Source organism: Drosophila novamexicana, unplaced genomic scaffold (genome assembly GCF_003285875.2).
Source record: "Drosophila novamexicana strain 15010-1031.04,08,12 unplaced genomic scaffold, DnovRS2.1 tig00000434-arrow-pilon, whole genome shotgun sequence".
Taxonomy (NCBI): domain Eukaryota; kingdom Metazoa; phylum Arthropoda; class Insecta; order Diptera; family Drosophilidae; genus Drosophila; species Drosophila novamexicana.
The window spans coordinates 2,691,249-2,763,337 of NW_020824802.1; the positions used below are offsets into that span (position 1 = coordinate 2,691,249).

A 72,089-nucleotide genomic window follows, 5' to 3' on the forward strand; every position below is an offset into this window, starting at 1 on the left:
CGAAAACGGCTTGACGACACTAACATCTGGGACGAATAAATTAATTTAAATTTACCATAAATGACAATTATGATTAATAAATTACAACATTTCGTCGCCGCCTGCGTTTCTGTGGCCTCTACTTATAAATAATAATATAAATACTAATAATAATAAATAATATGGATAGTTAGAATAACAAAAATAAAATTAATATAAAATTATGCTTCTTTCATATTATGTTATTGTTTTTACCTCCCGTATTGTGGGACTTCAGATTTGGCCAGATCATTAACTTTAATTGAAGATATATATATAATTAAGTTTTTCGCGTTCGCTTAATGTAAAAAAATATATTTCAATTTATTATTTTCACTGAAGGTTACTTTTGTTAAGTACAATCCGCTTTGGTTACCGAATCTGAACTAATTTATCTAACCATTGCCGTCGCTTAGCAAACTTCGCTCGGCTCATAATTGAGTGAAGTTTGAGCTGCGTCAGCAATTATGCGTGGGATAATGCTATGGTGAGAACATTGATAGTGGCGCGATTTTAGGGTGAATTGTTTATGTCTACAAAAGGGGGACAGCTTGATCTTGCCCAATGTCAATGCTATCACCAGGCTCTTTGTTTACAAGAATTGGAAATGTTTATACTTATGCTTATGAGCTAAGTTATATTAAAGGGTGGGTGCGACTATGGATATGTCACTATATATATATTTTTGCATATTTTGTTCACTTTAATTAAATTTATATATATTTTTTAAATTACCAGAAATTCTATTATTTAAGATTTTTTTATGCGGCCGGCTTTCACTTGACTCCGGATCTTTTCTTACTTTTTTTATTTTTTATTTTTCTTCCCATTAACAAAAACCACTCTCCCTTTCAAAAATCTCCAGAGTCACGCGAAGGAACTGGTGGCTCCGATAGTTGCGTACCCGAATCTATCGATAACTATCCTCCAGCTGGCAATCCCAAAAGCAGCATAGTATTGGTGCACTATTTATTTTCTTAATGTTATTGCTGCCCGTAACATAAAGGCTATTTAAAGAGTGCCGAAATCGCGGCAGAACGATTACCGAGTGTCGTGTAGGAATGATCGTTAGTGTCATACCAACAACTATCACTGTTAAATGAAAATGGCAGTGATAAATTATAATAACCGGGACTTCTGTATTGAGCTGACACACTTAAACAAGTAAAAGCTTCTAGTCGGGAGCTCCCGACTAGGGGATACCCCTACCCCTCTTCTATATGTCAAGTTTGGTGACTCTGGCACTTATAATTTACCAAAATTGCGCAAAAAACAGGATATCGATATAGATTTTTATCGATTGCTTGGACAATGAGTATGTTATCGATTATCGGAAATACACACGATCTATGCAGGCACTAGGAGCACCCACACCTAAATTTCAAGTCTCCAGCTCTTATAGGTTCTGAGATCCTTGCGTTCATACATACGGACGGACGGACTGACGGACAGACAGACAGACGCACATGGCTAGATCGACTCGGCTATTGATGCTGATATATACTCTATGGGCTCGGAGATGCTTCCTTCTGCCTGTTACATACATTTAAATTTTCACATGTACAATATACCCTTATACCCATTTTTAATGGGTTAAGAGTATAAAAATATGTCCATAGAAGTAAACCAATCTCGTGCCTCAAAAATGCCACCCACAATTATCGATCAATTTTGTATTTGCTTTTGAAAGAGGTGACTTTCTTTGAACTCAACTTTGGTTTACAATAAATATTTTCTCAAAGACACCTTCACGAAAAGAAGTTAATAAACTATGTGCAAAATGATAGATAAGCTTTTGTATGAGCATTTATCTATGCCTATATTACATTTGGCACATCATTCATAAACTTCTTAAATATCTAAAAATTTCAAATTTTCAAATTTTTACCTTGAACCCAATTAAACGATTAATTCGAAATGTAATTTTTAAAAAGTATACTCTGATCAATTATATTATAGCTAACGGCATTGAAAAGTACAATAGCATCTAGACATTATCTAGATCGGTTAAGACGCACAGAAGATATAAAGTGTTTGGTAACATTGAAGTTTTGACAGTATCCTGAAAGTGCAATAATATACATATGTGTACCTTTGCATATAAACATAATTGCGTTTGCCAGAGCTTTTTCTTTATTGCCTAATGACATAAGTTATCTTTTCCTTTTGAAAATGGTAACAACAGGAACTAGTTACTTTTAAATACTAGATACTTTTAAATACTAGTTACTGTTAGTGGCTTGAGTATATATTTCTCATCTCTATTAATAAAAGATATTGAATTGTGAGCTAGGGACAAATATTCTGACATAGGTAATGTAGACTGCCACACTCAAAAAGTCCACTTAATAAAGGTGGTAACTTACAACACAAAATAATATACTTACATTTTATGTGCAGGGGCAGTAATATGACTGAAATCTGTGAGCCCTTGAACTTGGCAAGGGGTGAGGCACATATCCTCACATTAGAGTCTTATAAATCAATTATCTTTACAGATGTAAAAAGGTCAATAGAATTATTAGAAAAGCTTCAGGCTAGCGGAGATTTTCCAACCACAAAATTGGCCGCATTACAAAAAGTTCTAAATTCTGATTTTTTGAACTCTGTGCGTGAAGTCTATGAACACGTTTACGAAACAGTTGATATACAAGGCTCACACGATGTTCGGGCGTCTGCAACAGCTAAAGCAACTGTGGCTGCTTTTGCTGCCAGTGAAGGCCATGCACATCCAAGAGTTGTAGAATTGCCAAAAACAGAGGAAGGTATGTATGTATGTATTATACTCACCCAGCTAGTTTTCCGTTGGATGTAATGTGTAAACATATGTATCAATTTGTGTAAGTCGTAATAAGTGCTTAAGAATAGGAGACGGTATATTGATTGCGATTTCGCAGAATCGAAGCGAGTTGTCAACAATTTCAAATAAACTAGATATACGGTGACCCAAGTTACAATTATGAAATTTACTTCTAAGAGTCTGTAGAACTAAAGTTCGAGCAAGAATAAATGTCGTTAGATAAAACAAAATGGTTTAGAAAATAAAGAAATAAAGAAGACAGTAAAATTTGGGTTATCAGGTTAGCACACACTACTCTTGTTAAACTTTCAAGCCATGAACCTATTTCAAAACCTTAATATTTAATAACTTATAGGTTTTTCAACAAATTGGTCATACTCAATTTTCCCTTATTGAGTATGAGCTCATAAATTCGATTTTGAATCGATTTGTACAAATATTGAATAAAGTCCATAAACTTACATTTTAAAAATCACCGAAAATGTTTTAAAAATGGGAAAAAGCTAAGATCCTTTGCTTTCCTACATACGGACAGAAAGGCAGACGAACATGGCTAGACCGGCTTGGCTATTGATGCTGATCAAGAACATATACTCTTTATGGGGTCGGAGATGCTTCCTTTTGCCTGTTATTAACATTTTTACAAAAAGATTTTACCATTGTCAATGGATTCAGGATATAACAAGTAAGAGTTTCTAGTTAGGAGCTCGAGCTACGTGCTCGTTTGTAGTAATAAAGATAAATTAAAAAAACAAAGGTCCCTTGGCATGGTTCGAACTCGCAACTGACCGTATTACTTTCTGACTCTAATCAACAGCCACACCAGCTAAAACAAAAAATAGTTTCCCCGGTAGGTTTCAACAGCCACGCCAATAATAAAGTATTATTGAGAAGAAAAAAAAACAATTAAAATAGCAGCATAGAAAACAGTCGCAATTACAATGCTGTTAGAATGCGGAGCAGACGCGCATGAATGTGTATGTGTCAATGTATACAGAAGTTCTTGAAGTTTTCGTAGTTTTGAAGTTTTTAAGCAGCCCCATCCAATTGCGCAGTATAACTTTGGTTTTTTCTTCACCGATCTTAATGAAATTTTCTACAGTATATCTTATTGTACCATAGAATTTTTGTGTATTCTCAAAAAGTCGGCTATTGATGCTGATCAAAAATATATATATTCTAAATGGGGTCGGGATGCTTCCTTCTGCCTGTTATATAAATTTACATTTTGCACAAATACACTATACACTTTTTACCCATTTTTAATTGGTTCAAGGTATAAAAAGTGGTTCTTGTCAGGGTTCGAACTCGCAACTAACTGCACTACTTGCCGCCATTTTTACTCAACAGCCACACCACCCAAAAAAAAAAAGTAATAATAATTTCTTCGGTAGGGCTCGAACTGGCGACAGACCACACCACTTTCCACCGCCTCTACTCAACAACCACACAAATCATTTAGTCATAATGAGAAAAAAAAAAACGAATTAGAATAGCAGCACAGAAAACAATACAGTCGCAATTGCAATGCTGTTGATAGAATTACAAGCAGACGCGCATAAATGTGTGTGTGTACATGTATACAGAAATTCTTGTAATTTGCGCTAGCTGCCGAAAAAACGTGGGCAGTCAAACCACATAATTTCTGTGTGTTTCTTAACCGATCTTTATGAAATTTTCTATAGTATATCTTATTGTACCATAGAATATTTGTGTACTCTCAAAACGTAAATTTCATTAAAATTGTAGCTTAATTTGGTGGGCAATACAAGTTGGGCTATCAACATGATTTATAGGTAGGTGGTAGTAGCGGGGAGTTGGGCTAGGTATAAAATGAAATATTCATGTTATATATGTACTAATCTAGAAGCAACATATGAAGATTAGTGACTATAGCTTTCAATATTGACCCAAATTGCTCAACAAACGAGAGGTCGATCTGCGCATGGACTGGAAGGACAATATGCCCGTATCTTATGACCTGCTAGTGTTTGTTAAAGGTCGTATAATAAACAATTTATTATAAGCAATATTTAAAATAATTTCAATTATAAATTATATAGGCATAGTTTATATCCGACTTGCATTTCTTTCAGGTTTGGGCTTCAATGTCATGGGAGGCAAAGAGCAGAATTCTCCCATTTATATATCGCGAATAATACCAGGTGGTGTTGCAGATAGACATGGAGGGCTAAAAAGAGGAGATCAGCTACTTTCAGTAAATGGAGTGGTAAGCTAACACTATGTCATAGCGTGTGGTGGTTTTGTGAAAAATCCCACAGAACAGTTGCATACAACGGATTGATACTCTCTTTTAAAGATCTTTGTGAAAATCCATTAAATGGCTTACACTTATCGAAAATTCTGATTGAAGTAGAGGTCAAAGATCTAATGGGTAAAGTTTTGGGTTGAAACTTATTTCCAACATAGTGCAAATTCAGTAAAGACTTGTTTCACACCTCTCGTATAATTCCACAACTCTGGTATGTAAAATCAAAATCAACATTTTTTTGTCTGATCTTTTTATATGAATGAATGCGTGTTTTAGCGATTTTGTAATTTACAAGCGACAACTGTAGTGAATTACGGGACAACAGTTGTAAGCATCCTTTTGCTTACTATCCGACCATTTTGGAACTCTTTTTTAAACATCTTTGTGAAAATTTCTTCGACACATGATTCATAATTTTCTCAGAAACAAAGCGAGTTGTTGGGAAATGCGAGACAACATTTTTAGTTCTTAATGCGATAGTCTTCAAATTCATTTTCAAACATCTGTGAAAAATATATCTAGATGTGGAGTTCAAGGTGGTTCGGTTAGATTTATATTTCCAAACTTAAACGCAATAAAATTTCTCGACCTCGGGAAGCACTTATGTATATATGTATTAAAAAGGGCATTAAATTTTAAAATTAGTTTTAACATCCGAGCTATGCTTGATAAAACCGATTCTGGAAGTTTATTCACTGAAATGGAAACAGTACTTATTGCTCTGTCTTCTACTCCAAAACTGTAAAATGTGAGTTGGGGAATATCCGAAAAATAATAAAAATTAACATTAGTAAATCATGACCAAAAATTACATCCATTAATTCGTAAGTGTTTAAATTTAAAAGTGTGTATGAACTGTAAATATATTCATCAGATTTCAGGGAGCGGATATCGGTCAAAACGGCTATGAGAATCTCGAGTAATAGCTATATTTATAATCCACAAATAAATTAGGGTAAGATTATAGTATTTTTGTTTCTTTTCAGTCGGTTGAAGGGGAAAATCATGAAAAAGCAGTTGAATTATTAAAGCAAGCGGTTGGTTCCGTAAAGCTTGTGGTACGTTACACACCCAAGGTTCTTGAAGAAATGGAAATGCGGTTTGATAAACAACGTAATACACGTCGTCGTCAATAGAGCTAACAAAAATGTATCTTACAATTGCAACAAACATTTTAACATGCTTTATAAATTACATAATGCGCTCTTTAATGCAGTTACAAGGGTTGCTGCCTTATATAAAAAAAAAATTTAAAAAGCTAGTGTGAACTCGACCATATATTATAAATTTGTTTTAACTAAAGGGTTAAAATTACATATGGATATATTCAACTTTCTAGCTTATGTCCGCTGAACGATAATCAACTTTATTGCCAGAATTACAACATATTTACATTAATTTTTTTTTTTTAATAAAACTCGACCAAATATTATAAATTGGTTTTAACTAAAGGGTTAATATTACATATGGATGTATCATACTTTCTAGCTTATATCCGCTGAACGATCAACTTAATTTTATATATTTACTTGTTTGCCAGAATTACAACATTTTTACCTTAAATTTGATTTGTAAGATGAACGAGTCTACTGTTAGTCTTTAATTGATACCCAAGTTTTATCCCAATTTTAATGTGGCTAAAACTAATGGTAGTCAACAAATAAGATAAATAATGAAAATTTTAAAACTTTTCAAATGTCTGTTGATTCCGATAATAAATAGCTTAAAAAAATTAAATATGTTAACCTCTTATTCAATTTATTAAGCGGCAACCCACCCTCGTATTGTATAATTTAGTATCTCAAATATCAAGTTGCTTATGTGCTATATTAATAATATGATTTTAAGAATGCAATAATTAACATACCCAAAAGCATAAAAAATAAACATATTTCTTGTACACAATTGAACACAATTATTGAATCTAATTTATTGGTTTAGTTAGGTGTTTTAATTATTATTTTTATTTTGCGTAATAAAAAAATTGTACATTTTTGTATTGAGAATGTAATGTCGACTTAATAGGATAACTTAAGAATAAAAGGTTTAGGCAAAAAACTGAATTTAAACAAGAGGTTCTAGTCGGGGGCTCCGGACTAGGAGATACCCTGAACCAAAGACAATATAAACACTAAGATGAGTAACGCCATACAACAAAATGATACGATGTAGCTTGACTTTTTGAAAATTTAGAACGCAGACGAAATCTGTTTTACTGCGCTCTCACAGCCGAGAGAGCGAATAAGCTAAAAGTAGAATGTACTCTCAGCTTCTGCTCTATGAGGGCATACATAACAGCATATTTGAATGTGCTGCTAAAATCTCTGGCTGGCAAAGAAATAAATTTTCTTGGTTTCTAGCGCTGATCATGACCTACCCCAAATTTTTATTCACATACATATGTCGGCTATTTTTACTGAGGTTGGCTCCGTAAAAAATATGTATTTTTAAGTCGATGCAAACATTTATATAATTTCTTTATATTAAATTAATATCATTTTTATTTTCCAATTAAGAAATAAAAAGTGCTAAACAAAAAAAAATCAAATATTAATTTGTATAAATAAATATGAATTTGGATTTAATATTTAGTTAGCGGCGACTTTGTACATTATAATTCGAATAAAAAATAATTAAATAAAAAAAATAAATAAATAAAATTTATCTTTAAGACAACAAATTTTCACTTTTATTTCTTAATTTAATTTTTATTACTTAAAAATAATAATAATTTAATTTAAAGAAGTTATATAAATATTTGTTTCAACTCAAAAGTACATATTTTCTACGGAGCCAACCTCAGTACATGACATGCATTAATATTTGAATAATTAAGTTGCCAGCTAAAGACAGAGCCGTGAATAACAACACATATATACATATTTTGAGACAAAAATTTCTCTTGAGCATGCACTGTCCAAAAACAAAAGTAAAAACAATCTATGTGTGCTATTTTCTTAACATAGTTATTGCACAAGATGCGCCTGGTGTACAAATTATTTAGTTCTTAAATTTGCCTATAAAATTTATCGTTAGAATCTAGGGTAATATATCATTTAAATAAACCATGCATTTCATGGATAAGACAAAGATACTTTGCGTCGATCGTAAGTTCAAAACTTTTTCGCTCAATGTACTTCGAAAACGAAGCGACGCATAGATCATCGACCAGCTTTGCTGAAGGCAGGCTGGCGACTAAATTTGTTGCTCGAGTCAGTATCAGCAAGCCACGACTTCGGCATTCGTCGTCTGGTTTTTGGAGAACGAACAGACAGGCAGGCATGTCGTGCGAAGCCTCAAAGGCCGGGCTTTACTCATCTTATTGTTTATATTGTCTTTGCCTGAACCCTCTTATTCCAACACCAAATGCAGCTGGTTTATAGAAAGAAAGATAAATTAAAAAAAGGAAGTTCCCTTGGCAGGGTTTAAACTTGCAACTGACAGCATTACTTGCTGCTGAATCTACTCAACAGCCTCGGTAGGGTTCGAACTCGCAACAAACAGCACTACTTGCCGGCGCCTCTACTCAACAGCCACACCAATAGAGTCTTGATGAGAAAAAAACAAATTGAAATAGCAGCACAGAAAACAATACAATCGCAATTGCAATGCTGTTGATAGAATTCCAAGCAGGCTCGCATGATTAGGTGTGTGTACATGCATGCAGAAATTCTTGGAATTTGCGCTTGCTGCCTCAAACTCAAGGCCTGCAGACATGTTTTATTCAATAACTTCTGTGTTTCTTAACCAATCTTGATGAAATTTTCTACATCTTATTGAACTACTGAATATTCGTGTATACTTTAGAAATACAAAAGTCAATTGCATTTAAATGGTGGCTAATATTGGTGGGCAGGGTAAATTTGTGTATTTACTTGATTTATAGATTAGGGTGGTAGCGGGGAGGTGGCGATTGGTATGAAATGAAAGATACTTGATATATATAATATTTTAGAAGCAACATATAATGTATAGTGACTCCAGTTCTTAATATTAACCCAATTTGCTCAAATAACAAGATTTCGATATCGATTGTATCGATTAATTGGAAACGGAGTAAGTTATTGATTATCGGAAACAAATTCGTGCTACGCATGGATTGGGAGGACCTACAGCTAAAATTTTCCTAGCTCATATACGTTCTGAAATCCTTGAATTCATACATACGGACAGACGGACATGGCTAGATAGCCTCGGCTGTTGATGCTGATAATCTTGATCTACTTTATGGGGTCGCAGATGATTCTGCCTGTTACATTTGCCCAAATACATTATACCCTTTTTACGCATTTTCAATAGGATCTGGGTATAAAAATAGCCAAAACTTGTACATTAACTTGCATCTGCTAAAAATTGTTGGCATTAGCTTAACATAATCTATTGGTTCCATTTAAGCATACATTAATAATGTATAAATGTACAAAATATGATTAAACATCCCAGCCATCTTGAAAGGAGCTCTTTCAAGAGATAGGTAAGACAGTCAGCTACGAAGTGGCCGTTAACGGAGTCCGGCGGTATGACAACCATTGATACATCCGTGGGAGTAGTGATCTTGTTGTTGGTGAGAATTTCACATTCAGGCAAAGAGCGCGGATTATTGGGATCAGATGAAAGTGGTGTGAACGGACGAGAAGGTATATTAAAGAGCTTAGAAATTTAAAATTGCTTTTATCGTCCCTGTGCTTGAAATAGTTATGTTGGCGAAGTTCTGCTGAGGATGTATGTTATGTAACATTTGCCATAGCTCGGAGTGACCAATTGTACGAACTATTTCCGTTAAGCCAGTCAAGAATATAGGTATTTTCGATGATTGCAGTAAATATAGGTTTCCGTTTCTCAGCATCGATAGTATCCCTTTTCATATCATTGTCGGGTTCTTGGCAGAGCTATTGTGCCACGGTATTAATTCACGCTGAATAATGGAAAATCAGTTTTCAACAGTGTAATAGAATGCTGTTGCAGCCAGTACAAAATAATCTACGAATCTGACCAAAAATTAGCTCTGTGTTATTTACTGTTATTTGGTTTTGATGGTGTTAAATATAAATTTCTCAGAAATTGAGGTAGGCTCTACTCAAATCAGATTATTGAAATTAAACGATGTTTTCTAAATGTAGAGTTACTTCAAATGGTGACAAACGAGATTTCATATTAGTATTGTAGAGCTGTCGTGGAATCCCCTATGCAGAAGTCAACGATGAGGACACTTGCACATTTTCAGACGCTTCCATTAGTTGACAAAAGTGCAGCAACGTGTGATGGCGATGCTTGCAATTTTCACAACAGTTTTAGGGGTAGACTGAGCCATGTCCTGATTGCAATAAATTAATGCAGAGTACAGCATATTTGTCGCCTTCCTCATTAAATTTGGGACTCATGTTGAAACTGAGAACATCGTACAATGTCATGGCAGGAGCTGTAACAAACAATGCATGTGGAATTTATGATAAATGACTACCCGGGTCAATAATTATTAGAATAAAATAGCGAGAGCGCATAGCCAACGAAAAACAGTGCACAGAAATAGGTCAAACAAAATATAATCGTACACAAACAACACAAGCAGATAATGTACCAACAATGTGAGTTAATCCGAATAGACGCTAACAGCTCGCGACTGGTGCTGATTTTGATAAATGCAATAATTTATAAACAAACACTACACAACAGGTGGAACATTGCATATCAAAGTTTTCAAGCACAAGTCTTAAGCATAATCAAAAAGTGATTTTCACCGGAGCACAAATCTCAGCCTTCCATGTCCAAATATATTTGTAGTTTACCGAGACGCAAAGAAAGAGGAGGGGGAAAATTAGGGTTAGTTGGCACCTGCCAGAGTTGCTTAGCGTCACGGGACTCATAATTAATGATAATGTGGTTAGTATTAATTAGACCGTCTACTACAGACAATATAAACTTGGAAAGAGAAAACCTCAGACTCAGACCGGACACTGGTTAGCTTGTGTTCGAGGCACTGCCTCAGATTATGCTCACTAGGGTATCAAAGGGAATTGCTCCATGTGCAATTTAGGATATTAAATCCTTATACTTAGAGAGGATGTCGCTGGGACTTGCTCTGTGGGCGATAAGGATTGGGAACTATTATTCCTACTGGGTCTCTCTTATTGAAATATGGGGAAAATATATATATTTTCTTATACATGTTGTCGCCTAGCGTCACAAAAAAGTTAGGAGCACAAGTAAAACTCGCTTATCACTGTTCAGCTTAAAACTTTCTCTTTCCTTATGAGACCCTATAAGTATTAGAAAAAGGAGGCTTGGTAACAGATATAATTTGGTTGTTAAACAGTGTTATTAAAAGCCAATAGTCTCAAATCGTGTATAATTGTAGCAATTTTTGTTTATCAATTTCTTTTAAAGAGTTAAAATAATGTTAATCGTTGGTTAGTCTAGTAGGAACAAAGACGTTTAATACGCTCATCGACCCAGATATGTAGACCATATACAGTTTTAGAAAAAATCATAGAGGGAATAATATTCAGAGTCTATTGGAGTATGACGGTAACTGCACAAGATGATCCCAATTGAAGACCTGAAGGGCAAACACCAAGAATTGTTTCTGTACAGATTCCATGATGCCTTGATGAATGGAATATTGTGGCTACCAGACATGAAGCATACACATAGAATAGGTCGTACAAGAGATATAAATTTCTCGCCTTGTAGACCACGGTTGAAGAATAAAACTCGAATTAAAGTCTATGATCCAGAATAGCACCTTTATCATTTATAAAGAATCCATTTGGGAAGAGTATCTATAGAAAGTCATTACCTTACATTTGGAAGAGTTAGTAATCGAGAATGAAACAGTCACGTCAATGTCTTCTGGCAGAAATGCAGGTGCCAGAATAACATCGTGCTTTGGGATGTAATAACCTCTTCTCATTCCGTTACTATATCTTCAGCGGTGAACTGTAAAAGTGATACAAAAGTTATCGCATTTTGATAATAAGCTTCAATTTTGGGTGGGGTTGGTCATGTACCGGGTGCTTGGGAGAGTTATTGAACACTTGAACAAATGCTATTATGCCCAGGAGCGTTTTATCAAATCGCTGATGCGTGATGTAGGTTTTCTTGGAAACATTTTAATTCGCTCCTAGTGTTTTGTTTTATGATTTGTAAATGGGGGCATTATCTCATTTTCTTGTGCGACTGCATCTTGACAGCACCGCATCTTCAACTTCACCAGCATATTTTCATCAATCTCTATGCTTTCATTGTTTTCAGCCCGGTCACATGTCAACGATTCAAAATTAAATCATGATTGTAAACATTTTCGCATTCATTGTTGCAGAATTCGTCAAATAACCCATATTCCATTCAAATAGTCATATGACACGATCGCCATGCAAAACAACGTGCCTTTTTGGATAACGAGGTAGAAAGGCAAAGCTACCTTTGCTTAATTCGTTGTACCCAATACCCAGTGTACATATACAGGCTTCCCTCTTCCATTAAACACAGGATTAGACATATATCAGTACGATGCATAAGCGCACTGGGAATTGCATGTCAACCATCCACCATTAATGTATCATGTATTTGATCAATAAGGCCGAAAACACAGAAAGGGAGCTATTCGTTTGGACTTCGTATATCAGCATGCAAATACTAGACAGCAGTGGCCACGTAATTGCTAACTTAACTATATGGGGATGGGGAATCATTAATTATTATCTCTAGAACAGCAACTGCTACGTTTCATCAAATTTGGGATACCAACGATCACCGATGGTTTTTATATTGACGTCCAAAGAGGGCCAATTTCAACTAATGTCACACGCCCAACTGTTACTTGAAAAATTTATTTCAAACGGTTACCGCATTGTTAATCGAGATATACCCCCAGTTGCCGATGTTTTCAACATAATGCACACAAGCAACATTCATGGAGTTCATTGGACCTAAGACGATAACACGCTCACATACGTAAGTTTGCGCACCCTGCTTATACTTAAAGTACTTTCCTAAGTACCTCGCGTAGTTCATCAGCTCGGCTTGTTAGCGTCAGTAGCCATACAATTAAAAATTATGTTTAAAACACTTTACCTTTTTGATAAATGCTAGAATATTTCATTTTCCCTTTACCTGTCCGAGAAGTGGCAAAGGTATGGCAATAACATTCTCTTAAAAAGGCATCCAAACTTAGCACAACATATTGGTTACACATCGAGTCTCATCGTGCTTCATGCTCTTTCAGACACATCAATTAAAGGTTATGCCGTTATTGTTTATATTCGGATAGCGAACTCTGACTGAAGGTAACATTGAAATAACTTTATTTTCTGCAAATTAGTTTAATCAAGCAACAATCATTCCCCGACCATATTGCCTGCGTTGGCAAAACTGAACGTTGCATAATCTCGTTGAATGGGTTTTATCGTATCTGAAATGTGTGCCCGCCCTCTCATCCTCTGAGGAGATCAATGAGGTACGCTCATTATACTTGTGGAACACATCGGTAGTCTTTGAACAGAATCCCCAAGCACTGATTGGGAAATTTCCCCAAGCAACCAGATGTTAGCTGCGCACGCTTCAACGAAACCGGATTGCTAAGTGTCGCCTTATGTTTAAGCAATTTGAAATTATCCTTCCGTTTTAAATACACGATTATTCTACCAAAGACACATTGAACAACAATTTATTGTAGAACATCAGCATAATTCGTCATCATTCTTGAATTTTCGATCCATAAATTATTCTTATTCTAATTCTTATTCTAGTTCACTAAAATTTGTCTAAAGTTTATGCCTGCTTTACTAGCAGTTCAAGTGTGACATGCATTTCCATTTAAAAATTGTACAACACTTTAGGTCATTTATCGTTTAATTTGTTTCAGCAACAACTGCTCGCATCGCTGTTGCAAGACACCCTTGTTTTAAAAGCACTTATTTCTAAAGGGATCAATTGAAACCGCAGATCGACACAGGGGTAAATTATGGCTTAATATTTAGAACACATTTACAAATCGGTTAGATTCGTAGGTAGCGCGAGCAATCAAACGGGTAGATGACTCGCCTTTACTAAAATCCGCACTGTTGCAGTGCGTTGATTATCAGAGGCTCGTTTTCCTATAAAAGAAACTTTCGTTATTTATGGTGAGAAGACCCGGCGTTATATATAATTCAATAAACTCAATAAATAAATTATATTGATACCGAGAAGGGTAGTTGTTATTCTGAGAAGCAGCAGCAGTTCCCAGCCACAATAGTTTTATCACAGGCTTTATAACTATCTGTGAATGAATTTGTCACCGGCTTATACGCAGACGCAGCTAAAATATCACTTTTCCTTATTAATTAAAGCAGTTGCTTAGCTTTTACAACTTGGTGTATTTGCATTAACAAACTACACTTGAAAGAAAATCCAACTCAATCTAAAATAACTCAATTAAATCGATAAAGAGAACGAATATAGCATAACAGTTTAAAAAAATGTTTGGATGCCACGCAATCGTTTTCAAGAAGGGTAACTATTTGTATAAGCTTCGTAACCGATCAACTAAGCAAAAAAAAAAAAAAAAAGCATAGGGATGAGAAAAATACCAGTAAATAATTAAACGGAAAGTGCTAGATCTACACCAGCTAATATCTTCTTTTCTTTCTCAAGATCCTGCGCGCAGTTATATAATGTGACCAAGGAAAAGTAAATCGTAATTGAAATAGAAGGAAAAGTATATCACTTGCCTAGGTACGGACCTAAGGAGCAAATATCAACTACGCAACAGAAGGGTATATTTGGGGCAGCGTAGAAGTGATCGGGATGGCCGCAGAATTCTTCTCCGCGTCAAACCAATAAAAAAGTCTACTATACAAGGACAGACAATAATGCATGAATACAAACAGAATTTTGACCAATTAAAGTTAAACACATCCAGTTAATCTTTACAAAACACATCAGCTAATTGCTATAATAAGTATAGGCAGTTAAGGTTAAATTTTTTTTTATACAAGCGCCACCACATCGTTAATGTCATAAATTTGGAAAAATAAAGAATTAAGAGGTTAACTAGGCACGAGGACTTAAAACTTATAACAGCAATAAGTTCTGTTTTTATACCCTGAACCCATTAAAAACGGGTATAAGGGTATATTGTATTTGTGCAAAATCCAAATGTATGTAACAGGCAGACGGAAGCATCTCCGACCCCATAAAGTATATATATTCATGATCAGCATCAATAGCCGAGTCGATCTAGCCATGTCTGTCTGTCCGTCCGTCCGTATGTATGAACGCAAGGATCTCAGAACCTATAAGAGCTAGAGACTTGAAATTTTCGATGTAGGTGCTCCTAGTTCCCGCGCAGATCGAGTTTGTTTCCGATAATCGATAAATTAATCCGTTTCTTAACAATCGAGAAAAAATATCGATATCCTGTTTTTTGGGCAATTTTGGTAAATAATAAGAGCTGGAGTCACCAAACTTGACATATAGCTTCTAAAATAAAAAATATATATGCATTTGATGCTGGAAGAAGAGGGTTCAGGGTATCCCCTAGTCGGGAGCTCCCGACTAGAACCTCCTACTTGTTCTGAATTGCAGTTGAGCAAATTACTGAAATGCCGAAACAACACAATATATGACGAATTACCTATATCAGTATAGATAACATAAGTAGTCAATCTATTTTTAAAACTATCAATTTGTAGAGAATTAGAGAAGGAGATATTAGGATTCTCTCAAGGAATGGCGGGCAATTTGCAAAAGCCTATTTAGTTTTCATCGTATTTACTGTTTTTTTTTATTTCCATGTATGAAAAGTAATTCATTCAGATAAACTTTTGCCTTTTCACAGACAACACAGAAAGCTTAAAAATATATTATTCTCAGTTGAGAGTGATTGATGTGTTTTACTTATGTTCCAATATTTGTGCGCTTTAATCTAGCTTTTTATACCCTAAACCCATTGAAAATGGGTAAGAAGGCTATAATGTATTTTTGCAAGTCAATGTAAAAGGCAGAAGAAAGCGTCTCCGACCCCATAAAGTATATATATTCTTGATCAGCATCAATCGATAAAAACTGGTTAAAAATGGTATCATGGATTTGAGCAAATGTATGTAACACGCAGAAGGACCCCGACCCCATAAAGTATATATATTCTTGTCAGCCTCAATAGCCGAGTCGATCTAGCTATGTCCGTCTGTCTGTCCGTCCGTCTGTCTGTTTGTATGAATGCAAGGATATCAGAACCAATAAGAGTTAGAGACTTGAAATTTTAGTTGTAGGTCCTCTTAGTGTCTGCGCAGATCGAGTTAGTTTCAGATTATCGATAACTCCGTTACTCCGTTTCCAAGCAATCGATATCAACATCCTGTTTTTTTTAGCAAATTGTGTAAATAATTTGAGCTAGAGCCACCAAACATGATATGTTGCTTCTAGAATATTATAGATATTTCAAGTATTTTTCATTTCATACCTATCGCCACCTCCCAGCTACCACCAAAGAGCTATAAATCAAGTTAATAACCCAACTTGTATTGCCAACCAATTTAAGCTACAATTTACATGCAATTGCCTTTTTGAGAATACACATATATTCTATGGTATAATAAGATATACCATAGCAAATTTCATTAATATCGGTTAAGAAACACACAGAAAATATGTGGTTTGATTGCCTACGTGTTTTCGGCAGCTACCTGAAATTACAAGAATTTCTGTATACATGTAAACACACACACATTTATGCGCTTCTGCTTGGAATTCTAACAACAGCATTGCCATTGCGATTGTATTGTTTTCTGTGCTGCTATTTTAATTCGTTTTTTCTCAATAAGACCCAATTATTGGTGGGGCTGTTGAGTAGAGGCGCCCGCAAGTAGTGCGGTTTGTTGCGAGTTCGAACCCTACCGAGGTAAATATTGTTTAGGAGGTGTGGCTGTGGAGTAGAGCCGTCAGCAAGAAGTGTTGTTAGTTTCGAGTTCTAACAACGCCAAGAAAACTTTTTATTTTTAATTTATCTTTATAACTTCAAACGACCGCGTTGCGCGAACTCCATTTGGGGTTGGGATAAGAGGTTTCAGGGTATTCCCTAGTCGGTAGCTCCCGACTAGATACTTTTAATTGATATTTATAAATAAGTAAGTCTGTTAATTATTGTATTTATTAAACACGGCGTCAGTTCCGTGTTGTTGTTATTGCCCGTTTTGATTATTTTGCTTTGGTGCTCCCATGTGCATACACTTGTTTGTGCGTGTGTTCGCAAATTTTTGCTGTTGATTTTCGCTCCAAACAATTTGTTTGTTTACGAACAATTTTTTTTTTAGCGTTTACTTAATTTATCTTTGTGCACCGTGTTTCGTTTCGATCTGCGCTCGCGCATCTGATGATTCGGCACTGTCGCAACTTATTAATTGCTAGCTGTGTGAGAATGCTAAATGTGCAGGTCTCACTGGGCGCGATTGCGACAAGATCGCTGCAATTGGCAAGAAGGGCTGCGGTTTGCGTTGGTCGTGCCCAGAATGAATCGACAAAGAAACTTATTTCTTCAGAATATATAATTCTGTGAGAAATCAATTCTTAAAACTGAACATGGCTAAGCAGCACTTAAGTAATTTTGACTCGAGTTTTGAGTTGCTTAGCAGATTCAAATGCGAGTCTCCACCCAATCGCCGGTTTGAGTCTCAATTTTTGCATTTAACCTCTCCCTCTGGCCTTAAGCCTACGCCTCTTTTGTCCCTGCCAGCAACTTGGATTTATGATCCAATTTTTACCCAATGTTTTCATTATTGCCTTCGCCGAGCGATTGTCCAAGTATTACGCCTGTATTATCCCCTGGAGTAGTCCCAGTAGTCCTTGTAGTTGAATCTGTCCCAATCAGCGAAACGGCTTCAGCCCCGTCAACTACTAGCCGCAAAGGTAGACCTACACGCAATCTAGCCCACATTTTTAAAACCAGTCTCGGTGCCGTTTTAGCCCCACCGACTTAAATTTTACCTTCAGCCCCGTCAGCTCCTACTTTTACAGCTTTCATCTGACACCACTTGTGAGTCATTGGCAACCTATATTGCTAGCAAATCTTCTGCTAGCGTGTCAATTACCAAATTTAATTTCTTCACTCCTCGTAAAATATCATCTTTCAAAAATAATGTTTCGCATGATATATTCCCAATCAATTGTGATCCCAAATTTTGGCCTCCACACATGATTGTTCAAGAGCTCAAAGCAAAAAAGCTAAACTAGCCTGTCACCCTTCCAACCCCATTAATGCAGGGCACTGTTTCTGCTCCAAAAAAAATAACTTCGTCTTCCTACAAAGTCTCTATTCATCACTAAAATGTGAGAGGTTCCAAACTTAATAATCTTTTTATGGCTAGCTCTTCCTTCGATTCGGATATAATCGGTATTTCCTACGCGGAATATCTATATTACATGCTGTTATGTTCCTCCTTCTTCTGATATTCAAGTTTATATGAAACATATTACTTATTTTAAAGAAGTTTCTTCACTCGTGCGTAATAATAACCTATTTATTTTAGATGATTTTAATTTACCGAACATCTCCTGGTCATTATTCCCTGCTGAAAATTATCTAGTATCCTCAGCACAGCATGATTTTATAGATTGCATGCTAGATTCGATTACCGACTTGGATTAATATTCCATTGCGAAGTCGAACTTCCTTTTTCTGAATCTTCAATGCAAACCAGTTGTCTTCCGTGTTCAACATGAATTCGTAAAGAATCGGCCAACTACAACCAATCTGCTAGAGTTTACTTCCGTGGTAAATGATGATTTTCTTTCAAAAATGCAATATGCTGTCATTTAAACTGACTTCAATAAGGCTCTGTGCAGCACGACATTTTAATTCTTAAACTTGACTGAATAGTTTTCCCTCCATCTCTTTTGCTTTGGATTAGTTATTATGCTGAGGCTGACTACTAATCTAATCAGGTCACGTTACTTTTGGTGTTCCTCAGGGTAGTCATTTTGGTCCTTTACTCTTTTTAAAATTATCTCCCCTCTGTTTTATCACATGCCCATGTACTCATGTATGCAGACGATGTGAAACTTGTTCTATCATACACAATCCCCTACATCATTCTCGTCTACAAGACGATTTGAACGTTATGGAACTTTCCTGCTCGGGTATGTTTATGACATTTAATCGTGCTACACATTATCTTGTCAGTTATACAATCGACAATACTCCACTGCAACGCATACTAATAGTTAAGGATCTATGCGTTCTTTTTGTTTCTAAACTCTGTTTTAATCTTTAAATAGATACCATTGTTAATGAGGCAAAAGGTGTACTTAGACATTAAACGATGGTCTGAAAAGTTTAACGATCCTTTTTCTGTACATCTATCTTGTTCGCCCTATCCTTAAATACTGCTCTTGCATCTGGTCTCCGCAGTCAGAAAATAGCCAGGTTCGTATTGAATCTGTTCAGAAGCAATCCTGTTCGGATTCCTTCGGGAACTCACTGACCATTCCCAGCTATGAGCAGGGGCATAGCTTGCCGCCCAGGCTGTACATTTTCCCCCACCGGGTTGGTGATTTCCCATTACTATCTCTTTATCTTACCTACTTAACACTCAATAGCTTACATTGCTTTACTTTATTGACAAATTCTTCCCTTCTTTTTTCGTGTTTACTGTATTTTCTTAAATAATATTGCAAATTAAGATTATTTTAATTTTTCTTAACACTTTTTTTTCTACTTACACCCTTTTTCTTAGCTGTAGGCTCTAATAGCGTCACTGACAAAATTAGCTGTAAAATGGGGCACAGCTGGCCGGACTGGTAAATAATACATCTGCATCGGTCGGTGATGCTATTTGAAAATTGTGTCCTCTAACTAGACTTCTAGCATTTAATTTTCATATTGTATGTATAATGTATTAAATAATGAGAAAGACATTCGTTTTGTTGACTATTAAAAATTAATATAAATATCACTGTGACCCGTTCTCATTATGAAAAGAAGCGAATTTTCAATGATAATGGGAGTTAAAACACAGTTTCATATCCTCTGCACAACGGATGCTGAACGAATCCAACGCAAATATCAAATCAGGGGATTTGTCTCTAAAAATACACATAAAAAATATGTCTTCGATACAGAGACATTTAAAAATAAAACATTTAAAACAAAACTTATTAAGTCCAAAGCTGAACAGAAATGCACACTCCGTCTCTAACTTGGCCAGTTAGAATTGAATTTGCTATGATTAACCAGGGTCAGGTTTTTAGTGCTGGTTGAAAAGAAGCACGAGGATGAACTATATTTTTAGAGTATTGCCTGCATACGAAGCACAAGCACAAAACAAATACCTAAGAACAAAAGTTTGCATAGCCATAAATTAAAATGATTGATTATTTGTTCATTTATTTATTAATGGTGGACAAAACGAGTGCCTTCCTCATTATTCAATAGATTATACAATAGATAATGAAATTATATGCTAGTTAAAGAACACAAATTTCTAAATAGCATAATCATTTACCAGTCCGGCCAGCTGTGCCCCTTTTTACAGCTAATTTTGTCAGTGACGCTATTAGAGCCTACATCTAAGCAGAAGGGTGTAAGTAGGAAATAAGTGTTCTTAAGTAAAATTAAAAATAACATTAATTTGCTATATTAATTAAGAAAATACAATTACTAGGAACCAAGAAAGTAAGAATATTGTTAATAAAGTAAAAAAATATAAGCTAGATATAAAGAGTGTTAAGTAGATAGGACAAAGAGAAAAGTAATGGGAAATCACCGACCCGGTGGGGGAAAATTTACAGCCTGTCCGGCAAGCTATGCCCCTGCTCATAACTGGGAATGGACAGGTATACATAAAGCAACGATTTTATTAGGGGTAGAGAAAGTTCGGTAAAAAAAAACGTAATGCAAACTATTATAATTTTTACAACGCACGCAAAAAGGATTGTGCATAGTGTAGTCTGTTGTGCACGTAGATAGGAATAAGGGGTGATAAATTCTGGTTGGTCTAGCCAGAACAGAACATTAAAGACGCCCTAGGAGAAAAGGAGAATCTATGTCGCCAATAATCAACTTATGTAGAATGACAACGCCGAGAATTGTCCTACGGTTGGTTAACAACGGAAGGTAAAGAAGAAGAAGCCTGCTGGGATATGATGGCAACCGAAGATTAGGGTCCCAATTCAAACCTCGTAAGGCAAAAAGCAGAAATTGCTTCTGAACAGATTCAATACGATCCTGGCTATTGTTATACTGCGGAGACCAGATGCAAGAGCAGTATTTAAGGATAGGGCGAACAAGAGAGATGTACAGAAGTTTCGTTATAAAAGGATCGTTAAACTCTTTAGACCATAGTTTAATGAATCCAAGTACACCTTTTGCCTCATTAAAAATGGTATCTATGTGAAGATTGGAACAGAGTTAAATTCAACGAGAAAGAAAGGCTATCTTCGGCACGCCGAAGATCAAATACCCTTGCAGACCCAACCTTTTCATAATGCTTATAGTGCTTTGCCCGTATCTAAGAAGCACAGGGAAAATAGTTAATGCCGAGCTTGGGCAAGATAAATTGATAAACAAAATGTTTTTTCATACAAAAACTTAATTTTCGACCGATCGTTCCTATGGCAGCTATATGATATAGTGGTCCGCTCCAGCTGGTTTTCACATATGTGCTGCGTGCAACAGAAAGAGGGAGTTTTGCAAAGTTTCATTAAGATGGCTTTAAAACTGAGAGACTAGTTCGCATAGAAACAGACAGACGAACATGGCTCTATCGACTCGGCTGTTGATGCTGATCAAGAATATATATACTTTATGGGGTCGCAGGTAATCCTTCTATGAGTTACACATTTCACGACAAAATTATAATACCCTCTGCAAGGGAATAAAAAGAACGCCTAGATCCTTAACTGTTAGTATACGTTGCAAAGGGATATTGTCGATTGTATAACTGACAAGATAAGGTGTAGTACGATTAAATGTCATAAACATACATTTTGAACAATTCAGATGCAAATGATTGGCCGAACACCAAAGTTGCATAGCGTTCAAATTGTCTTGAAGACGAGAATGATGTAGGGGATTAGTGTATGATAGAATAAGTTTCACATCGTCCGCATACATGAGTACATGGGCATGTGATATAACAGAGGGGAGATCATTTATAAAAAGAGTATAGAGTAAAGGTCTACCTTGAGGTACACCAGAAGTAACGTGAACCCGTTTCGAGGTAGTCAGCCTCAGCATTACTGTTTAGGTCCTACATTTTAAATAAGAGCTAATCCAAATCAAAAGAGACGGAGGGAAAGCTATTCGGTCAAGTTTAAGAATTAAAATGTCATGGTGCACAGAGTCAAACGGCTTACTGAAGTCAGTGTAAATAACATCAGTTTGCATTTTCGAAAGGAAAGCATCATTTACCAAGGAAGTAAACTTTAGCAGATTGGTAGTAGTTGACCGATTGAGCAGGGGAAACAACTGATTTGCAGAAATGCTGCAAATTCGAAGTGATTATTTTTTCAAATAATATAGGAATAGCGAACAGTTTTGCAATGCCCCTGTAATTTTGTATATCAGACTCTCCACCTTTCTTGTGGAGAGGAATGAGATAGAAAGACAGAAGATTCAAGGAATAGATTAAATAGCTTTAGCAATGAATAAGGATGGGAAGAATTACCCTCCTTAAGCAGACAATTAGGAATATTGTCACGCCCAGGAGAGTAAGAAGATTATTAAGAGTTTGTAGCTAATAGGAGTGAGGAGTGTGAAATAATGGGAGGAGGTATAGAACTAGAGGAAAGACAGACTGAAGAGTAAGTTGATTGGAAAAAATTAGCAAAGAGGTTAGCAGAATCAGAGTCATTGGTAGCTTTATCCATACCGAGAGAAAGAGAAAATGGCAAACTTGAAGATTTACGCTTCAAGTTGACAAATTTATAAAACTGTCTCGGATTTTGGGCAAATTGCCTTTTACAACGAGTTAGATAATTCTCATAGCATTGAGAATTCAGAAGAAAGAAGTTCGACTTGGCTATGGAATATTTAGTCAAGTATGTACACGAACCAGACTTTTACAACTTTTAAAATATTTCGATTTTAAATTTTTTAGATGTGATAATCTAGGAGTAAACCAGGGTGGTTTGGAAAAAGTAGTCGAAGGAATTGACTTAGGAATACACACATCTAAGAGGGAGTTTAGGGTGCTATAAAAAAAATTAATAGCAGTATTTATATCAACCGAGTCATATAAGAAAGACTAATCGGTTGCATAAATAAGCTGATTCAGCAATGAATGCGAAAGCAACGGCGGGGCTTATTGGCTGATGAGCACGAAATGAAAGGATTACAATTGAGCATTGCAATCTCTACAATAGGATGATAAACATCCTCAGGAAGAGATAAAGGAGGAGACCTAGACACATTAGTAATATATTAGTCGTTAACAAAACAAGGTCAAGTGTTCTAATACAAGAAATATGTTTCATATAAACTTGAAAATCAGAAGAAGGAGGGACATAAGAGCATGTAATATAGATATTCCGTGTAGGAAAGACACCTTAACTGAGACAATCTCAGCGTCAGTAGGCGTACTAAAAGAGAAAAGTTCCGACTGGAGAGTGGCTTTAACGTCAATTAACACCCCACCATCACGAGTCGGCCGATTATTTCTATGCAAAATAAAACTATTCGAAAAAACATCAAAATAAGATATGGTTGAATTTAACCATGTTTCTGAAAATGTTATTATATCGGAGTCGAAGGAAGCGCTGGCCATGAAAAGATTTTTAAGCTTTGAAATAAGACCTCTGACATTCTGATAATGAAGAAAGATTTGGTCAAAAGATGAAGTCAGTTTTTGGGGCAGAAATATTGAAGGGACTGGAAGGGTGGCAGGCTGGTTACGCTTTTTAGGCTTGAACTCGTGAACAATCATGTGTGGAGCCCAAAATTTGGGGTCACAAATGATTGGGAACATATCATGTAAAAGATTTAGTTTGAATGATGATTTTCACGAGGGGTGGAGAAATTAAATTTGGTTATTAACACGCTAGCAGTAAATTTGCTAGCAATATGGGCTGCCAATGAATCAGAAGTGGTGTCCGACGAAAGTCGAGACACAAAAACTTGCCTACGATGGGCAACAACCGTTAAAGTAGGCGCTGATGGGGCTGTAGGTTAGACAGGAGTTGGAGGAGCTAAAGAGGCACCATGATTGTTTTTAACAATCTGGGCAAGATTGCGCGCAGGTCTACCTTTGCGGCCAGGAGCTGACGGGGCAGTTTGGATAAATGGGACCGGATCAGGTACGGGCTCTACTGGGACTACTATCGGGGTTGAAACAGGGGTAATTGGGCAGTCGCTTGGAGAAGGCGATAAAGACAGCATTGGAGGTAAATCCAAGTTGCTAGGAAGGGACAAGACAGGCATAGGTGTCTGAACATACGTAGAGGGCAATTGCAAAAGTTTAGGCTCCAACCGGAGCCGATTGGTTGGAGACTCGAATTTGTATTTGCCAAGCAACTCAAAACTCGAGTCAAAATTACTCGAGAGCTGCTTAGCCGCATTATTCAATTTTAAGAATTAATTTCTCACAGAATTATACATTCTGGAGAAATCAATTTGTTTGTCGATGCATTCTGGGCACGACCAACGCAAGCCGCCGCAGCCCTACTTGGCAGTTGCAGCGATCCTGTCGCAATCACGCCCAGTGAGACCTGCACATTTAGCATGCATCATATTCTCACACAGCCAGAAATTAACAAATTGCGGCAGTGCAGAATCATCAGCCTGCTTGAACGTGCACGGTTTCCTACAGCACGACGTAATTATTACTTGCATATGCAAAGATTAATTTATAAAAGCTTTTCAAATAAAGCACCAAAAAATTCAAAATTTATAAATAAAAAGCAGGATTAAAGCGCAAAAATATATAAAAATCTTGGAGCACAAGTAAAACACGTCAATCACTCTCAACTGAGAAATTTCTCTTTTGAGAGCTTTTCTCCACTGTCCACATTTCTTACACATTTTCAAAAATGTCACATTTGTGAATAATAATAATTTTGTTGTATTGAATTAAATTTTATCACTAACCATACAATGTATAGACATACCAAATGGCCCTTTTTATCGAAAAAATTTGAAGTTTTTGGCATTTGGGAATTGCGAGCCCTATGCACACACACATATACACACACACCCATGTGTGCGAATGAGCTGATCAAGGGTTTGTCGTGAGGCAGAGATATATCAATGGGTGCGTAAATTTGGGCGACTGGCACGGTGTTTGTTTTTGGCATGCCTGCAGTGGGCTTGCATGAAACAGGTGGATCGCACTTGTCGCTCGTTTGCTCTTTGATATGGAAAAAAAATGCAAGTAACCTTTTAATGAATTTATTGACATTATTATTATTTTAGGTTAAGGGGTTTGCGTCTGGATCCATACCATTTTCAGTGCCTGTTCGCACATTTGTACCTTTTGCGTCCGCAAGCCCAGCGCAACTGCTCACTCGAAAGAGTGTGCGTGTGCACAAGCAGCAAGTCGCCAAAATTGAACATTGTCAATTTTTGGTCTTTTCTGAAAATTCTTAGAAGCCGACGATGAATTATCCTTGCATAAATATTTTAAGCAAAATATGTGCCTACCGTAAACAGAAAATAAATATAAACATTTCATTTAGGTCAATTAATTGTGTATAAAATAAAATAAAATTGTGTATTAAAAAATTTAGATCAAATTCTTCTCATCACGCCTGACTGGACGAAGAAATACATGATGGAGCATTTAAATGTGTGTGTGGCTATTGATACGCCAGGCACAAAAGGCACACAATTGAAAAAATAACCTTTGTCTCGCAACAAACGCCGTGATCTACTTGTGCACACATCCACATAACAAAAACATGTATGTTTGTAGATCTCGGGGTTTTGTGGGAAGCTATGCAGGGAGAAAGAGATGCACACAAGTGCGCACAGCAATGAGTGAGAGCGAGGCACATGCATACACCAATATGTTTTTGGGCTGTTAGGATTTAAAACTAGCAAACAGACATATATTAAGGAAAAGCATCAGCCGCAGCGACGTCGTGCGCTGAGCGAGAACGTTCATACTGAACATTGGGCCACTCTCAGAAGTCTTACTCTGTCTGGGCACACTAAAATGCTCGCGACTTATCGTTATCCGATAAAAAAGCTGTTTGGTATATCTCTGCATTGAATGGTAGGTGGTATCATTAACCATACAATGTATAGACATACCAAATGGCACTCGAAACAAGAAAAATCGAAACGAGGCGACCCCAATGGTACCTGCGACCATTTTAGTGTGCCCAGACAGAGTAAGACTGCTGAGAGTGGCAGCCGAACGCCGGCCTCAAAATCCGAACGTTCAGTATGAAGCCGCATCTCGCTCAGCGCACAACGTCGTGGCTGATGATGCATTTTCCTAATATATGTATGTATGCCATTTTTATATCATTACATCCCAAAAACATATGTGTGCATGCATGTGCCTCGCTCATTGCTTTGCGCACATTCGTCCATCTCTTTCTCCCTCCCCGAAAAAATGCATGTTATCTTTTATTGGCATTATTATAATTTTAGGTTAAAGGGTTTTATTACAGGCAATTAACCATTTTCATTGCCTTTTTATACATTTGTGCCTTTTGCGGCTGCAAGCCCACCGCAGGCATGCCAAAAAAAACAAAGACCGTGCCAGTCGCCCAAATTTACGCACCCATTGATAAAAATATCTCTGTCTCACGACAAACCCTTGATCAGCTCATTCGCACACATTTGTGAGTGTGTATATGTGTGTGTGTAGAGATCGAAATTCACAAATGCCAAAAACTTCAAATTTTGTCAAATTTGCATCGGGCAGGCAGGCAGGAAACCAACACGCACACAAGCGCATTAATGCTTCCATCCATATAGAAAAGTGTGTTAGTGTGCGTGGTTGGCCGACCCAAAAAGTGACCATGCCCACATGCCAGAGATCAGGTACCCTTACCCCTACAACAAGCATTGAAAATAGCAATTTTGCACATGAACAGGCCCAACCCTTTAATAATTTCACACAACTGCTTACTTGAAAGAGTGTGCGCCAATTTTTGGTCTTTTCTTAAATTCTTCGTCAAGCCGACGATGAATTACCCTTGCAGAAATACGACTTAGATATTTTTGTATTTTAAGCAAAATAGGTCCCTACAGTAAATATAAAATAAATTTAAATATTTCATTTAGGTCAATTAATTGTGTATTAAATAAAATTTGATCAAATTCTTCTCATCATGCCTGACTGGACGAAGAAATACATAATAGAGCATTTAAATGTGGGTGCCTATTGCTACCACACACACAAAAGTCACACAATTGAAGAAATATCCTCTGGCTCGCGACAAACACCGCGATCTACTTGTGCGCACATCCACACAACACAAACATAGGAATGTTTGTTGATCTTGGGGAGGGAGAAAGAGATGGACGAAAGTGCGCAAAGCAATGAGCGAGGCACATGCATACACACATATGTTTTTGGGCTATAATGATATAAAAATGGCATACTTACATATATTAAGAAAACGCATCATCAGCCGCGACGTTGTGCGCTGAGCGAGATGCGGCTTCATGCCGAACGTTCGGCTTTTGAGGCCGGCGTTCGGCTGCCACTCTCAGCAGTCTTACTCTGTCTGGGCACACTAAAATGGTCGCAGGTACCATTGGGGTCGCCTCGTTTCGATTTTTCTTGTTTCGAGTGCCATTTGGTATGTCTATACATTGTATGGTTAGTGGTGATATTACCAAATGCAATACAAATTATTAAATATCGTAAAGGATTATATTATATCGATATTAAAAGCACTACAACAAATTATCTATCGAAAAGCAACCTTGCGATTGTGAGCAAAACAAATGCGTGTGAGAGCACTAGAGAATGCAGTACTTTGACATTTAGGGAGTTCTTTACGTATTAAGTAGTAACAGTTAGTATATATGATAAATTCTAATGTGTATATGAATCTGCATAATTTCTTTACTTGACCATATATCTTGATTCCCACAACAACAACTATATTGATACAATTAAAGTTATGGGAAGTATTGAAAAGGCGTGTATTTCTGGATTTCTTTGCCGCCTTTGCTCAGAAATGCATAGAACAGTTATACACATCTATGGAGACCATGGCCAGCGTTTATGTCTTGTCGAAAAAATCAATGGCTATTTGCCTATTACTGTAAGCACATCAACATAAATATATATATTAAAGGTTCAAAACTCATTCACATATTTTTTTTTAGATATCTCCCACAGATCCATTACCCAAAACTATATGCAAGACTTGTTTATATCGGGTGGAACAACATTATACTCTTTTAATGAGACTTACGCGTATGAGAGAAGAACGCAAGCTTAAATTACTGGGCTACAAAGCACAAAGGGAGGCGGTAAGAAAAAACGTTACACTTTGATTCACTTATATCATTCTTTCTGAACGTTTTCATTTCTCTTAAAGGATAATTTTTCAATATCCAGTGTCGAATGTTCTGAGGATGAAGAGCCAGCATCTACAGGGAATAATAACTTGCGTGGCTCAGCTAGAAAACCCAACTCCGATAAGTCAACAACTTCAATTAGAAATATCAGAAGCATTAATAATTTAGATATCGCAGGGACAAGCAGTACTCAGTCAAATATGACTAGTACCCCTATTGCTACAGAACATGACCCACAAGAACTTTATCCAACGATTTAGACGATTACCTTTAATATATCTTTGTTTAACCTAATCAAATACCATTTTCACATATACGTATTGATAAATAACAATATATATATATATATATATATATATATATAATAATAATATATATATAAGATAAGATATATATATATATATATATATATATATATATATATATATAATATATATAAATAATATCAGCATTGTATAAACTTAGTCCTATTTTTATTGGACACGACATATTTTTTCACTAATTTTATATTTGATGAAGGAATTTTCGAAAAAAAAAATAGCTATTATTGACTAGGAAGACGAGCTGATTCGAAATAGACATATGAAACAGCATAGTTTTTATTTGAAAATGTAGTAGACAAATGTTGCTGCCAAAATCAAACACGAAATAGTCTTGATGCGGTTTTTTATTCTGATGTTCGATAGCGACTATGTGCTCATTTTATGCTTACAGACCAAAAGAGAAATTGGCAAACTTTGCACATGTGTGAGCGAGACAAGAAGTAATCAGATTTGATAGAACACGGATATTCTAAAGCGCAATAAGATCTACATTGAAAAGTATCCCCTAGTCCGGGACTACTCCCGACTAGACCTCTCACTTATTTTTATACCCTGAACCCATAGAAAATGGGTAAAAAGGGTATATAGTATTTGTGCAAAATGTAAATGTATGTAACAGGCAGAGGGAAGCATCTCCGAACCCATAAAGTATATATATTCTTAATCAGCATCAATAGCCGAGTCGATCTAGCCATGTGCGTATGTCTGTCTGTCCGTCTGTCCCTATGTATGAACGCAAGGATATCAGTACCTATAAGAGCTGGAGACTTTGAATTTAATCGAATTTTAAATCGATAAGAATCGATATTAAAATCCTATTTATTGTAAATAATAAGAGCTAGAGTCACCAAACATCATATGTTGCTTCTAGAATATTATAGATATTTCAAGTATTTTTCATTTCATACCTATCGCCACCTCCCCGCTACCATCCCAGAGCTATAAATCAAGTTAATAATCCAACTTTTATTGCCAACCAATTTAAGCCACAATTTAAATGCAATTGATTTTTTCAGAATACACAAATATTCTATGGTACAACAAGATATACTGTAGAAAATTTCATAAAGATCGGTAAAAAAAAAAAAAGTTATATGCAACTGCGCAATTGAATGGGGCAGCAGCTTGAAGAATTTCGGTATACTTGTACACACACACATTCATGCGCGTCTGCTTCGCATTCTTACAGCATGGTAATTGCGACTTTTTTCTGTAATGCTGTTTTAGTTCCTTTTTTATCATAAGTACTTAATTGTTGGTGTGGCTGCTGAGTATAGGCATAGCAAGTAGTGCGGTCTGTCGCACAACATGTGTCTGTTCGAGCCCTACCGGGGAAAGTATTTTTTTTTTTTTTTTTTTTTTTTTTTGGGTGTGGCTGTTGAGTAGATTCGACAGCAAGTAATGCGGTCAGTTGCGAGTTCGAACCCTGCCAAGGGAACTTTTTTTTTATTATTTATTTCCTTTTTTCCCTAGTCGGGAGCTCCCGAGTACCGTACTTGGTTCAAAATATGCTCTACTTGTTGGATCACCGAATTCCAATGGATTCAATTTCTTGGCTCTGTAAGTATAGCGAACATTGGATATAGATTCCTTGATATACACTCAACCTGTTCGTTTGCCTGTGGAGAGCCTGTTGCTATTTTTATGTGTTTGATGTTAAAATCCTTATATGTGAAACAACTGTCCCTATCTGAAACCAAGCATTTAATCTTCATGTTGCTTTAATGACGTCTTTTTTGTTTGTTTGTTGTTTCGGTAGTATACAACCTGACAAACTAGGTAAAACCGTCCACTACCACAAATATGTTGTTCTTTGCTCTTTCCGTAGCTACCGGTCCTTAATGATCTATATGTATTGACTCAAAACGGTTATCTTCTTTGGGTATACTATGTAAAAAGTATCAGCTTTGCATCTTTTTTGTCCAAATGCGACACATTTTTCAATATGATTACTGTATACCTCTTAAGCATTCCCTAGCCAATAGTTCTTTAAAATCGGTTCCATCATCTCCTATATTCTCATTATAATACTTATGCAACACCTGTTTTTCCTTATGCTCTGGAATGCACAACAGTAACCTACCAACGTTCGTTTTCTATAATCAATCCCGCTTCGCATTTCAAACATATTGTGTTCATTTTTGTCGAAACGTTTTTTATTTTTTGTAATTAAGGTGCAAAACTATTTGTAACTTCTAATAAAATATTCGAGTATCTACTAAGAGCATCTACATGCTGCAATATGTTTCCAGCTCTGTGGGATGATTCGTAATCAAAGTCTTATAATTCTAAATCCCACCTGGCAATTCTAGGATTCAGTTCGACTTTGTTTAACGTAAATCTTAAAGAGTTACAATCTGTAAAAATTCTAAAACGTTTTCCTTGTAAGTAAGTTCCAGTTCTGTGGTTCTTTGACTCAACCTCAGATGTTCGTTTAGAAAAATTAATTATTGGATACCACTCGCCTCCCTCTTTTTATACACTTGCTTTGCTTCACGCAGTACATATGTCGGAACCAGCTAGATCGGACCACTATATCATATATATCATAGTAAAGATCGGTCGAAATGAGGGTTCTTAAATGAAAAACTTTTTGTTTATCAAGATGTCTTAAGCAAACTCGGCATTTTTAATTTTACTCTGCTTCTCATATATATGCAAAATCCTGTTAATATCTAAGCGCTATATAATAAAGCTGCCTGACGAACGATCGGTCGAAAATGAAGTTAAATTGAAAACTTTTTTGATTTTCAACATATCTTGACCAAACTCGCTATTTATAAGATTCACTATGTTCCCTAAATATGTGCAAAATCTTATTTACATCTGACAACTATATCATATAGCTGTCATAAAATCGATCGGTCGAAAATTAAGTTGTTGTATGGAAAACTTTTTTGTTTTTCAAGATATCTTAACCATACTCTGCATTAACAACTTTCTCTGTGCTTTAGAGCATTATGAAAAGGTAGAGGGTATTAAATCTTCTCTTCTTTCTTTTATTTCTCGTATTTGCATTAGCACGGTGCTAAAGCCAAGAGCACTAGCATCGCAATGTAATTCAATCTAAATTTTATGATAACAAAATTAAAAAATCTTTGATAAATTGCTTAAAATTCACATTTGTCTAAACGTAACTCGAGTTATTTTTGAACTAACCTTTCGAAAACTTTTAACTGTTCCTCAATATCTCTGCTTGCATCCATAATGTTGTCCCTGTACACAATAGCTTTGTTTTCCCTGATACCGTTTTTAGATGAGCTTGTCTAAAATATCATCAATCAATGGCAACGTATAGTTGTCTTTTATTAATACCTTGTTCACTTTCCGGAAAGCAAAGCACAATCGCAAGTCACCTGTTTTCTTTTTTATCATACACAGGCATACTCGGAATGCTAGGACGTATGATTCCGCTCTCTGGGTATTGGTCTAATATTTGTTGTAACTTGTCTTCTTCCGTGTACGAGAATTGCCTCGGCGAGCAACTAAAATGCTTATAGCTCTCTAACGATATTCTCATCTCACTTATAATAGGCTTCTTTCCGTTTTTATTTTTCTAAAATTTTTACGAACTGACGTTCAATTTCATAGCTTTTATTTGTACTACAGTTGTAATGCGGAAGTTGAACATCTTTGAAATAATCTATGTTGAAATATATATCATTACTTCATTTAAAATATGCTCATTCGTAGCTTTATTTTCTAATGTCGTCGGTCGCATTTTTTTATAAATTATTTATATTATCCGTTTCGTCTAGCATTGGTTGCCTAATAACTTTCTGATCACTTAACAGCAGAGGTGACAAACAACAGTCAATCCCAAAAACGTTGGAGATTTGGTTTCGCTCTTCATGTTTCGTGTCTCTGGTTGAGCAATGCACACTGTTCTGGCTAACAGTAACAACTTGACAGTTCCTCACTAACGGGTTGATTGCTTAGCAGTTGTCTATTAGCAGTTAGCATCTGATTTTGCGACTCTCCTGTAATACAATATTCGTTTCCTCAATTTCCTTTACCTCAATCATCTAGAGTTATGCTCGGACCACATGCACTCATAAAATCTCTGCCCAATAATACATTATGTCTCAAAGAGTCCTTGGCAACAACAATTAAATCAAACAACAATTTTACAAATGAAATAGTGCTGCCGAAGTCTATTATGAAGTTTGTAATAATTGATAGTTTAATAAAATATATTTTAAAAACCTTACGCAGCTGATGTTGCTATCACTTGAGCTCTTAATTTTTGAGCATTGACCCACAAAACGGCCCATTTCACCGCATGCGAAACAATCGTAACTGTTGCGGGACGAATTAAGTTATCGATTGTTTAGTATTAAGTATATTCTGAAAGTATGTATTTTTGCCCTCTGAATGTATAGGCACATTGTATTTGGCTTGTTGCCGCCATTACTTAAATGTTAAGCTCATTATTGTCGTGAGTTCGAAGGCCGTAGGAGGAAAGACTGCGGTAAGATTCCAAGGTAATATATAACTTAGTTCTAACCTATGTAATCCGATAAGAATAAAATACTTGCATTTGCACTAGCACGTTTTGCACTACCCTGTCTCTATTAACATTGGAGTAACATTGCAATGTTCAAAGTGCAATTCCACCTTCGTTTGGCACGCGACATGATCTTTTATTCGCAGTTCTTATTATAAGAAACTGCAAGGGCGACTCGCACTGGAGACAAGACGTGGTGTAACTTTGGAGCTACAGTGCGTGTACATAGACATAGCGCATGTAGGGCCTCCATACCAGTTATAGTGTTACCATAGTAGAAGCCAAGTTCCCGCCGTAAGCGCGCCACAAAGCCTTAGCACCGTGAATGTGGACACAAGTGTACAGCCTACCGGCACTGTGGCCGCGGGAGTAAGTGCACGAGCCAGCATATTGAAAGGAGGGCCAAACCCTAGCACGCAACTCTCAAGTTCGCAAATCATGTATTTGATGAAGAGAGTCGCTGCGCTAGGTCAAGATTTGCAGAGGTCAAAAAGTGATCAAGCACGTTGAGTAATGCTGGAGTGCGTGGTACAGCTAACCTGCCGCCATTTTTGATTGGAGCTTTGAGTGGAAGTTTGAGTGAAACGCCAAATTTGGGTGGAGTCCCAAATTCAACTGTAAATTTAAGTGGAACTGCCATTTTGAGCAGATCGCCATCTTTAAGTGAGGCATTGCCTACGTCATTGAGTGAAAATTTGGAACCACAGTTGCAAACAGTAGAGCTGGCTACAGTAAGGCATAACTGTTTTACAACATCGATTCGCTTGACGACAGACTGTTCTGCAGGCATTGCGCAGACAACGCTTGGCTACATGCCGTCACAAGAGAACCAACAAGCGATAATTTTAGAGCCAACGCAGGCAACTGGGAACTTCGCATAGGCGACTCCCAGGAACGATGTATGCATGCTACGTAAATTACCAGATCTACCCGAGTTTGGAGGTCAACCTGAGGATTGGCCTATATTCTTCTGCACGTTTACGGAACGTAATTCTGGAGAATAGCCAGCGATTGTTGTGATGTTGTTCATACATCCCAGGAATGTGAACAACGTTTCTGATATTGCCGCCCAGAACAACTAATACGCAGCCAGCTAATTAGTTTTCGAGAGGTGCAGGCAATTCAAGAGCACAGCATAGCTAAAATCGTGCCATTTGCAACACGAGTAAATAACCATGCCACCTTGCTACAATCGGCTTACGGGGAACAGCATTTAGCGAATCCTACCACCAAGCAAGAGGGTGGAATGGCGCAGACATGCAGCTACGATAAGGCCTTTCCCGACTGTCGTACATTTTAGCGCGTGGTTAACGGACTACGCCAATGTGGTATGTACGATTGTGGACGTCGATAGTAAGGAGCGAAAGCGTAAAGTGCTGCATACTATTGACCAGAATAATGAAGGGCGACACCGAGGTCGTACCAAACAGTGTCCGATCTGTAATGGACAACACACAGTCAGGGACTGCAGCGAGATTAATTTAGCTTCTCCGCTAAAATGATCCGCTTTTACATGATCATGGTGCTATGGGTAACAATGCACCGCAGCCAGCAGGTGATGGAGTGATGAATACTGGACGGATGACGCAGTCAGCGGATTCGCACACAAGGGCACCGCAGCCAGTGGATGCTTAATTGACGTAACAAATGAACTTAAGTTGGTCGATTTGGATGGAGAACGCCTACTATTCCACATATTACCAGTGACATTGCACGGGGCCAATAAGCGGATCGATACGTACGCGCTTCTCGATGAGGGCTCGTCTGTAACGATGATCGACAACGAGCTACTGCGCGACCTAGATGTAAAAGGGGAACGCAAGCAGCTAAATATAGAGTGGTTTGGTGGAAGAGCAACCAGAGAGCCGACCACAGCGGTAAGCATGGAAATTAGTGGAGCGAACAAACGCAAACGTCATGTGTTGCGAAATGAGTACGCCGTGTCCAACCTGAGTTTACCAAACCAAAGTCTGCATCGACGTGACGTCCATATGTTGGGAAACGGTGCACGACTGCCTATGAAGGCGTATAGCGGGGCGGTACCAAAACTTCTGATTTGACTTGGCCATGCGAATCTTGGACTGCTTATGCAAACAAGAATATTTGCACCACAGGGATCATATGCCGTTGCCACCGAACTTGGATAGATGGTTTTAAGGCCGGTAAGTTATGCCTCCTAGCAGTGTCGCAGGAGGATGCAATCCAAAAGATGGTAAATGACTATATTGATATCGAGAACTTCGGTGTGAAGCTGACGCCATCAGTCGCAGCCAGCGACGATGCACGAGCACAGAAGATACTCGAAGACACCACGGTGGAAATTCGGGAACGTTACCAGACAGGTTTATTATGGAACCGTGATAATGTTGAGTTGCCAAGAAGCTAAGATATGGCATACAAAAGATTGGTCAACATTGAGAGAAAGATGAAGCGTAACGATCAGTTTAAGCGAGCCTATATGAAAATTATGGACGATTATGTTCATAAAGGATATGCTCGACGATTGAAGCATCATGAGGTCGCATTAGCCAACAGCGACAAATTTTGGTATCTGCCACACTTTGAAGTTGAAAATCCAAATAAGCCCGGTTAGAAAAGACTGGTGTTCGACGCGGCAGCAAAGATCGGTAACATTTCAGTGAGTTGGGCATTATCCAAGGGGACACAGCACTACAAGTCGCTGCTTGTTCGTTTATTTTCGGGAAGGTGCCTTTGGCATTTGTGGAGACATCCGAGAGATTTTCCATTAAGTGTTAATTCGGCCGCAGGAAAGATGCGCCCAGCGATTCCTGTGAGATGAGGGCAATGAAATTTGGAGCAGCATGCTCTAAACTCCTTGAATGCCCTGCAGTATCAGATCCTAGCGTGGTTAAAGCTATTCTTGGATGTCACTATGTGGACGCCATCGCCATATCAACAAGAATAAGAGAAATACATGCAAATGCTAGATTTGAATTGTGCCACTTTACTTCCAGTTCGCCACCGGTAGCTGACGCCCTGGTCGACCATGGGGCTGCTAGGAGCATCGGATGTGCCGAAGCTGAAGAAAAGATTTCGGATGATTTCAAATTCAACATAAAGTACTACAAAGTACCCCGATGTGTGCTACATTTGGAGCGAGTTCCTACGAAGAGGGAATTCTTGAGTTTGATCATGTCAACATTTTATCCTTTAATTTCTTAGCATTCTCATGATAACTGGAAAGTTATAATGCCTGAGATCTGGCGACGAAATGTGCAATGGGATGAACCCTTACCATATGAGATCGCCCGCGCCTTTAGTAAAGGGCTTCAGGTTATGAACAAGGTGGAAGGATTTCGGAGCTCGCGCCATTACTTTGGCCCAATACCTGTGCGGGCAATACAGCTGCATGTTTTTGTTGACGCTAGACAGTCAGCATTCGCAGCTGTAACTTACTTGAGGGTCGCGCCAATGAAAGCGATGTCAATTCCACGACTGGAATTGCAAGCAGCCGTGTTAGAAACGAGGCTGATGGACACTGTTAAAAAGGAGCACAGTATGGCGATCAGCGATTCTATACTATGGACTGACTCCAAAACTGTGCTGCGTTGGATAGGCAGCACCCACCGTCGATATAAGCAGTTCGTCGGAAATCGAATGGGAGAAACTTTGGAGTCAACAAAGGTTTCCTAATGGAGATGGGTACCTACTGCTGAAAATGCAGCAGATGACGCAACGAGGCCGCATTGCCACGTAGACAGCAAATAACTTTTTCATTTAATATCAGAGATTCTCTAGCTGCAGTCCGCTGGTGAGGACGAAGGCTTAGGCTTTAAGGTTCAAGCTCTGGAGCCGTGGACAGAGGACTGAGCTTGATAGCTGCGTCGAGTGTTGCGTACAGTAATATCTGTATATAGTGTGTGCAAGCTACATAGAGCGCAGCCAGCGCCCCCTTTAATGGGTCCTTGGCCAGAGGAGAGACTGGAGGCCAATGGATAGTCATTTAGGTTTACGAGTCTGGACTACTTTGGACCACTTCTTGTGACGATCGGACGTCGAAAGGAAATGAGACAACAAGGGCCACACAATTGGAGTTGGCACATGACCTGTCAACTGATTCCTGCATAATCGTGATCAGGAACTTTCTTTGCCGTCGCGGGCCTGTACTGAGGTTATGCAGTGACAACGGAAAGAACTTTGTTGGGGCCAACAGAGAAGCCAAAAGGCTCATAGATGTATTCGAGCCGGAGAAGCCGAGAACGTTGTGAATTCGTGCTCCCGACTAGACTTACTAGTTACTATTCGGATACCGCTTTTTACTCTTTCTGTCTATATATTTGCTTGTCTGTAACATTAGTTGGTCATATGTGTCTTCCATCTTTTTTAAATTTATTGTGAGACAATGGTGCTCATAATTATCTGGTATGCCTATCATGTCTATTTTAAAACGTAAGTATCCATTATTTTATTTATTAGGGTTGATATCTATAAACTGGTTATTACTTCCTGGTAATGTAATTGACACCATTACTGCCGGAAAAATGAAAGTTATAGGTCCTGTTTTGGAATTTCATCCTCCTGTAGATATTTTTCTTATACTTTCGTCGTCATTGTCAGTATTTATAATAAGTATTTTTTTTTATTAATTGTCTAATAGCCTCTGTCCATTGGCTTAAAAAAATGTCAAATTTTCATATGTGACATATTGGTGTCCCACCGGCTGTCGGTAACATGTGAGTGGGAAAAGTACCGCTTCTTCTAATAAACAGCTGATCGAGTTCCTAGAATTTACATAAGCGCCGCAAAGTTTTTCTTTCAAAATTCAAATAATGCGACCTTGAAATAAAGGCTCCATTTTACATGCTCGTTCCGACATTTCGCCATGTTTATTTTAAATTTCTTATTTAAAGTTACCTCTTGCGCTCGTTGATATATCAGCTGTTAATGGTTACGATACTTTCACAATTTTCACAACATCGATAGAAATCTCGATTATTCATCGCATAAAAACTCGAAATGTTCGAGACGAATTTACACATTTTTCAAAAATGTGACACTTTTCAAAAATGTGACATTTTTTAAAAATGTGTGAAATGTGTTTTCCTATGGGGAAACGTACAGGCCGCATGTTACACATTTTGCAAAAATGTGACTGTTTGGTCGAGTAACAGCAGAGATAACACCGACGGCTGCGGACATCATCCAACAGCAGAAAATAACAATCATAATTACAGCCTAAGAGCAAATAGTTTTTTGCGCGCTCTTTGTAAGCTGCTGCCCACTCTCCTTCTGAATTGCTTTGCTTTGCATTGCTGCCCTTCGCTCTAACCGGCGAGCGTCTTATGGGAGTTTCGTTTCGATTCGCTTTACATATTGTCATAGTTAGTCAGTCTTTCGTTTGATCGCAACCTAGGCACAACTAATTCGAGTTGGCTGCTTATAAATTCTAATAAGTGCCCTGCGCGGCAAATAAATCCATTTGAAAACTAATCTAAGTGTTTGAATTTCGCTGCACAAGCAGTTAGAATTAATTGGTTGCAAAAAAGCTTGCAACTACACATTTTGGTGACCCCGACGTGAATTTTCTTTCTTTCATTTTTTCTATTTTTTCTTGAACTTCGTTCTTGTCGTGTCAACGGACAGTTATCAGTTCGGGCAAAGCGGTGTGGTGAGCCGTTTGCTTGCGCATCTGCATACAGTTGGTTGTTATACATAAACGCCGTAGCAAATCCCCGTTAATCGTTGCGCGCTATAACCCGCTATACGCTATCTCGCTCGAACGAACACTTGCGCGATCAGACTTGTATTGTAGTTCGGCTGTGTGAACCTTGTTGTGCGCTACATTCATAATGTTTGATGAAGGTGCAAGTGCAAATGGAAATGATGAGGCGACATCAGCTAGTCAAGCGGTTGGACCCAGGCTGCTGTTTTTAAAATAAAGATCAAGAATTTAAGTGATCGACTCAATAGATTGTCCTCGGAACTTGATCCCGCTCGACTTCGCGATGTTGATGACTACGAGCTGCAAGATTACATAAGCATGGCATCTGACTTGCAGGCGAAATTTGAGACAGTCTGTGATGGTTTGTTGGAGGTGGATCATGCCAGCGTTGAGGAGGATCTTCAGACAAGTTTTGAGTCAACTATTAGGCAGCTACGGCTGTCCCTTCAACGCGAGCGCGGAAATCGAAGCAAGGTTCAGCAGATTCCGCATTGTTCCACCTTCAATTCAGCCGCAGCCGATGACTCGCGTTCTACCTTTGTTGTTCCAAACCACTCTCGATTGCCTCAACTTAAATTGCCGGAGTTTAGTGGAGGCTACACAGAATGGGCCGATTTCTCGAACCTGTTCACCACGGTCATTGACAAGGATCCGTATTTGACCAACATTGAAAAACTCCAGCATCTACGGTCATGCCTTAAAGGAACAGCGCTGGATACAATTCGCTCATTGGAAATTTCAAACGCTAATTATGCTGCCGCTTTAGAACTGCTTGATAAGCGTTTTAATAACAAGCGTCTTATTTTTCAGGCACACATCGCTGAAATTTTGGGTTTGAGAAAGGTGGACAAGGGCGCGACTGCACAGCTGCGCGAATTTTCAGATAAGCTCAACTCTCATCTACGTGCTTTAAAATCGATGGGCAGTGTGGAACAGATCGCCGGTTGCGTCATAGTACATACGTTGCTGCAAAAACTAGATAGCGTTACGCAGGCTAGCTGGGAGGATGATGCGCCGTTGGACGTCATACCATCATGCGAGGGGTTTACAACCTTCATAGAGAGGCGTTGCCAAAGGCTGGAAAATGCGGATCACGCTACGGCAATGTACACGCCTAGCTCCCAGGTGGGCCAGAACAACAGTAGTAGAAGAACGTTTGTAGTGACTAGGAATGGAACGAGTGCTTGTGTGTTTTGTGAAGTCGCAGGCCACTCTATTTATAAATGTTTGCAATTCGCAAATTTATCGCCCTTGCTGCGCCTTCACGAAGCCAAGCGGCTTGCGCTGTGCCTAAACTGCCTGCAAAGGGGACATCAGCTGAGAGTCTGCGGCTCCAGCGCTTGCAGAGTTTGTGGAAGCAAACATCATAGCTTGTTGCATCTTGGCAACACAAGCAGTCACATCGCTGCTTCTAGCCCAAACAATGCTCAAGATACCGAAACTTATTCGTCATCCCAAAACACCTTGGCGGCACTTTTATCTTCGCCTCTCACTACCGCCCAGCATCTCAAGCACGATGTGGTCCTGCTTGCCACTGCCGTCATCAACGTGAAAAATCGCGCTGGCTCCTTGGTGCCCTGCCGTGCGTTGCTCGACTCTGGGTCGCAGTTGCACATCATCACCTCTCGTCTTGCTCATCAGCTCCAGCTGCGCAAATTCAAGTCAACAGCAATCGTCTCTGGCATTGGTGATGCAGCATTTGCGTCCGATGGGTTTTCGGTCAACATCAATGTCAAATCTCGAGTGTCGGAGTACTCCACATGCATCCCGGCCTTGATTGCACCATCCATCACCGATAATCAGCCTGGCTTCACTCTTGACCCTGCATCATGGAACATTCCATCAAATATACAACTAGCTGATCCTGAATTCTTTAAATCTCAGCAAATCGACTGATTGGAGCCAGTCTGTTCTTCGATCTGCTATGCGTCGGCCAGATTAAACTAGCTGCTGGACTGCCGATATTGCAAAAGACTCGCCTTGGTTGGGTGGCTACGGGAGGTGCCTCACATGCTGGAAAATCATCATTCATGGCCATGAGATCAATGGTGAATCCAGATCTGCTGGTTGACTCGCATCTGTAGCCTAATACACAGATTGATGAATTAATACGTCGTTTTTGGGAATTGGAATGCTGCACCGACCCTGAGTCCTTACCAAACAAGGAGGAACTCGACTGTGAGGCACACTTTCAGGCCAATTTTAAACGTCTGTCGACTAGCGACTATTCAGTTCGTTTACCGCTACGTCTAGGCATGTATCCGCTGGGTGACTCCTATCAACAGGCGGTTCGTCGATTCCTGAACTTAGAAAGAAAACTAGACCGTAATCCACTATTGAAACCCCAGTATGCAGCATTTATCAAGGAGCATCTTGACTTGGGTCACATGTCACTTGTTACCTCAGCTGCACTGGGCCAATGCAAGTACTACCTGCCACATCACTGCGTGCTGAAGGAGGATAGCACTACAACCAAGCTAAGGGTCGTGTTTGATGGCTCAGCAGTTACTACCTCTGGACACTCGCTGAATGATGCACTGATGGCAGGTCCTACCATCCAACCGAAGCTGCTTTCGATACTGATGCGGTTTTGTACATTTGCAGTCGCCCTGACAGGCGATATATGCAAAATGTATCGATGCGTACGAGTCGAACCCGCAGACAGTTATTTTCAATGTATCTTGTGGCGTGAGTCTCAGCATCAGAAGATACAGATTTACAAATTAGACACCGTCACCTACGGCACAAAACCAGCATCGTTTCTCTCAGTGTGAGCTATGCACCAACTGGCCATGGATGAGCAGAAAACTTTCCCTATTGGCTCTGACATTGTTAAAAGAGATTTCTACGTGGATGATCTCATTTCTGGTGGTAGCTGTGTTCAAGAAGCAATTGAGATATTGAAACAAACATCTGGACTACTCGCCAAGGGGAACTTTAGGCTGCGCAAATGGTGTTCTAGCGACACAGCTGTACTCCAAAACATACCGGAAGAGGATAGAGAAACGCTGCTTACGTTTGACGATGGCAGTGACATCACGAAAACGTTAGGCCTCGTTTGGGATCCCGCTTCAGACTGTTTCCTTTTCTCCTTCTCTTCACTGAGGTTGCCCTCCAGACTGACAAAACGGTCAATACTCTCCGCAATTGCTCGCTTTTACGACCCCCTTGATCTTGTTGGTCCCGTAATAACAAAATCGAAAATTTTTATGCAGGATCTCTGGAGAGAAAAGCTGGACTGGGATGAGAGCCTGCCCGTACACTTAAGCACAGCCTGGGTCAACTTCTGCGCTGATTTTGAGTATACTCAGCAATTCCAGTATCCCCGTCGAGCACTCTCATCAGACAGTACAGTGGAGATTCACGGATTTTGTGATGCCAGCCTAAGCGCTTATGGAGCATGCGTCTATACAGTCTCAAAGTGCAATGGCAACACCAGCGTGCGTCTCTTATGCTCCAAATCGCGTGTCGCGCCTGTGAAAACCATCACGGTACCAAAGCTGGAACTCTGCGGAGCTGCATTACTGGCTCAACTTCTCAGCGAAATATGCCAAATGAAAGTGTTCGACTGTCGGTATTACTGTTGGTCAGACTCTGCCGTGACTTTGGCTTGGATTCGCAATGATGCTTCGAAATTCAATGTTTTCGTTGCCAACCGAGTCGCAGCCATCCAAGAGCTCACCACTGGAATGGAATGGCATCATATTCCCACCGAATTAAACCCGGCGGATATAATTTCACGAGGAGCGCTGCCTAGTGAGCTCTTCCGCTCTCCATTATGGGCCCATGGTCCGAGTTTTCTCAGTAAGGGAAAGGAAGAGTGGCCTGCCTCCTGTGTACCTGTCGAATCCTTACCAGAACTTCGACACAAGGTACTCCTCGGAACTGCAGCGCAACCGGATCTCTCGATTGGTTGCAAGTTCATCAATTCGTTTTCCAAGCTGCAGCGGGTCTTTGCTTATGTTTACAAATTTGTAAATCGAATCCGAGGAGCTGAACTAACCGTTGACCACTTGCATCATGGCACACATTGGTTGCTGCGGTCAGTGCAAATGGCTACTCTCAGCGATGACTACAAGGCATTGCAGGAAGGAAGGCATGTCAAACCGTCTAGCTCAATGGCCTCACTTGCACCATTCCTTGACGACTTCGGCCTACTCCGCATCGGTGGACGGCTGAAAAACTCGTCGTTGGACTTCTCAGCGCGACATCCGATTATATTGCCCCGTCAGCATCCTGTGACGCGAGCAATCATAGTTTACTTTCATAAACGAAACTTACACGCTGGACCTCGCGCTTTATTGTCTTCGATTCGGCTCCAGTACTGGCCCATTGGCGGTCGAAAAACAGTCTCCAGTATTGTTGCCAAATGCATAATCTGTTTTCGTGCCAAGCCACGATTGGCCGAGCATATAATGGCAGACCTACCAGCTGATCGTCTTAATACATCGTATCCCTTTATGGTCACTGGCGTTGATTACTGTGGACCATTTTACTACAAGAACGAAGTGCGCAACAGGCCACCAGTGAAATGCTATATCAGTCTGTTCATATGCTTCGCTACAAAGGCGGTGCACTTAGAGCTTGTAAAGGACTTGTCCACAACATCGTTTCTAAACGCCCTAAAACGTTTCATCCTGACTCGCTCTCGACCTTCAAGGATCTGGTCTGACAATGCGACAAACTTCGTAGGTGCCAAGAACGAACTAGCAGATCTGAACCGCCTGTTCCTGAGTGACGAGCATGTCAAGGCCGTTAACGAGTTTTGCCTAACCGACTCAATTGAATGGTTGTTCATCCCTCCTCGCTCTCCGCACTTTGGTGGACTATGGGAAGCCGCTGTGAAGACTGCTAAGCACCACTTTTATCGATCTGTTTGCTCTTCCATTTTGGATTTCGATTCGCTGCGTACGCTCGTCTGCCACATCACGGCAATTATTAATTCTCGACCATTACTTCCACTTTCAGAGCATCCAGGTGATCTTGACGTCTTGACACCCGCACACTTCCTGGGTACAGCGCCATCTTCATCATACATTGAGCCCGATCTAAGGCAGCTTAACTTCAATCGGCTTAATTATTTTCAGCGCGTCACATATCTCCAACAAGTATTCTGGGCCCGTTGGCGCGAAGAGTATTTGACGCTTCTTCAACAGCGCTCCAAATGGCGCACTCCTCAGCCTGGACTCTCCATTAACGATGTTGTCCTTGTAAAGGATGAGAATCTACCGCCGCTGAAGTGGCCACTCGCCAGAGTGCAAGAGCTGATCTCTGGATCTGATGGGGTATCCAGAGTTGCTGTGCTTCAAACTGCGATTGGAGTCATACGTAGAGCTGTACGAAAGCTGTGTTTGCTGCCCAAACAGGATGATGTTGAAAGCCCTTGCCTTCCAACGGGGGGAGAATGTTTGGTCAAGTAACAGCAGAGATAATACCGACGGCTGCGGACATCATCCAACAGCAGAAAATAACAATCATAATTACAGCCTAAGAGCAAATAGTTTTTTGCGCGCTCTTTGTAAGCTGCTGCCCACTCTCCTTCTGTATTGCTTTGCTTTGCATTGCTGCCCTTCGCTCTAACCGGCGAGCGTCTTATGGGAGTTTCGTTTCGATTCGCTTTACATATTGTCATAGTTAGTCAGTCTTTCGTTTGATCGCAACCTAGGTACAACTAATTCGAGTTGGCTGCCAAGCAACAATATAAAACTTATAAATTCTAATAAGTGCCCTGCGCGGCAAATAAATCCATTCGAAAACTAATCTAAGTGTTTGAATTTCGCTGCACAAGCAGTTAGAATTAATTGGTTGCAAAAAAGCTTGCAACTACACAGTGACATTTTCAGAAATGTGTTCAGTGGACAGAGGCTATTATGTAGTCTATCTACATCAGCTACACAATTTTTACTTGTTATTTCAATTTCAACTTTTCACTTATTCAACCATTCTTTCAGGGCTAGGCTCATAAAAGCACTGACGCTATCTGTCTTCAGAGTTGTAGGTTTTTCCATATTGTTAAATATTTAAATAAATCCTCTTTTAATTTAAAAAATGTGACATTTTTTAAAAATGTGTGAAATGTGTTTTCCTATGGGGAAACGTACAGGCCGAATATTACACATTTTGCAAAAATGTGACATTTTCAGAAATGTGGAAGAAATGTGTTCAGTGGACAGAGGCTATTACGTAGTTTGTCTACATCCGCTACACCATTTTTACTTGTTATTTCAATTTCAACTTTTTCCTTATTCAACCATTCTTTCAGGGCTAGGCTCATAAAAGCACTGACGCTATCTGTCTTCAAAGTTGTATGTTTTTCCATATGTTGAATATTTAATATCTTTTAATGTCCACCCAATCCTTGCCGTTAAGTTCAATAACATTTGCAAATTTTGAATATATGTAAATCAATACATGTAAATTAGCTGTGGTTTTTTATTGAATACATTTATACTACGTAAGTTTCTCTACAGTTTTCTACTTCCGATGTAATTTTAAATTGAAAAACTAATTTATTATGCTTGAATGATCTCTTGCTAATTATTATTTTGCCATGAGTGTAATCAATTATGCCGTTGATTGGCATTAATAAATTTCTGCCTCAAAGTATATCATAATGAGGCGAAGAACCGTGTATGTAAAATATCTGGTCTTGCCCAAAAATTTTATTCGGTGCAGTGATACATAATGATTTAGTTTTGATACCCCTGTCATAGTTCTAATCGAAATAGGTCTTGTATAAACTGGTTGTTGCGCTATTGAGCTTTTTCAATAGCTTTCACAAATAGAAATAATTAACCTTATTTTATTTCTTGTGTTCCAATTTGTTTCTATATTTCTTAAAGTTACGAGAAGCAGGCAGACCTGAATTTGTCTGTGCTTATTGATTAAGAACAATAGTTTTATATAGGCAACCGAACCCGAATTGGTACGTGCCAATTTTAGTGAAGCGACAATTATTAGTTATAATTTTGAGAAATGCAACTTAACTAACTCGATACGCAGCATCGAGGCCTTCGCATAAGTAAAGCTAGGTCAATAAACGATCATTACAGCGAAGAGCGGCAGCTTAATGTAAATGTAATCTTAAGAGCGAAATTTAGGCAATTTCTTTGCAGAGCGAGTAAAATTAAGATGCTGCTCTTATCAGTTGCGAGGCCGCTCCAGTTGTTTTGGCTGCGTAGCCAGACATTCTCCCCCGGTTGGAAGGCATGAGCTTTCAGCAGATTCCCTGATGGGCAGTAGGCACAGCTTCTTTGCCGCTTTAGTCGCGAAGCAGACGAAGACAGCCATGTCACATTTGACTGGAGCTTTTTTTCGTACGTCTGGCTTATAGAAAAATGGTCCACAATAGTCAACGCCAGAGACTTCAAAGGGCAGATCAGCCATTATATGCTCTACTAATCGAGGCTTGGCACGAAAGCATCTCACACATTCTCCAACCACCTTGGGTACGGTCTTCCCTCCACCAATCGGCCAATACTGCAACCGAATATGAGCAAGAAGTGCCCGTGGACCAGCGTGTAAGTCCCGATTGTGAAACCGTGTGATGACTGAGTCTGTGATGGGATGGTGACACGGGAGAATTATTGGATGGCAAGCGTCGAAATCCAGCGAAGAGTTTTGCAAGCGCCTATCAACGCTAAGAATGCCGAAAACATACAAAAAAAAGGTAAAGTGATGCGATACAACTGGACGATTTAACAACTCTTCTCGATTGCAATGATTTGATCTCTTCCCACAGGTGTGCTCTCTGGGCGAGCCTTAGTAAGAGTTGGGTCCCATGTATATCACACACTGTTAGTCCAGGATGCCTTCGTATGAATTTATAAATATATCCGAATATACGCTGCATTGTATTAAATGAGTTGACGTATTTTTTTTTTTTTTTTTTTTTTTTTTTTTTTTTTTTTTTATTTTTATTTATTTATTAATGGTCGACAAAACGAGTGTCTTCCTCATTATTCAATAGAATATACAATAGAATTTTATGCTAAAAGCCTAGTTAAAGGATACAATTTTCTAAATAGCATCACCGACCGATGGAGGTGTTTTATTTGCCAGTCCGGCCAGCTGTGCCCCTTTTCACAGCTAATTTTGTCAGTGACGCTATTAGAGCCTACATCTAAGCAGAAGGTTGTAAGTAGGAAAAAAGTGTTTTCAAGTAGCATTAAAATAATCTTAATTTGCTATATTAATAAAGAAAATACAATAAATAGGAAAAATGAAAGTAAGAAGAATTGTTAATAAAGTAAAGCAATGTAAGTTAGATAAAGAGTGTTAAGTAGATAGGACAGAGAGAAAAGTAATGGGAAATCACCGACCCGGTGGGGGAAAAATTTTTCAGCCTGTCCGGCAAGCTATGCCCCTGCTCATAGCTGGGAATGGTCAGCGACTTCCCGAAGGTATCCTGAAAGCAACGATTTTATTAGGGGTAGAGACAGTTCGGTAGAGAAAGCGTGATGCAAACTATTATAATTTTTACATAGCACGCGAAAAGGATTGTGCATAGCGTAGTCTGTTGTGCACGTAGATAGTAAAAAGGGGCGATAATTTCTGGTTGGTCTAGCCGGAACAGAGAATTGAAGACGCCCTAGCAGAAAAGGAGAATCTATGTCGCCAATAATCAACTTATGTAGAAGGACAACACCGAGAATTGTCCTACGGTTGGTTAACGACGGAAGGTTGAGAAGAAGCAGTCTGCTGGAGTAGGATGGCAACCGAAGATTAGGGTCCCAATTTAAACCTCGTAAGGCAAAAAGCAGAAATTGCTTCTGAACAGATTCAATACGATCCTGGCTGTTGTTATACTGTGGAGACCAAATGCAAGAGCAGTATTCAAGGATAGGGCGAACAAGAGAGATGTACAGAAGTTTTGTTATAAAAGGATCGTTAAACTCTTTAGACCATCGTTTAATGAATCCAAGTACACCTTTTGCCTCATTAACGATGGTATCTATGTGAAGATTGAAACAGAGTTTAGAATCAAAAATTACGCCTAGATCCTTAACTGTTAGTATACGTTGCAAAGGGATATTGTCGATTGTATAACTGACAAGATAAGGTGTAGTACGATTAAAAGTCATAAACATACACTTTGAACAGTTTAGATGCAATTGATTGGCAGAACACCATAGTTGCATAGCGTTCAAATCGTCTTGTAGACGAGAATGATGTAGGGGATTAGTGTATGATAGAAAAAGTTTGACATCGTCCGCATACATGAGTACATGTTTACAAGTGACAGTTATATAAACGAAGGGAGATGACGCAATAAAGACCTTTTTTCTAAGTTCGAGTTCTGTCTTTTCTGACAGGCAAGAAGCAGGCCAGTCCAATTTGTTTTTAACTTGAAAGTCTGGGCCGTTGAACCACAGTGATGATTGATCTAATTCACTGGGCGTAGATCCTCTCGACAGTATATCTGCCGGGTGGAGTGAAGTAGGCGCGTAGCGCCATTCCATGCCATTAGTTAGCTCTTGAACTGCTGGGACGCGATTAGCCACAAACACATTGAGCTTGCAGAGCTCGGTCCTTATCCAGGAAAGGCATACAGAAGAATCCGACCAACAGTAGAATTTTCCGTCGAAGAGATTCATTTTAGATATCTCACGCATGAGATTAGATAATAAGACGGCGCCACAGAGCTCTAGCTTTGGAACTGTGATAGTTTTCAGAGGAGCTACACACGATTTGGTACCCAACAGCTGACAATGTTCGTCGAGAAAGGACGTAGACACAGGCCCCATATGCTTCGATGCTGGTGTCGCAGAATCCGTGAACTTTTAACTCTGCTGCAGGTATTGACACGTGACGAGGAAATTTAAGAAACTGTGCCTTCTCAAAACTGCAGCAAAGATCATGCAAAGCTGTTGCTAGTGATGATGGCAAGCTCTCGTCCTACTCAAGCTTCTCCTTCCAGATCTGCTGCAAAAAGATTTTAGCCTTGGCGATTACCGGCCCACTGAGTCCAAGCGGGTCATACAAGCGAGCTATGGTCGATAGAATTAATCTTTTGGACGGTTTGGATCTCTGCTGAATGGACGAAAATAAAACGGCAACCGATCCGACGATGAGTCCCATGCGAGTTCAAGATATTTGGTGATGTCGCTACCATCATCAAACTTTAGAGAAGATTCTCTGTCCTCTTCGGGTAACCCTTTCAGTACAGCAGCATTGTTTGAGCACCACTTTCGCAACTTGAAGCCCGCACTTGCCAAGATTCCAACCGTCTGCTTAAAAATTTTCTTTTGCTTCTTGAATTGAATCACCCCTTGAAATGAGGTCGTCAACGTAGAAGTCTCGCCGCAAAATCCGAGATCCAATTAGAATATTAGTTTCCTTATCCATAGACAGCTGATGCATAAGACGGACAGAGAGGAATGAAGCTGCCTTTGTTCCGTATGTAACTTTATCCAGCTTAAAAATCTTTTTATCCTGTTCTGGCGAATTTAGCCACAGAATGCATTGGAGAAAATCGGCCGGTGCTGAAACGCGTACGCATCGATACATTTTTTCAATATCTCCTGTTTGGGCGATCGGGAAATTACGAAAGCGAAGAAGGATATGAAACAGCGAGCTTTGACTAACAGGTCCAGCCATCGATATTTCATTTAATGAATAACCTGACGAGGTAGCTGCTGAGCCGTCGAAAACGACTAGCAACTTTGTCGTTGAACTGTCTTCTTTAAAGACACAGTGATGAGGAAGAAAGTATTGACAAAGTCCTATAGACTCTGGAGCAACAGGCGACATATGACCCAGATCCAAGTATTCCTTTAGAAAGTTTGAATATTGAATCATCAGATCTGGACGATTTTTTAGTTTGCGTTTCAGGCTCCGGAAGCGGTGAAAGGCTTGTTGGTATGACGTCCCCAGACATTCCAAACTTCGCTTGAAGGGTAAACGAACTGAATATTGGCCACTAGGCAATCTGATATGAGTTTTTACGAAATGTTCTTCACAAATAGTTTCTTCCTTTGAAGTGGTAGGTGTAATTTCCAAACAGGATTCTATCTCCCAAAATCTTCGCACCAATTCATTAGCACGTTCTTCAGAACTTGACTCAAGTTTGCCCGCAGTATGCTTTGCCATTAACGTAGAGCCACTCAAGCGCGGTCCGCCTCCAGAAACTACCCAACCAAGCCGTGTTTTTTGAAGACACGGTAGTCCTAAGAGAAGCCTTATCTGGCCGATGCTGAGAAGGTCGTAAAACAGGCTAGCTCCAAGCAGCAAGTCCACGCGGTGAGGTTTAAAGAAAGACGGATATGCAAGTTTTATGTTATCGGGAATGTTCCAATTCGTCGTGTTATTAGTAAAACTCGGTCGACTATCAGTTATGTTAGGCGCTACCAGAGCTGTGAGGCATGTTGAGTATTCAGCGACTTGAAACTGTATTGTGAAAGTGACCGTGTTTTCTCCTGTTAAAAAACGAGAATCTCCTAGACCAGAGACAATGGCTGAGGACTTGTGCTTCTTTAGCTGAAGCTGTTGAGCAGGGCGCGACGTTATAATGTGGAGCTGAGAACCGAAATCCAAAAGGTCACGACAAGGTCTCAAAGTGCCGGAGCGATTTTTAACGAAGACCATAGCAGTAGCAGGAGGACGACATCACTACTGAAATACTGGGCAACAAGAGAGGTGGAGGTAGATGGCGACGGCTTAGCGAAAGAGGCATTGGCTATTGACAATGAATCAGCAGGCAGAGTCAGCTGACCAGACGGAAATACAGAATCATTATTATTTAACTGCAGCAGGGAATGATGTTTCGCCCCGCAGGTCCGACAGCATCCAGAGCTGCATGATCGCAATTGGTGACCTTTCTGTGGGCAATTCAAGCGCAATGCAACTCGTTTTGCCTCACTAAGCCGTATTGCAGGGGTCAAATTCCCAAATCGGGACAGTTATATATTATGACCAGGGCTGTTTCAAAGGACGCAGACAGGGGCGTCGTGGTTAGGGGCGATAAATGACGATCTACTTGTGTTAATTGCTCTAGTTTTTCCCACCTGATGGCTAAGGGCATAGCTTGCCATAGCAAAATTTACTGTTTCCATTGTTCGGCATCTCTGCTCCAGAAACGTAGCCATATGCTCCCACGATGGTATTAAGTTGACGAACGACGAATCCTCTAGCCTTTCTTCCCACTTGGCTTGTGATGTTCGGTCCAGCTTTGGTAAAATAGTCTGCACAATGATGCATCCAGCGATCCTTTCGGAGTTGCCCGTGCTCTTTAACGCGCGAATATGTGCGTTGAATTGCTCGGATAACTCTCTTAGCGATACAAACGATACAGGCAATCCACCTGCCATCCTCTTGAGCCCCAATATCTCAAGTATGTGTAAACCTTTTCTTCCATAAATTAAGTGCTTTGACATAATTATCGTTTGTTATTTCCAATGATCGAATCGAGTCCGCGCTGAATCCTTCAGCCACGATCGAAGATGCTGCAGCCTTTTGATATCTGCTTAATCAGGATGATTTTCTATGACGGTTGTAAAAGTCGGCCCATTCTGTGTAACCACCACTGAACGTAGGCAACTTTATTGAGGGTAGTGTCGGCGGTGCCTTAGCTCTAACTGTCTGCGAGGGCAGCACAGATTGGTCGCGAAATGTTGAGCAGGGCAATATTCAGACACGTTTCGCATTAGAAACTGAAATTTTCATAGAAAAGTCTAGCTCTTAGAGGCTAGTGTTAGTAATATCAAATGAGGTCTGAAGCCGTTCGAGTTGCTTCAACCTAACACTAAGACAGCACTCATCAATTGCAGTAAGTGGCGAATTAGTTTGAGCATTTCGAAGTGTCTGCAAACTGCCATAAATTGAAATGGCTTTGTGCTTCAGAAAAGTCACCCTGTTTGCGGAAGGCACTGCACTAGAGGCATTATTTTCGGTTGCCATTAGAAGCGTTGATAGAAAGCGTGTGCGAAACTAGCTGAGTAACTAACAACGGGGATCGCTAGTACATGCAAACCGTTCAAGGAACAATAGCTATAATAACTTCGGCGAATGCAAGTGTCAACCTTTGTATCGAATCAACGGCAATAGCTTTTACATAAGTACCGCACAAATGAGCAAAGACTTTAAGCGACCGAAAGAGTATGCAAAGCGACGGCTATCGCTTATATGTATATAAAGTACACAAAACGAAATGTAAGGTGTAATTCACGTCGGGGTCACCAAATGTTGCGCTATTGAGCTTTTTCAATAGCTTTCACAAATAGAATTAATTAACCTTATTTTATTTCTTGTGTTCCAATTTGTTTCTATATTTCTTAAAGTTACGAAAAGCAGGCAGACCCGAATTGGTCTGTGCTTATTGATTAAGAACAATAGTTTTATATAGGCAACCGAACCCGAATTGGTACGTGCCAATTTTAGTGAAGCGGCAATTATTAGTTATAATTTTGAGTAAGTGGCCGATGTGTACCAAATGCATGAAGCGAACGAACTTAACTAACTCGATACGCAGCATCGAGGCCTTCGCATAAGTAAAGCTAGGGCAATAAGCAATCATTACAGCGAAGAGCGGCAGCTTAATGTAAATGTAATCTTAAAAGCGAAATTTAGGCAATTTCTTTGCAGAACGAGTAAATTTAAGATGCTGCTCTTATCAGTTGCGAGGTCGCTCCAGTTGTTTTTGCTGCGTAGTCCGACACTGGAAAATTTGCCCTCATCGACCCAGGGTCAATGGGACATCTGCAGCGTATGTTATTAATTGGTATTTCTATGTATTGGCTTGTCACGATGCTCCAATTGGACAATATTCGTCTTTTATTCCTTTATTCAGAATCTTATCAGATTGCTCTGTTCTGACAACCATAATCTTCTTGTACATAATTACCCAGATAGTTGTCTGATTGTTGATAGTTTTCATCAATCTGCATTTTTTGGGAACCACTAGTATTTTCTCGCATACGTTTGTATGATTGATTTGGTATATATCTACCTAGAGAAATATTTTGATTTATAGGGTTTTTTATTTGTACTTGTTGTAAATTCTGTTTGAATTCTTAAGCTAGTTGCTTATTTAGGTTAACCACTTGGGGTTCATCATAGGCGGCATTAATCAAATTTAAAAAATATAAAAACATTAATACCTTACAGTTTAATAGGTGTGACTTGGCTAAATATTCTATAGCTAAGTCGAACTTCTTTCTTCTCAATTCTCAATTATATGAGAATTATTTAGCTCGTTGCAAAAGGCAATTTGCCCAAAATCCGAGACAGTTTTATAATTTAGTAAGCTTGAAGCGTAAAACTTCAAGTTTGCCTTCTTCTTGTTCTATCGGAATGGATAGAGCTAGCAATGACTCTGATTCTGCTAACCTCTTTGCTCATTTTTTCCAATCAACTTACTCTTCAGTCTGTCCTAATAATAATTCTTACCCCTATACCATTAGTTTTTCTAGTTCTATACCTCCTCCTATTAATCCCCATTCCTCTCTCCTCTTAGCTATAAATTCTTTAAAATCGTCTTCCTAGTTGTCTACTTAAGGAGTGTAGTTCTTCCTTTCTTTATCCACTGCTAAAGCTTTTTTATATATCCATTGAATCTTCTGTCGTTCCATCTCTTTGGAAATAATCTTATATCATTCCTCTCTACGACAAAGGTGGAAAGTCTGATATACAAAATTACAAGGGCATCGCAAAACTGTCCGCTGTTCCTAAATTATTTGAAAAAATAATCACTTTGAATTTGCAGCATTTCTGCAAATCAGTTGTTTCCCCTGTTCAACATTGATTCGTAAAGAATCGGTCAACTACGACCAATCTGCTTGAGTTTACTTCCTTGGTAAATGATGCCTTTCTTTCGAAAATGCAAACTGCTGTCATTTACACTGATTTCAATAAGGCGTTTGACTCTGTGCACCATGACATTTTAATTCTTAAACTTGACTGAATAGTTTTCCCTCCACCTCTTTTGCTTTGGATAAGCTCTTATTTAAAAGGTAGGACCCAAAGAGTAATGCTGAGGCTGACTACCTTTAAACAGGTTCACGTTGCTTGGTCCATCACACTTTACTATTTTTATAAATGATCTCCCCTCTGTTATATCACATGCGACGTATACTCATGTATGCGGACGATATGAAACTTATGCTATCATACACTAATACCCTACACCATTCTCGTCTACAAGACGATTTGATCTTCCTAATCCTCGGTTGCCATCCTACTACAGCAAGCTTCTTTTTCTTAATCTTCCGTCGTTAGCCAACCGTAGGACAATTATCGGTGTTGCCTTTCTACATAAGTTGGTTGTTGGCGATATAGATTATCCTTTTCTGCTAGGGCATTTATTTTAAAAGGTGATATTTTACGAGGAGTGGAGAAATTAAATTTGGCAATTGACACAGACACAATTGGCAGAAGATTTGCTAGCGATATAGGCTGCCAATGGCTCAGAAGTGGTGTCTGACGAAAGTCGAGACACAAAAACTTGCCTACGAGGGGCAATAACAGTTACAGTAGGAGCTGATGGGGCTGCAGCTAATACAGGATGTGGTGGGGCCAAAAGGGCACCATGATTATTTTTAATAATCAGGGCAAGATTGCGCCCAGGTCTACCTTTGCGGCCAGGAGCAGACGGGGCTGAGGCAGTTTGGCTAACTGGGGTAGGTTCAGGCACTGGGTATACTGGGACTAGTATAGGGTATAAGAAGCAAGAGGTTCGAGTAGGGAGCTCCCGACTAGGGAATACCCTGAACCCTCTTATTTGAACACCAAATGCAGTTGTTGCATTAATGTTTTCGCTAGCTGCCCATCCAATTACGCAGTTACATATAACTTTGGTTTTTTCTTAACCGATCTTAATGAAATTTTCTACAGTATATCTTATTGTACCATAAAATATTTGAGTATTCTCAAAAAGTCAATTGCATTTAAATTGTGGCTGAAATTGGTTGGCAATATAAGTTGGGTTATTAACTTGAATTATAGCTATGAGGTTATAGCGGGGAGGCGGCGATAGGTATAAAATGAAAGATACTTGATATATATATATAATACTCTATAAGCAACATATCAAGTTTGGTGACTCTAGCTAGTAATATTTACCAAAATTACTCAAAAACAGGATGTTGATATCGATTCTTATCGATTGCTTGGAAACGGAGTAAGTTATCGATTGTCGGAAACAAACTCGATCTGCGCGGGCACTAGGAGGACCTACATTTCATGTCTCTAGCTCATATAGGTTCTGAGATCCTTGCGTTCATACATACGGACAGACAGACAGACGGACATGGCTAGATCGATTCGGCTATTGATGCTGATCAAGAATATATATACTTTATGGGATTGGAGATGCTTCCTTCTGCCTGTTACTTACATTTGCATTTTGCACAAATACAATATACCCTTTTTACCCATTTTTAATGGGCTCAGGGTATAAAAAAGGGGTAATAAATGGGCAGTCTCTCGGAGAAAGCGATAAAGGCAACATTGGGGATAAATCCAAGTTGCTTGGCATTGACAAAAAGGCCGTAGGTGTATGGAAAGAGGGAGAGTGCAAATGCAGAAACTGAGGCTCTAACCGGCAATTGGGTGGAGATTCGAATTTTAATTTGTGCTTATGGACGTTATTAAGCTTTTAGAATTGATTTCTCACAGAATTATACATTCTTGAGAAATCAATTATACACAATTATATCACAGAATTTTACATTCTGGAGAAATCAATTTGCTTGTCGATTCATTCTGGGCACGACCAACGCAAGCCACCGCAACCCTTCTTGGCTATTGCAGCGATCTTGTCGCAATCACGCCCAGTGAGACCTGCACATTTAGCATGCATCACATTCTCACATTGCCAGCAATCAACAAAATGGGGCAGTGCATAATCATCAGCCTGCTTAAACGTGCAAGGTTTCTTACGACATAATTTCTATCGGCGTTAAAAGATAAGTAGAAGTTGCGAGAGTACGAGACGAAAGTAGAGCAAGTAATCGCTCAAAATAACTTTTCGTACACAAACTAATTGTTTGGAGCGAAAGGCAACAGCAAAAATTAGCGAGAGCATGATGCACAAGCAGAAATATGCAGCAGCGAACACACGCACGTTTTGTGCATGTATGAGAGTATACGTAAATATGCATGCATCTTAGTCAATAAAATGTCAATTAACGCAAAATTTAATTTCCTCATTTAGAAATCATAATCTTTATTAAATCTTACAAAAGTATGCGATCATATGTATTTATTCTTATACATACATACGATTAAGGCTAAGGCCTAACCAGTGCATATACACATACGTATATACATTATAATAATTTACATTCATATGTGTGTTTGTACACATTATTTACTTCCTGCAAGTAGTCGAAGACCACGAAGTGGAACTTTTCAACACTGTTACTATAAATCTGCGCGCGTAATTTGAGAATTTTATTTCGTAAATATTTATTATAGTTACATGAATTGAATAATTTATAATACTTCTTATGTATAATTATAAAACAGTCTTAAAGAGGTAGACTGATGCATAAATAAATATTATCATTAGATTATTGTTATTATATATGTTATTATAATAATAAACTAAGTAGCGCGCGCATTTCGATATGTATACCAAATCGTGGCTGTAGAAGAGTCAATATTTCCCAACACTCTCTCTTCAAATGTGTTCAGAAGAAGCAGTAATCGATTTGGTCTGTAGCCTGCGATTGCCATCACACTACCACTAACCAAACAGCATATAGCTGGGACGTGCCGTAGAAGCAAAATGGGCACAAAAAGCTTTTGTGCCTGTTGTTGCCTACCTGCCTGCCTGATGCAAATTCGACTATATTTTGGGATTCCTGATTTTCGACACACACACACACACAAATGTGTGTGAATGGGCAGATCTTGGGTGCAAAAGAAAATAACATTATTGGCACGCGTCTGACGCGCGCCCTTCTTTTTATACCCTGAACCCATTAAAAATGGGTAAAAAGGGTATATTGCATCTCCGATCCCATAAAGTGTATATATTCTTGATCAGCATCAATAGCCGAGTCGATATAGCCATGTCCGTCTATCTGTTTCTATACGAACTAATCTCTCAGTCTTAAAGCTATCTTAATGAAACTTTGCAGAAGTCCCTCTTTCTGTTGCACTCAGCACATATGTCAAAACCAGCTGGATCGAACCACTATATCATATTTTTGTTATTCAAGATATCTTGACCAAACTCGGCATTTAATAGTTTTACTATACTCCTCATATATATGCAAAATCCTATTAAGATCGAACCACTATATCATATAGCTGCCACAGAAAGATCGGTCGAATAGTAGATTCTTGTATGAAAAACATTTTGTTATTCAAGATATCTTGACCAAACTCGACATTTATTAGTTTTTTTCCTCATATATGTGTATAGCTGCCATACGAACGACCGGTCTAAAATTAAGTTGTTGTATTGACGAATTTTTTGTTTTCTTAAGATATATTGACCAAACTCGACATTTTTTAGTTTAACTATGTGTAGTGGCGCTTGAAGCAAGAACAATTTGTTTGAGTTTAAATAAACAGCCCAAAAATAGACAATGTAAATCCAGTCAACGTCTTGTACCTTGCCTTACCTTACCCTAGTAGATCTCGCCATCTATGGCTCAACCCGGGCGTAATATCGCTTGTAACGAGTGAAAGAGAAATAAAATAGTAGAGAAATGTTAATTTGATAATTGGAAATGGCGTCTGTCCTGGTGTCCCTGTAAATAGCTTTCCTTAAGCCGATCGGAGCTCAGATCTTTCTTTAACCTTTGGTCCACCGTGGAGAAAGGTTGACTCACAAAAAAAAAAGTAAGAAAGTGCGCCTATTTACAATCCCGCTTAACCTCTAAGAAACAGTATTTTCGGAAGCATCATTTTTAATAGAAGTAATTTAAAAAAAAAAGAAAAAAAATTCTATGTGCCCGCATTGATGAACCACTTCTCAGCCGCCAGTTGGTCGCAAATTAATTGAGAAAACTAAAAATAAAAAAAGTGCCAGACCCAATCAGGGATATGGCGCTTCGTAATATTCTCATCAACAAAATATAATTAGATATTATAGTCTTTCGACTTTCTGCAAGTAGCAGCGGCAAACATTTCTTTTTTTGCCTGTCGAAGCCCAAAATATGCAGAGCGCCTGTAATTGTCATCTTTAATTCGCCTTGTCGCAAATAGCTTAATCAGCTGCGTCCAGCTTTATCGCATCGTCAAATCTCGTTGTTTCGTTTCGTGCTCTCTAGCCTGCTCGAAAATGGGAGTTTGAAAGACGAATTAGTACGAGACGATCGCCGTCGCCGAAACTCCAAAAATTAGTTGGAAATCGTTCCCTGGTGGCTGACGTCGTCAAAGCAAGCTACGTTTATCTTGGTCGCGCACTAATTTTTTTTAAGCGAAACGAAATCTTATTTTTTTTAGTGTTATATTTTTGCTGGAAAAATGAATAATTAGCTTTGCTAACAAAAAAAAAAGGTGAAAAAAAAAACTGAATAAGTCCTATTGTGAACGCCATGGGCGTAGTCAAGTCGCCTTAAGCGCATAATTTAAAATTTTACAATAGGTATGTGCGAGTTTCTTTTTTTTTTTTTTTGGCAAAAGAGTGCAACCGCATGGTCAAATTCTTATTCCGCATCTTTTTTTCTTTAGCTCCGTTTTTTTCTTGCCCTACATGTTCTTTCCATTGGCCTATTTTTATCTCTCCTTCGCTCCTTCCATGCTCCGAAATTCGGATCGCCATATTGCTGGTGAGAGCCAGATTTTAAAGAGAAAGAGAGAGAATACAAGTCACATGAAATTCGAAAAATAATTTTGTTATCTAGTGCCTTCTTTTTTTATTTATTTTCTACATTTTTTTTTTTTGTGTGCAATTCGAAGTGATTTTTTTTTCAGCAGATCATCGCACACTACATCGATGGAAGCGCTTTCGGAGATGGAGTGAATGCATGTAAGTTAAGCAAAAAATAAAAAAAAAAACTCTAAAATTTTTTTTTTCTTTGCACTTAATTTCCGAGAAAATCAAAAGAGAATGGCCTAATAATAATTTAATAGAAAATTTAATGCCGCGTTTAAGAGAAAAAAAAAAAAGAATAATCTATTTCAAGTGAGCGTTACAGCTTTCGCTAAATGAATTAAAAATTTAAATGAATTTTTGTCGAACAAAAAAAAAGAAAGGAATAGTTTTTACTTTTACCAATTTGGGTCATAGACCAAATAAGAACCTCACCTAGAAAAATTGTTTATCTATGTGTAATATAAGTCTTTTATAAATTTTCTTTTTTTATTATAAAAAAATATGTTTAATGGCTAAGAAAAATTTCGATTTAACTCCCCAATTCACCACAAAAATAAATACATATGTGTAACGAACTTATAATTATGTGCTAATTTGCCTTATTTATGTTGGAGCCATGCGTCGTCGGAATGTTAGGGTAATGTAATCTATGTTGTTGTAGGGATCACCGACCATTTGTCTGGTCAAGCGGCCCCGGTGATCATGGTAGGGTGGGCAACAGCTGTCGCATTAATACCAGCGCAGCACAACAACAACATATACAGCTGAGGTCCCTAATCAATCTAATACAATTTCAGTAACTCTGTAGATTTTTTTCTAACCCCCGTAATTTTGTTTGTGCAATCGAACTAGACATTTTAATAGCACGCGAAATTTTTATATATAATTATAAGAGCTTGCGAGTAGGTAGCTTAGCCATTTATGAGTCAACTCACCCCAGCCGACTTCACTGTGCCGGAACCAGCGCGTGCTTCGCTAGACGCTACACGGACATCAGCTCGCTTACATACGTTGTATGTTACAGTATATATCATATATTTATATATTTGGCGCCCAACGTGGGGCATGAAGCAGCCACTCTGGCTGGTCCCGACTAACCATTATCTTTTCATTTGTCAACAATACCTGACAATACACAGCTAGTTCGATTTGTTTCGTCACTACCCATTATCGTGTTATTTAAATTAGTGTAACTGCCAAGACTTATTATAGCGAATAACACATGTTTTGTTTAGAGTAACTGGATGCGTTTTAACTTTAAATTATTATAACTCCGTGATCTATAATTACAAAACAATGTAAATCCCAGTATGATTGTTTGGTCGTGCATAGTAGACTTTGGATATTTGTTATATGCGGAGAAATGTGCAGCGGCAATCCCGATTACTGCTACACCGATTCAATTATACCCTTCTGTTGCGCTATGGAGTTAACACTACTTTCATATTAAGTCGTTACCTAGGCAACGGCTATCCCTTGCATCCTAATCTTTTTTTTTCTTATGAGAGAGCTTCTGGAGCCTTAATGACGTGTGTTATACCAAGTAGATCAAGCTGTTGTCTTTTGCCTTTTTGATCTCGTACAGGTCACATCATAAAAGTAAGCCGGATCTCAACCTAACCATTATCTTTTGTTGAGAAAGCAAGAATATATTAGTTACTGCTGGAGTCAAGTGTACTTGTTGTAGAACTGGCACTTGCCGCTTAATTATTAAATTTTTGTTTTCTCATCCCTATACCCTTCCTTGCATTAGTTGATCAGTTTTGAAGCTGATGCAGATTATAACCTTTCATGAAAACGACTGCATGGCATCCCCACATTTTTATGAAATATTGTTCTATATTTTCGATCTGTTTATCGATTTTGCACCTTTTATTTTTTTTTCTGTAATTTTAATTCTTGTAAGTATTTTATTTTAAGCGTAGGTCGGAAATGTCAATACATCGCAGTTGCGAAAACTTAGCAGCTGCTTCGATTAATAAGGAACAGTGCTATATTTGCCTCAAAACGATCGAGTTTTCTACACAATTAGTAGCTACCAGTTGAGAGCACACATTCCATCGTGCATGCTATAATACTAGAGTAGGAAAGAAAAATATTTGTCCTGTTTGCAAAACAACAATTTCACCGTCTAACCCAAGTGTGGTAGACGACGCCCTCGCAAAGCAACCGACGATAGCTACTATGCAAATTGGAACCCGAAGTCAAGGGCCCCCAGAAGAGATTTTGTCCCAAGGCACCATGTCGAAGAATCCTCGTCCGCCAAGTGTTCCGCCTTTGGCAGCCGAGCCAGATGCATGCTCTCGTGTATCCCCCACGGTAAGCGAAATACAGCAGTCAATTTCTGATTCAATGGCAGCAGCCACAGAAAGACAAACAGCCTCCCTGACCCAAACTTTACAGTCAGGATTCCAAAATCTTTTGTGTGCTTTTACAGCTCAATTAGGCAGCTCTACAGCTCAGCAACCAACTTCGAACATGAGTATTGTCGATCATCCTCAGCTCAGACCAGCTAATTCTATACGAAACGAGTCTAGAACTAGGAGTTCTCCAATGTTAGAGAACTTGCGTCCAGGCCGACTTAGCCAAATAATCAGTAACTGGAAACTTAGATTTTCTGGTCGATCGGGCATGGGTATAGATGAGTTTATCTATCGCGTCGAGGCGTTAACAGCCGAGTCATTAGATGGAAATAATGAGTTGTTTGCTCGTCATATAAGCCATCTATTTGAAGGCAGCGCTAACGATTGGTTCTGGCGCTACCATAAGAGTGTCCCTATTATCGTATGGTCAAAATTATGTGTCGCTTTACGTGCTCAGTTCAAAGAAGAGCGAACTGATATTGACATACGTGCGGCAATTGATCGTCGTAAACAAAAAGAGGGTGAGTCTTTCGATGACTTTTACGATGCAATTATTATATTGACCGACAAACTGTCTACCCTTATCGAATTCCTCCTTGCTGAAATCGTTGCGCTCAAATTTGCTGCCAGAAATTCAGCACGAGCTTCTTTATGAGCCCATACATTCTATCGCGCAACTTAGACACTTAGTGCGAAAGCGGGAAGGTTTTATTCAGTCCATTCGTTATCAAGATTGTGTCGCCGAACGCAAAGTGTTTTGCTATGGCTGTGGTCAGACAAACACTTACAAGCCAACTTGTACCAAGTGTAACAATGTGCCAAAAAACTACCTGTCTCGTGTACCATTGACCGGTACACGCAAACCAGTTGCATCCAAGGCAACAAATACCGACTAGAGGGAGAAGTAGAATCCTCTAATCAATCTTCACCTGACTTGTCATTTAACCCAGAATTTACCTTACATACTCGTTTGCAATCTCAATCAAGCAAGATATTACGAGCGCGATTACGTCGAATAAATTTCATTAAGCGATGTAAGATCGAGAAACAAGCTCTCTTGTCAGCGATCGTGTGTACCGATTCGAGGCCTTACGCTGAAGTAACCGTATTGGGAAAAACTGTTACAGGATTATTGGATACCGGTGCGTCGATAAGTTGTTTTGGTGGTAGTTTCGCTGTGGAATTGTTGAATACAAATGGTCGGTATAAACCGATTACTTCACAGGTGAAAACCGCCGATGGAAAAACCCAACAAATATTGGGACGGTTACGCACAGAAGTTTATTATGGCGGAAAGGTTAAACGAATTACTTTTTATATAGTCCCTTCTCTTGTTCAACAGCTTTATTTGGGCATAGACTTTTGGTCAACGTTTGAGCTGTTGCCTCCATGCTTGTTAAGGCCAGCCTTGCAGCCAAGTATTGCATGCATTGAGGATCCGCTGCGAGCTTTAACTGCACACCAACAGCAACGTCTTGCAGAAAGTGTGAGCTATTTCCTTCATTCGCGGAAAAAGGGTTAGGAAAAACCACCTTACTGTCTCATGTCATAGATGTAGGTAACGCAATTCCTATCAAACAACGACACTATTCCGTATCTCCTGCAAGGGAGAAATTAATGTTCAAGGAAATTGATCGTATGCTTTCCCTTGGCGTTATTGAACAATCGGAGAGTTCTTGGTCTTCCTCGTTTGTAAACCAGGAAAGGTTCGTCTCTGTATTGATTGCAGAAAAGTTAATGAGGTTACTCGAAAGGATGCTTATCCGATGCCCCTAATTGATGGAATTATAAGTCGTCTTCCTAAGGCTGAATATATTACCAGTCTCGACTTAAAAGACGCTTATTGGCAAATACCCTTAGAGCCCAGTTCTCGTGACAAAACAGCGTTTGTAGTACCAGGTAGACCCCTTTACTTTACGGTAATGCCATTTGGTTTGTCTAACGCCCCTGCAACGATGTCCAAATTGATGGATAGGATAATTCCAGCTTACTTAAGAAATGAAGTGTTTATATATTTAGATGATCTTCTTATAGTGTCTGATACATTCGACCGTCATCTTGCCGTGTTAAGTGAACTAGCGGGAAAAATAAAGGATGCCGGGTTGACAATTAACGTGGAAAAAAGCAAGTTTTGTCTAAAGGAAGTTAATTATCTTGGTCATGGTATTATTCGGATGAATGCTGATAAAACAACTGCCATTACCGAATATCCAGCGCCTCGCTCGCTTAAACAATTGCGTCGCTTTCTCGGTATGACTGGGTGGTACCATAAATTCATTCGAAATTACGCTTCTATAGTTTCGCCATTGACTGACGCCCTGACAACTCGAAAAAAGTTTGAATGGTCAGAAGCGGCAGAGCAAGCTTTCCAGGCACTTAAAACTGAAATGTGCAAGGCCCCTGTGTTGCATACACCTAACTTTGAAGCTCCCTCCTATATACATTGTGATGTGGGTGGTGTTCTCGTTTAAATTAATGATACAGGTGACGAGGTCCCCATAGCATTTATGTCGCGGAAGTTGAACAAGTGCCAACGTAATTATTCAGTTACGGAGAAGGAATGTCTAGCAGCAATTTTAAGCATCCGCAAGTTTCGAGCATACGTCGAAGGCCATCCATTTACTGTTATTACCGACCACGCATCTCTTAAATGGCTCATGAATCAAGCAGATCTCAGTAGTCGTCTAGCTCGATGGGCTCTCAAGCTTCAAGGATATACATTTTCTATACAACATCGGAAGGGCAGTAAGAATATTGTACCAGATGCTTTATCCCGAACTCACACGGAGGATTTATCGGCTTTAGATGTCGATGACTTTATTGATATGCAGTCTCCATATTTTAAATCCCAGGGCTATGAGTTGTTGAAGTCTAAAGTTTTGCAGAATCAGGCTTCCGAGAAAATCAAAAGAGAATGGCCTACTAATAATTTAATAGATAATTTAATTAAATTGGACCAATGGTGTCCACTATCACTCTGTCGAAAGCATTTATAAGTGTATCAGTTATTGTTAATGGGGTCTTATTGTGCTTAGTTGTTTTTGCTTTTTGGAATTTTTGACATTTTCGTTGTACTCAGTTATATCCCGAGTCATACCCTACCAAAAATAATGTCTTTTGACCTTGGCCAAGGTTTTTGTAATGCCTGTGCTACCTCCTCCTATATAGAATCGGCATGGTATGTACACAATATAGCTTCTTTATCTTGTTCATTTATTATTTGGGTCACCGGGTTGAGTATCGCTACTTTTAATGTTTTCAATATTTTATTGCATATTTTCTTAGTGACTTTTTATGTAGACGACATAGCTTCAGGTTAGAAGGACGTTCACCGAAGTTATTACAATGAGTATAGTCAGCAGTATATTTGTTAACTGCAAATGGTGTGTCTTCCACTTCTACCACGTTTACTACATTGGCAGTGTAGTCATCTGCCTTTCAATGCTTTCCACCCACGGTGGCGGCCCTAGAATAGGAGGCTCGTCGACAATGGTTTTTATGATTACGTATGGTAGAGTTGACAAGACTATTCCCCACTCTATTTTACAAATTGAAAAAAGTGGGCTAGTTGTTGTGACGTATATTTCAACATATTCATCTTCGAAATCATATACTGGTATGAATTCCCTATGCCTTTACAAAATTTGTATGGCTCGCATACGAAAGTTTGGATAGTCGTTGTATATCTTATTATACCCTGAACCCATTAAAAAAGGGTATAAGGGTATATTGTATTTGTGCAAAATCCAAATGTATGTAACAGGCAGAAGGAAGCATCTCCGACCCCATAAAGTATATATATTCTTGATCAGCATCAATAGCCGAGTCGATCTAGCCATGTCCGTCTGTCTGTCCGTCCGTCCGTCCGTCCGTATGTATGAGCCAAAGTATCTCAGAGCCTATAAGAGCTAGAGACTTGAAATAGATGTAGATGCTCCTAGTTCCCGCGCAGATCGAGTTTGTTTCCGATAATTGATAACTTACTCCGTTTCCAAGCAATCGATAAAAATCGATATCGACATCCTGTTTTTTTTAGCAAATTGGGTAAATAATAAGAGCTAGAACCACCAAACATGATATGATGCTTCTAGAATATTATAGATATTTCAAGTATCTTTCGTTTCATACCTATCGCCACCTCCCCGCTACCACCCCAGAGCTATAAATCAAGTTAATAACTCAACTTTTATTGCCAACCAATTGAAACCACAATTTAAATGCAATTGATTTTTTCAGAATACACAAATATTCTATGGTACAATACTGTAGAAAATTTCATAAAGATCGGTTAAGAAAAACCAAAGTTATATGCAACTGCGCAATTGAATGGGGCAGCAGCTTTAAGAATTTCTGTATACATATACACACACACATTCATGCGCGTCTGCTTCACATTCTATCGCATTCGAACAGCATTTTAGCTGTTTTTTTTTCTCGATAACACTTAATTATTGGTGTGGCTGTTAAGTAGAGGTCTGTTCCGAGTTCGAGCCCTACCGGGGAAAGTATTATTATTATTTTTTTTGCTGTTTCGTCTGTTGAGTAGAGTCGTCAGCAAGTAATACGGTTAGTTGCGAGTTCGAATACTGCCAAGGGAACTTTTTTTTTTTTAATTTATCTTTATTACTTTAAACGAGAGCATTTCGCGATCTGCATTTTGGCGTTGGAATAAGAAGTTTCAGGGTATTCTCTAGTCGGGAGCTCGACTAGAACCTCTTTACTTGTTTTACATTTTTATACCCTGAACCCATTAAAAATGGGTATAAGGGTATATTGTATTTGTGCGAAATCCAAATGTATGTATCCCCATAAAGTATATATATTCTTGATCAGCATCAATAGCCGAGTCGATCTAGCCATGTTCGTCCGTCCGTATATATGAACGCAAGGATCTCAGAACCTATAAGAGCTAGAGACTTGAAATTTAGGTGTAGGTGCTCCTAGTGCCTGCGCAGATCGTGTATATTTCCGAAAATCGATAACATACTCATTGTCCAAGCAATCGATAAAAATCTATATCGATATCCTGTTTTTTGGGCAATTTTGGTAAATAATAAGAGCTAGAGTCACCAAACTGACATATGCTTCTAAAATAGAAAATATATATGCATTTGATGTTGGAAGAAGAGGGTTCAGGGTATCCCCTAGTCGGGAGCTCCCGACTAGAACCTCTTACTTGTTATGAATGTTGGTTTGATAAAAAAAAAAAGGTGATTTTATTCATTTCTCTTTATATGTGTAACCTTTTGTCTAATTTTTGGAATTGCAAAAATTTGCGAAATACTTTTTATGACATTATATTTTTTTTAATTTATCATGAATCTGACTTTTTTTTAGTTAAATGTAATAAATCATTTTTAAAAGTTAATCAAATATGTTAAATTTAATTTTGAATGTTTTACAATTTTTAGTTTTCTTTTCCTACCTAGTGTTTCAAATGGCTGTACAGGCCAAACGTATTGCCGGTCGACTCAATTGTCTTCGGGCATTAAAACAATTCTTAAGATTTAGTTGTAACTATTTAATATAATATGTTGGGCGCTCTTGATAGCGCTGCCGGTCATCTCGTTATTCTGTGCTCTTGCTGCTACTCCCTCGTTGGCATAAGCGGCGGTCTGCCTCTCATTCAACTCGTCATAGTTGCTTTGTATTCCCTCGTAGGCATAAGGGGCGGTCTGCCTCTCATGCGTTGGTTGACTCTGCTGGTGTAGAGGGGCTGTATAAGGGACCCTCACAATCTGGTAGGCATCGGCATGGGCGCGCTGGTATCTTTCTTGGCGACGGACGATGATTCTTTGCTAGTTTTATATCTTCAATTTTAGAGGGACAACGCTCGCTTTTTGACTTTAATAATGATAATCGAGCTGTTCGAGTTCGTCATTTAGTTTGACGGCAGGGTCTTACTATTTCAGACTTTTCTACGTCTGATTCGCTCCTTAATGCCATTGCGTGAGGGCTTGAGCTAGAGCTCATGCCCTGTACTCACTCAGTATTTATTTGGGTTGTCCGTCCTCCAGCTCCAGCTCCAGCTCCTGGTTGATCCCACTCGTCTTCTCTACTCCACGCAGATTATAGCTACTTTTGGTGTAGCTTCACAGTCGCCATGTAAAAGGTTGTTCAAAAATAATGTAATTTGGTGATGGAGCGTCTGCTCCATTTAGCTTCTGTCTTTATTCTGAATTCTGATTTTATTTCTTAAGCTAAATACATAATGTTCTTATTCTATGTTTTCTGTATAAATGTTTATGCAGAAGGCATAAACATAATCTATATGTATAGCGCAACCAGTGTCGCTAGCGGCTAAGTGCATACTCAGCGTTTCTCAATCGCGTCTATCGGTCTGCACATATGTGGCTGATCGAGTTTCAAGAACGCTGGAATGTTTATATGTTTATGTGTGGTTGGCTTTATATATTTAGTTATGTATATTGCGTCAAAGTGTCGCAAAGTGTATTTTATATAGTAGTGTATCTATCAATCTGCTGGGTATAAATACTACAGTATACACAGGGAAGCACCAAAGCACCAAAATAACAATAACACGGAACTGACTCCACGTTTAATAAATGCAATAATTAACAGACTTACACTGCACAACAGATAACACTTAGCACAAGTTATAAAAGCTTTTTAAGTAAAACATAAAGGACCCCTTTTATCTAATGCGACGCATCATACGACGGAGTAAGAGCCGTGATATTCCAGCTGAACAACGAGTAACAAAAAGGCCGATCGCATTCTTCCCGGGAAAACTCAATAAGCACCAGATTAACTTTTCGGTGACCGAGAAAGAATGCCTAGCCGCCAAACTGGCCATACATCGATTCTGACCGTACGTGGAGATGATGCCGTTCACGGTTATCACCGATCATGTAAGCCTGAAGTGGCTTATGAATCTATAAGACTAAGCGGGAGACCAGGTGGTCTCTAGAACTGCAAGCGTTTCTTTTTTCCGTGCAGTAACGCAAGGGAGCCGACACGTTGTCCAGAAGCGTGGAAAAGGAGGATGTGTTGGGATTTCAGACCCAGGAGCTCGAGAGCACCGAGTACCTAGAGCTCGTAAAGGAGTTAATGAGCCAACAACAGAAACGGGCTACTGTTCAAGAGGAATGTGCACAAGAGCATTGAAGACGAAGTCGAAGGCACGAGCTGGAAGCCGTATGCTGTTATCGCTGATCGCTGCAGAACTCATCCAACAAGCACACGCGGACAAGACCTCAGCTCATGGAGTCATAAGGAAAACGCAGCAAGCACTGCGCGGGCGATTCTATTGGCCCAACATTGCTATACAAGTCAGGGACTATGTGCGGAATTGCGACAGTTGCAAGGAGACCAAGCCACAAAACTACCGGATGCAGGTCGCACCGACCGCCCCTTCTAGACGATAGACATCGACTTATTGGGGATGTATCCACGGTCAAAACGAGGTAGATATTCGTCGTCGTAGGCCACTTCTCAAAATTTACCTTTCTGAACGCAATGAAGGAAGCCACCGCGGCGGAAGTCGTCAACTTCCTAGTCCATCAAGTGTTCCTTGAATTTGGCGTGACGCAAGTGATCCATTCGAATAATGGGCGGCAATTTACATCCAAGCCATTCGATGCAATGGTCCTTGCGTTTGGCATTGGGACGTGTGCTAGGCTATGTTGGGCCGTATTAGCCACCTGGGTCAAGTTATGAAATGCGCACGCAGATTCTTTGTAACGGTCGTGCTTACCATTACCTTAATCTGCTTGGTGATGTTGCATTTGACATTATCGGCCGCATCGATAAACTATAAAACGCAACTTAATTGTTTTGTTGTGTCCAATATTGTCGGCCCCGTCGATATCTTTTCATTTCATTGGCAGGTTATCGGGGGGGTGAAGTCGAGCGCACAATAAGGCCCAATCAGCTGGAGGGTGGCAACGCCCGGCTTGCGACCCACTGCCCTGAGAGGGGTAACGCGATAGAATGGTCATGATTGGGCAACCGATTCCCTCATAAAGAGATTAGGAGGAGAGCGGATCGGATGCCCTTGCTAATGCCCTTGGCCTACAACTGGGCCGTTGACCCTAGAGTGCGGCTGTGCAGACGGGCGGCAATGGTGACCAACTCTTACATGTATGCGTGTGTCGAAATTCGGCACCGATGATGTTGCTGCCCAAAGGTACAGAATGTTGTGCGCAAACGCATTTTTTTATAAAAATGTAAAAAATACAAATTAGCATTGTGTAATGCCCAACAAAAATTCAAATGAAATTTAAATTGTGCCGTAAAAAATAATAAAATTAATTAAATTTATGTATTTATGCCCGGCGCTGGCCGGGCAGATACATTTTCTTGGCCGGGGGATGGCGTAAGCCGTCCAAGCGCCCCAAAGACAAGTTGCAGCGGTCGAAGCAAAGACGACCAAAATCGGGAAGGACGGCGATATTCACGTGAGTCCGTTCTAAGAGCGCTATCCCACGCCAGGCGAAAGGCAGGGACCAGAGAAACCGAAGGGTGGTTCGACTCCATGGCCCGTCTAGGTTACTGCAAAGCAAAGAAAGAAAAAATATTCATATAATTAAGATAATTTTACTTATTCATTTTACCTTATTAAAAATATATATAAAACAAGTAAGAGGTTCTAGTCGGGAGTTCCCGATTAGGGGATACCCTGAACCCTCTTATTCCAACACCAAATAAATTAATAAAAAAAAGTTCCCTTGGCAGGGCTCGAATTTACAACTGAGCGCATTACTTACTGTCGACTCTACTCAACAGCCACACCAGCAAAAAAAAATAATAATAATACTTTCCCCGGTAGGGCTCGAACTCGCGACAGACCGCACCACTTGCTATGCCTCTACTCAGCAGCCACACCAACAATTAAGTACTTATGATAAAAAAAGGAACTAAAATAACATTCCAAAAAAAAAAATTCAATCCAAAACGGACGGACGGACAGACAGACGGACATGGCTAGATCGACTCGGCTATTGATGCTGATCAAGAATATATATACTTTATGGGGTCGGATATGCTTCCTTCTGCCTGTTACATACATTTGGATTTTGCACAAATACAATATACCCTTATACCCATTTTTAATGGGTTCAGGGTATAAAAATAGTCTCCTCGGTAGGGCTTGAACTTTCGACAGACCAAACCACTTGCCACTGTTTCTACTCAACAGCCATACCAATCATTAAGTCATAATGAGAAAAAACGATTTCAAATATCAGCACAGAAAACAATACAATCCCAATTGCAACGCTGTGATAGAATTCGAAGCAGACACGCTTGAATTTGTGAGTGCACATGTATACAGAAATTCTTGGAATTTTCGCAAGCACTGTAAACACGTGTTTCTTAGCCGATCTTAATGAAAATTTCTATTTCTCTAATTGCAGCGTAGAATAATTGTTTACTCTCAAAAAGTAACTTGCATTAAAATTGTAGCTTGAATTAGTGGGTAATACAAGTTGCGTTATTAACTTGATTTATAGCTATGATTTAGAAGCGGGGAGGTGGCGATGAGCATAAAATCTAAGATACTTGACATATATACAATTCTAGAAGCAACATATCAAGTTTGGTGACTCTAGATCTCAATTTGCTCAAAAAACAGGCTGTCGATATAGATTTGTATCGATTGCTTGAAAATGGAGTACGTTATCGATTATCTGAAACTTACTCGATCTGCGCAGAAACTAAGAGGACCTACAACTTAAATTTCAAGTCTCTAACTCTTATTGGTTCTGATATCCTTGCATTCATACATACAGAAAGACGGACGGAGAGGCGGACATGGCTAGATCGACTCGGCTGTTGATGCTCTTCAAGAGATGCTTTCTTCTGCCTGTTAAATACATTTGCACAAATACATTATTTCCTTTTTACCCATTTTTCAATTTGTTCAGGGTATAAAAATGTAATTTAGTAAACTTGGTAATTAAAATTATAATATATTTTATATTATGTTAGTTTAAGATATATATTTTTTCGGGGGGACTTCTGTTTTGTCAACATTGTCTGGATGCTGTTCATTGCTAGTGGGTGTGGCTGTTGGCTGTATGGCGATCATTGGACATAGACTCCTGTATATACGCTCAACCTGTTCTGTGGAGAGCCTATAGCTATTTTTATGTGTTTTATGTTGAAATCACATGAAACCAAGCATTTTATCCTCATATTGCTTTTCTGACCTCTTTTGTGTTTGTTGTTTCGGTAGTGGTCCATAATGATCTATATCTATCGACTCAAATGGGCTATCTTGTTTGGGTATACTGTGTAGAAACAATACAGTTTTTAATATGATTACTGCATACCTCATACCTCGAAACACTATATCATAAAGCTGCCATACGAACGATCGGTCGAAAATTAAATTGTATTAAAAACTTTTTTGTTTTTCAACATACCTTGACCAAACTCGCCATTTATAGGTTTCACTATGTTCGCTACATTTATGCAAAATCTTATTTACATCGGACAACTATATCATATAGCTGCCATAGAAACGATCGGTTTACAATTATGTTGTTGTGTGGAAAACTTTTTGTTTTTCAAGATATCTTAACCATACTCTGCATTAACTATTTTCCCTGTGCTTCTTAGATATGGGCAAAGTACTATGAGCATTATGAAAAGGTTCGGTCGGCAAGGGCATTAAGTCTTCGGCGTGCCGAAGATAGCCCTGCTCTCTCTTTATTATTATATTGTTCAAATTAATTGATATTATCTTATTTTAGTTTATGAATTTGAAAGTTAATTATTTCATTTCGTTTTTTATGAAAGGAAAGAGGGTATTGGCTTTGGAAATGTTAGTCAGGAGTTCTTTTTATACCCTTGCAGAGGGTATTATAATTTTGTCGTGAAATGTGTAACGCATAGAAGGAGACATCTCCGACCCCATAAAGTATATATATTC

The 72,089-nt window shown here is 39.0% G+C and overlaps 2 protein-coding genes across 5 annotated transcripts; both read left to right on the forward strand.

Annotated features, from left to right (window-relative positions):
• Positions 1 to 2,280: 2,280 nt before the first annotated feature.
• Positions 2,281 to 6,997, forward strand: LOC115760384 (protein lin-7 homolog C). Of its 4 annotated transcripts, XR_004017624.1 has the most exons (6): positions 2,281 to 2,331; positions 2,419 to 2,465; positions 2,517 to 2,783; positions 4,915 to 5,048; positions 5,139 to 5,301; positions 5,367 to 5,885. XR_004017624.1 is itself a non-coding variant. In XM_030701680.1 (5 exons), the coding sequence occupies exons 2-5, from the start codon at positions 2,429 to 2,431 to the stop codon at positions 5,998 to 6,000; spliced, it is 474 nt and encodes a 157-aa protein (XP_030557540.1). In that variant the 5' UTR covers positions 2,281 to 2,331; positions 2,419 to 2,428; the 3' UTR covers positions 6,001 to 6,009. The 4 variants fall into 4 exon arrangements, 3 of the variants coding, with proteins under 3 accessions (XP_030557540.1, XP_030557541.1, XP_030557538.1); XM_030701680.1 differs by lacking the exons at positions 5,139 to 5,301; positions 5,367 to 5,885 and adding an exon at positions 5,965 to 6,009; XM_030701681.1 differs by having other exon boundaries at positions 5,139 to 5,885.
• A 20,983-nt stretch (positions 6,998 to 27,980) lies between these two features.
• LOC115760379 lies at positions 27,981 to 28,847 on the forward strand. Its single transcript, XM_030701675.1, has 4 exons — positions 27,981 to 28,037; positions 28,144 to 28,289; positions 28,354 to 28,500; positions 28,569 to 28,847. The coding sequence occupies exons 2-4, from the start codon at positions 28,146 to 28,148 to the stop codon at positions 28,806 to 28,808; spliced, it is 531 nt and encodes a 176-aa protein (XP_030557535.1). The 5' UTR covers positions 27,981 to 28,037; positions 28,144 to 28,145; the 3' UTR covers positions 28,809 to 28,847.
• The last annotated feature ends 43,242 nt before the right edge of the window (positions 28,848 to 72,089 follow it).

What these genes read in the sequence shown, in the direction of transcription:
- LOC115760384 (XM_030701678.1), top strand. Translation starts at nt 2,429, where the DNA reads ATGACTGAAATCTGTGAGCCCTTGAACTTGGCAAGGG. An exon ending in ATTGCCAAAAACAGAGGAAG is followed by an intron (nt 2,784 to 4,914) that starts GTATGTATGTAT and finishes CATTTCTTTCAG; the next exon opens with GTTTGGGCTTCAATGTCATG. An exon ending in TACTTTCAGTAAATGGAGTG is followed by an intron (nt 5,049 to 6,076) that starts GTAAGCTAACAC and finishes GTTTCTTTTCAG; the next exon opens with TCGGTTGAAGGGGAAAATCA.
- LOC115760379 (XM_030701675.1), top strand. Translation starts at nt 28,146, where the DNA reads ATGGGAAGTATTGAAAAGGCGTGTATTTCTGGATTTCTTTGCCGCCTT. An exon ending in ATGGCTATTTGCCTATTACT is followed by an intron (nt 28,290 to 28,353) that starts GTAAGCACATCA and finishes ATTTTTTTTTAG; the next exon opens with ATATCTCCCACAGATCCATT. An exon ending in ACAAAGCACAAAGGGAGGCG is followed by an intron (nt 28,501 to 28,568) that starts GTAAGAAAAAAC and finishes TTTCTCTTAAAG; the next exon opens with GATAATTTTTCAATATCCAG.